We start from the raw sequence: 72,089 nt of genomic DNA, 5'->3' as shown, positions 1-72,089 counted from the left end.
TGGAATCTCTCTGCCTGTGCGGTGGCTTTCTATCCCCCTCATTGGGCTGTTGTCTTCAGTCAGGACTTGGGTGGGAAAGGACCTATAGTCCAGACCGCAATCAGTTAATTATCTCAGTCCAGTGGATTCTGGACCTTGTTTCATGGTCTGAGTACCCCCCTGTGTGCTCTGGTTTCCGAGTCGGTTCCCCGGGTCGGTACCGGTGGGCCGCTACCCTTTCCCGGTCCACCAAGGTTCCAACCCCTGCACCTGTCAGACTCCTGCAGACCTGGGCACAGGCCTGCTTCCACACTGACTACTCCTCTACTCAACACTCAAACTGGACTGACTGTTTCCTGCCTCAGGCCCTCTGAACTCCTCGGTGGGCGAGGCCAACCACCTGGCTCCGCCCCCTGGTGTGTTCATCAAGCACTGAGGGAGGTGACTAGGTTTTAATGGCTGGCTGATTACTTCCTTTTGGGGAACAGGTGTAGTGCGGGGGTCTATCTGTGACTACCTGGCTAGTCCAGGGCATCACAAGAGCACCAGAGTGAAGCCCAGCATGTCTTCAGCTGTCATGAACTGAACCGCAATCTCCGGGGAATTAATCACTTGGCGCTCGCGGTACAGTCCTGCAAACTCTGAGATCAGACCAGGCTGCAGCTGAGAGCTCCGGAGTGCGAAGCAGGTAACTGAATCCAGGCCTGGCATTACTGGAGATTCCTCCGGGAGCCAGTCCGACGCTGGTTACCACAATACTTACCACCGTTCATTTGCATAATCTCTTGCCTGTAAATAAAGCTGTACCCTTGTTTCTGCCACCTCGTCTTGCATACCGTAATTGAACTCTGCACAGTGGTGGTCCCTCGGCCATCGCTTCATATGGATTGGAGGAGTTTGGCTGAATGAGCAATTTGCTTGCAAAGTGACATCATAATACAGTCAGAATCAGTCACTCGGCGCTCTCAGTGCAGTCTAGGCTGCACTCCGGAGCTCAGGTAAGAGCTCCTGAGTGCAATGCAGGTAGCTGAATCCAGGCCTTGTATTATAGGAGATTCCTCCGGTAGTCAGTCAGACACTGGTGGTAACAGTCAAGTTTAACATGTCGCGGGCGGAGGAGGGGACGCTACGCTCTCCCACTGCTCAGGTCCGGCTCGCTGCTGCTGCTCGGTGGTGGCTCGAGCGGTGGGCCAGATCCCGGGGACTCGAGCGGCGTTCCTCGCCCGTGAGTGAAAGAGGGTGGTTTGGGTTAGGGATATTGTCCGTGACGCCACCCACGGTTGTGGTGAGATTGGTGACACCACCGCTGCTCTGGACGGGGATCCCGGGAGCGATGACAGGGAGCAGCCTGGATGTTAGTTCTCCCCTCCGTGGGTAGGGGGTTGGTTGTCCCGGGGCCCGGTGAGGGGGTAGGGATGGATGCCAGGCGGGTTACGGGGCCTGGTGAGGTGCAGGGTCGCGGGAGCAGCACTGTGCCACACGGCACGGTGGTACTCACTCAGCCAATGATGTACACAGAGTCTTTCCCTGCACCGTGTAGGGTAACGGTTCCAATGGGTTCCCACCGGTAACCCGCTCCCCAGCTTGAAGGTTGCTGAAGGAGCCCTTTTTGCCCGCAGGCTCTGGCCCTGGGAACTTTAGCCTTGGCGGTGACTGTGTTTCCCTCTCTCGGTTGGACTGTTGCCTTCTGTGGGGACTTGGCTGCTGGGAAACCCAGGAGGTTCCCCTCGCTAACAGATTTGGCAAATTCACGGCGTCTCCTAGCCTTGCCGGGGTCCGTAAGCCCCTGCCGGATGGTGCTGGCTTCTCTTTGCATACCGGTTCGGTACCGCCGGGTCACCCCCCGTCCACGGTCCTTACGGCTAGCTCCAATAAGCCTCTCCTGCAGACGGTCACCACAGTCTGCCAACCTTGCTGATCCGTCCGGGCCACACACCCGGACCAACTTCAGTCTGCTCAACTGCTACTTCCCTCCTTCCACTTTCACTTCCAAACTCTATCTGCTGTGGACATCAGCCCCTGAAGGAAGGCAACAAGGGTTTTTGTCTGACTTTGGTGTGCCTGACCGGGAGTGTGGGGTGTGTTGGTGTTGTTCTGTGATAACCTGGCTTGTCCAGGGCGCCACATACCCCCTTAGTAAAATGCAGACCGTCCGCGGGCTGCCCGTTCATCACCAGTTTTATTTTCACAACTGAAAAGATAAACGGTAAAACAGGTTACAAGTATATTAACTTCTTCCCACATCGGGAGGCATATTCTTAAACGTTACTAAACGGTTTCGGCTTCCGCTCTCTCCCACCCAAGCAACCTGGCCCTGATGCTGCCCCTAAGCAAATGGGCAGCACCCCTTGACCCCAGTCCAGCGCATGTTACCCGAGCAGATTCTGTCCTTTTCAGGGGACCCACGTCCATGGGGAACCCCTGAAACCCCCGGAGGATCGCTACCGGTTGTGGTAGTGGCAGGTCTGGGCCATCACTTCTCTCCAGGCCCATCCTCCAAATCAGCCTCTCCGGAGGCGGTTACGGTAAAGCCATAGAAAAACATTTTTATTTACAAACCACAAGTTCGTGGTTGCCCTGCCAGTTCTCGGGCTTGTCCGTAATAGTTTCTATGCATACATGTAAACAGTCCCCACGGGGACAACAGCTGCCGGCAACGACCGGTTCAATCAGGTTTCAATCAGGTAAACTTCGGTTAATTATTTACTTATCATTTCTTTAAAACTTTTAAACGGTACTTTCAACACACACAAATTCCCCCCCCCCTAAAGAGTAGTTTCCCTGTACCTAAGTGGGGGTCTACCTAGGTTGGGACGAGTGGATCTCCGGGCCCCGGTGTCAGTGGTGACAGGCAATGTGGCAGAGGGAACCATCAGTTCCTCCTCCCTGCTATCGTGTGGGGCAGGCGGGGGCATAGGGGAGCTGGGTACAGGTTCATCCCTGGGCACTGGCTCATGGTTGACTACTTCCATCACTTCCTCATCCACGGGTTGTGGGAACAGTATCACTGGAAGAATCACCGCACCGTTCTGTGTAGGCCAGTCTGCTGGAAAATCACCCATCATGGTGTGGATTACCTCTTTTGCCTTTTCCGCCGGCCTGGGAATCGGAGGTTCAGCTGCCACCCTCAATGCTGGTGGGCACCTCTTTAGATGGTCCCGGGAAACCGTGGACAGAGTTCCCCCCTGGTCACGACTGATCTGGTAAGCCTTCCCATTCTCCCATCCTGTGGGCTGTATGACATATGGGCTTTGCTCCCACTGATCATCCAGCTTGTGGGTCCTCCTTTTTCGCTTCAGCACTACATCTCCAGGCTGGAAAGGACCAGCACACGCCTTCTGATTGAAGCGCTGCTCCTGCTGTTCCCAACTCCGACTCAAGTTCTTTTCAACGTACTCCTGGATTTGTCGGTACTGCGCCCTCCGCTGAGTGTCCAATTCAGCTGTCGAAGGGAGTGCTTCCGGGGCTTCCAACCACATGTCCAGATCCACCGGTAGCCGGCCGGGGCGAGCCCTCATCAGGTATGCTGGGGTGCATTTCGTTGAGCCGGAAGGGATATTGTTGTACATATCAACCAGGTCAGGTAGCTTTTCCGGCCACAGGTTCCGCTTTTCTAGCGGCAACATATTAAGGAGGCCCAGGACCAGGTGGTTCATCTTTTCACACATGCCGTTGGTTTGGGCATGGTAAGGCGTGGTCCGGATTTTCTTGCAGCCGTACAACTGACAAAATTCTTGGAATACCTCCGCTTCAAAGGCCGGGCCTTGGTCAGTAAGCACCTTCTCAGGGTATCCATGTGGTCGGCAGAAATAAGCCTGGAACGCTCTAGCGGCGGTACGGCCGGTTAGGTCCTTGACTGGGACAACCACCATGAACCTCGAATAGTGGTCCACAATGGTTAGAGCGTAGGTGTATCCACTTCGGCTGGGGGTGAGCTTTACATGGTCCAGGGCAACCAGCTCCAGCGGTTGATGTGTAACAATCGGGTGTAGGGGCACCTTCTGGCTGGTCTCGTCTTTCCTTCTTAGCGTGCAAGGGCCACATTCTCGACACCAGGCCTCTACAGATTCCCGCATTCCACTCCAATAGAACCGCTCCCTCAACAGCATCTCTAGTTTCTTCCATCTGAAGTGTCCAGCACCATCATGGTATGCTTGCAGGACGGTGGGCACATTAGCTTGGGGAATCACCAACTGGCGAATCTTCTCACGGGTCTTTGGGTCAATCAGCTCACGGTACAACTTCCCTTGGTGTAGATACAGCCGGGTCCGTTCTCGCCACAGGCTTTGGGCTTCAGCTGGGGCGGCATGGTCTATCCCAGCAGCGCCTTGTTCCACCAGGATCTTGACTAGGCGGACAGCGGGTGCCTGGTCCTGAGCTTCTTGCCACTCCTGGCTGGGCAGCGGGTCCAGGTTTACCCGTTGTTGATGGACATGCACCTTCTCAGTTGGCGGCCGATGAAATGCGGGCGACTCAATTTCTTTGAGGTCGTCATCCTCGGGCCCTTCCTCCGACCGGTGGGGCATCCGAGAGAGTGCATCGGCATTAACGTTGGCACGGCCGGCCCTGTACTTGATGGTGAAATCGTAGTTGGCTAGCCTGGCCACCCACCGCTGTTCCAAAGCGCCCAGCTTGGCTGTGTCCAGGTGGGTCAACGGGTTATTATCCGTGAAAGCGGTGAACTTAGCTGCTGCCAGGTAATGGCGGAACTGCTCGGTGATAGCTCACACCAGTGCCAGGAGCTCAAGCTTGAAAGAGCTGTAGTTCTCAGGGTTCCTCTCAGTCGGTCGGAGCTTTCGGCTAGCATAAGCAATCACTTTTTCCTTTCCGTCTTGGACCTGGGATAGGACTGCCCCCAAGCCTACATTGCTGGCATCGGTGTAGAGGATGAAGGGGTGGCTGTAATCGGGGTACGCTAGGATTTCTTCTCCGGTCAGGGTCGCTCTCAGCTGGCGGAAGGATTCCTCATGACTTTCTTCCCACACCAGTGGGGCTCCTAGGGGTCTACCACCTTTGGTCTGTCCCACGAGGAGATCTTGCATGGGGGCAGCCATCTTCGTGTACCCCTTGATGAAGCGGCGGTAATACCCCACCAGGCCCAAGAACTGCCTCACCTCCCTCACCGTGGTCGGCCTCGGCCAGTCCTGGATGGCGGTGATTTTCTCGGGGTCAGGGGCGACACCTTCTGCACCAACCACATGCCCTAGGTACTGCACTCTGGGTTTCAGCAGATGACACTTTGAGGGCTTCAACTTCATTCCATATTTGGCAAGGGACGCGAACACCTCGGCTAGGTGCTCCAGGTGGGCTTCATACGTCTGGGAGAACACAATTACATCATCCAGGTACAGCAAGACGGTCTCGAAACTTAGATGTCCCAGACAGCATTCCATCAGCCGTTGGAAGGTTCCAGGGGCATTGCACAGCCCGAATGGCATGCTATTAAACTCGCAGAGTCCCATAGGGGTGGCAAATGCAGTCTTCTCTCGGTCTTCTGGCGCCACAGCCACCTGCCAGTACCCACTGGTGAGATCAAGGGTGGAAAAGTAGTTAGCGGTTCTCAGCGCAGCCAGTGATTCCTCAATGCGAGGCAGAGGGTAGGCGTCCTTATGCATTATCTGGTTAATTTTTCGGTAATCCACACACATCCGCATGGTACCATCCTTCTTCTTAACCAGTACCAATGGGGCGGCCCAGGGACTATAGCTGTCCCTAATAACCCCTGCCTCCTTCATGTTCCTCAATATGTCCTTGGCACATTGGTAGTGTGCAGGGGGAATAGGCCTGTACCTCTCTTTGATAGGGGGGTGCTCACCGGTGGGGATATGGTGTTGGACCCCATTAATCTGCCCAAAGTCTAGGGGATGTTTGCTAAAAACTCGCACATACTCCCGAACCACCCGGTATACCCCTTCTTTGTGATGTGTAGGGGTATCGTCAGTGCCTACGTGTAGCTGTCGGCACCACTCGTCTAACTCCCCTTGGGATGGGTGAGTGCTGGCAGTAGGTGGTGAGTAGAGTTGAGCGCGGTTCGAGGTTCGAGGTTCTCCAGTTCTAGGCTCGAGTGATTTTGGGGCCTGTTCTAGATCGAACTAGAACTCGAGCTTTTTGCAAAAGCTCGATAGTTCTAGAAACGTTCGAGAACGGTTCTAGCAGCAAAAAAACAGCTAATTCCTAGCTGGCTTTCCGCTGTAATAGTGTAAGTCACTCTGTGACTCACACTATTATGAAATTTCAGTGTATAGTGTGCGTGAACAGCGCCTTCAGATCACTCCTGTTTGTATAATGGCGATCGCCATTTTTTTTTTTTTCCTTGTCTCCCTTCCCTAAGCGCGCGCGTGTAGTGGGGAGGGCCATTATGTCAGCCAATCCCAGACACACACACAGCTAAGTGGACTTTTAGCCAGAGAAGCAACGGCATGTGTGATAGGATGTCCATGTCACATGTCCCTGCATTATAAAACCGGACATTTTCCTCCAGCACGCCATTATCTGCCTTCTGCGTCCTTGGTGTCAGACATCACTGGCGCAGCTCCGTCCTTTGTCCTATCGCCGATACAGCTGTATGCGCTCCATCCACAGCGCTGGACAGCTTAGGGAGAGCACTTTCTATCAGTCCTTTTAAGGGCTCGTACCGGCAGGGTCAGAGCCATAGGTGACAGGTCCTGAAAACAGAGACAGCGTCTGTGTAGCTGTGGCGCCCCTGACCTGGTCAGGCACCACTGAGTACTGCACCCATGCTGGGGACAGTACAACACAGGTAATCCAGAAGGCTGACCGGGGTGTGGTACACAGGCGCATAGTGATCAGGTCTCACACATGTACCCATGAGAGGACCCCTGGGGATCCCAGGAGGGGGAAAAGCCTTCACCTTCACTGGAATAGTGGAGGGGGCCAAAAGCCTCCATCTCCTCTCAAGGGGTGTGGTAAGAGAGTCTGGTTGCTAGGTGGCGTAGGCAAGAACAGGAGAGGAGGGGCAGTGAGCCAGAGCAGTGTAGAGTTCAGGGAGCTCGAGTGAGGAGCAGATCCCTGGGGCTGTGCAGTCTGACAGCGCCCGCGCAGTGGCTACTGACGGGGGAGAACGGTCAACTAGGAGTGCTACCCGAAATCCATCTTCAGCTAGAGAGAGCAGCGGAGTGGGAAGTAAGGAGACTGCTAGAGAGTACGAGGCCCAAACGGGCGGCAGATCCCGAAGCGGAGATAGATCCAGCTTTCTTTTGCTAAACCTGCCGGTGTGGGGCTCTCAAAGCCCACGCCACAACACCACAAAAGCCGCAGCCACGTAGCCACAGTTAGGGCCCATAGGTCACAGGAGGCAAGCAGCTGGAGTGGCCTGGTCCAGGCGACAAGCAAACGGCAAACGAAGGGGAGAGAGGCTGCAGCATCTTCCCTGGGTGACCCCCATAGGGACTCAAAGTCGGGGTTACCCCAAACCACCAAGGGCTAAGGAAGGCGAGTTAGTAGTCACCCTCACAAGTCAGCCTGAAGGACACCTGGTTCCCACTTGGTTCATCCCAGCTACGCCCGGGTCACTCACCCTGCCATCAACTGTGAGTAAAAACCCTGAAAGACATCCTGCTTGTGTGGAGTTATTCTGCGCCTTGTGGTTCTACACACCTATACAGGGCCCTGGGGCTTGCCTCACTCTCAGGAGGCTACTTCAACTGACTGCACCTATCATCAGCCCCAGGCACCCTTAATCTGCAGTGGCGGTCCCCACTGACCGCAATTCTGAGAGTGGCGTCACGACAAATAGAAGATTTCCTACCTGTGACCAGATCCAGCTGAGTGGAGTCCCTGAAGGTAATGCACCGACACAACACCTGTGGGGCTTCACATCTGGCGTCACGAACAGGATAAGGACTAGACCTGTTGAGACAGGTGACCATGTGCCTGGGCGGTCCGCTTGAAAAATTGGAAGCGCCGCCATATTGCCACCATGAAAAGCGCGCTGAAAAACAACAGCAGCCCGCGCTGGAAGAAGTTACCGCCCACGAAGAGGTGTGGCTACCCAGAGATCCTCTGCAGAGTCCTGACCTCGCTTGTGAAGAGAGAGGAAGCGTCCAGAGACGGCGGGAAGGAAAGAGAGCCACAAGCCTGCTGCTGCAGAAAGAAGAAATGGAGTCCGGACGTGGATACCCAGAACCAGGCTCTGCTGCCTGGTGGTGCCGGGAGCTTGCTATCTTCTGCGATCAGCTGGAGGCCAGGATTATACGACAGCTCAGAGAGGAACGCACGGAGCTTCTGGAGATGGCTGCAGCGGTTCGGACCTACGAGGAGGGAGCCGCGCGACGCATGCCAGATCGAGCGGCGACGACTCCGATCCCGATGGTGCCACCGATGGGTGAGTCCAGAGTTGCCCCGGCCAGCGCAAGTGCTCCGACCCCTGCTGCTACGACCGCGGTCCCAGAAGAGGCGCCCGGTGCGGCGACGCTGTGCGAGGCCGCAGCCGCGCTAGGTGCGGCCCGCCAAATCCAGGCCGCCGCAGTGACACCCCGCCTGGCCCGCAAAGGTCCGACTGCCACGGCGATACTCATCCGTGCCGCAGGTGTGACGCTGACCCAGGCTGCCACCCTGCTGAGCCCAGTCCGCCAAGACCCCACCGCAGCAGCGACGCTCGTCCGAGCCGCAAGTGAGATGCTGAACCAGGCCGCAGCCCCGCCAGGTGCGGCCCGTCAAGCCCCGATCACTGCAGCGACGCCCAGCTCCACCTGCACGGACCCCATCGAGGATGCGACGCCAATTCAGACCGCGGCTGCAATGCCCAGTCCGGCCCGCCAAGAACTGGCCGCAACAGCGACGCAGATCCAGGCCGCTGCCACGCCAGGCTCGGCCCGCCAAGACCAGGCCGCCGCCACGCCAGGCTCGGCCCGCACAGACCAGGCCGCCGCCATACAGGGCGCGGCCCGCCAAGACCAGGCCGCCGCCATGCCAGGCGCGGCCCGCCAAGAGATTGCATCACCATTTACCCCGGCCTGCAAGGCCAGAGGAGACACCGCTCCCCAGCCTAAGGAAGTCCCTACTAGGAAATCCCTGATAGGTGAAGACTCCGCATACTGGCAGCTGAAGGCTGACCTGGAGGCCAAGTTCCCACAGGAGATGGTGGACCGATACATGCTCCCTCCGCACACCCCTAAGGCAACCCCTGCAGCAACCACGCCGAAGAGTCCACCGCCTGGGCCAGCTGAGGAACACTCATCCCCAGCGCTGCCACGACCAGAGTGTAGCGAAGAACTAAGGGGGAGAGGAGGGCAAGAAGCTGAGGAGTTGCCCCCGGAGCCAGCAGCAGTGCTAGTCCCAGAGCCGGAGATGCTGCCATATTCCCGCTGGGACGAGGAAGACCTGACACCTCCTGCTGAAGAAGAAGACCTGCCTAACCGCCCCACCTGGGAGCTTGTAAGCTGCACTTCGCAGAATCCAGCCCGCAAGACACAGCGCCGCAGAACTCAGTTTTCCCCTGCACCGCCATCCCCAGAGCAGAGAGATGACATCACGGCCAGAGACCTACAAGAAAAAAGGTTCCTGAGAAGAGCCAAAGCACAGGTCCGAGGACCCCTTTGCAGAGGAGTAGTGGAGGACTTCAGCCTCAAGTCAGGGTACGGATTCATCGTAGCACCTGGTATCAAAGAAGGCATTTTTGTCAATCGGAGAGACGTCAGAGCTAATCTGCCCAGAGGACACCCTGGCAGAAACTTAAAGATGGGAGACTCCGTACAGTTCACCATGCACCAAGGAGAAAGAGGGTGGTATGCGCTAGATGTAGTACCATGTCCCAAAGAGGAAGAAAGAAAAGACAAAGGACCTACTGACGAGACAACTACAGATGAGGAAAAAGGTCAAGAAAGCAACAGGTGCCGCAGCCCTACAGGCCCAAGCCCTGGTGAAGAGGAGTCTGCATAAGTTTAAGTAAAGTACAGCAAGTTTTGACCAGTTTGGAAAGTTTGTTTTGCAACGTTTTAAAGTTCAAGAATGTGCCCACAAAAACTATTGTGAGAAATAAACCTTAAGGCTATGAACTGGCTATAGCCACAAACTCTCGCAGTGTAAATAGTTACACCAAAAGGGCACCACCACCACCAGAGTCAGCCTGTTTAGGGGCTTGGCTCGTCTGCAACCAGGAGGAGCCCGTCCGTATATAGGGCCTTGGCTCACCTGCGACCAGAGAGCATGCCTGTTTATGGGGCCTGGCTCTCCACCACAAAGAGGGTACCTGGTCAGCACCAACTGTGGAGGCCGCCTCTACATCCTGCCAGAAGAGGCTGAAGGCGCGGATCCACCAGGCCAGGTATACCCTGAAGACCACCAGCCCATGAAAGCCGCCTCTACATCCTGCCAGAAGTGGCTGAAGGCGTGGCCAACGTGAAAGGGTTTTGGGTGGGTTAACGGACTTGTGGGTGGAGGGTGGTGATGTATGGTACCTGGTGCTTTTAAAAATGTTTTACATGTTTTAATGTTTTATGCATTTTAAAATGTTGTCTTGCAGCCCGAGGACGTGCTGGTGATAACTAAGGGGGAATGTGGCGCCCCTGACCTGGTCAGGCACCACTGAGTACTGCACCCATGCTGGGGACAGTACAACACAGGTAATCCAGAAGGCTGACCGGGGTGTGGTACACAGGCGCATAGTGATCAGGTCTCACACATGTACCCATGAGAGGACCCCTGGGGATCCCAGGAGGGGGAAAAGCCTTCACCTTCACTGGAATAGTGGAGGGGGCCAAAAGCCTCCATCTCCTCTCAAGGGGTGTGGTAAGAGAGTCTGGTTGCTAGGTGGCGTAGGCAAGAACAGGAGAGGAGGGGCAGTGAGCCAGAGCAGTGTAGAGTTCAGGGAGCTCGAGTGAGGAGCAGATCCCTGGGGCTGTGCAGTCTGACAGCGCCCGCGCAGTGGCTACTGACGGGGGAGAACGGTCAACTAGGAGTGCTACCCGAAATCCATCTTCAGCTAGAGAGAGCAGCGGAGTGGGAAGTAAGGAGACTGCTAGAGAGTACCAGGCCCAAACGGGCGGCAGATCCCGAAGCGGAGATAGATCCAGCTTTCTTTTGCTAAACCTGCCGGTGTGGGGCTCTCAAAGCCCACGCCACAACACCACAAAAGCCGCAGCCACGTAGCCACAGTTAGGGCCCATAGGTCACAGGAGGCAAGCAGCTGGAGTGGCCTGGTCCAGGCGACAAGCAAACGGCAAACGAAGGGGAGAGAGGCTGCAGCATCTTCCCTGGGTGACCCCCATAGGGACTCAAAGTCGGGGTTACCCCAAACCACCAAGGGCTAAGGAAGGCGAGTTAGTAGTCACCCTCACAAGTCAGCCTGAAGGACACCTGGTTCCCACTTGGTTCATCCCAGCTACGCCCGGGTCACTCACCCTGCCATCAACTGTGAGTAAAAACCCTGAAAGACATCCTGCTTGTGTGGAGTTATTCTGCGCCTTGTGGTTCTACACACCTATACAGGGCCCTGGGGCTTGCCTCACTCTCAGGAGGCTACTCCAACTGACTGCACCTATCATCAGCCCCAGGCACCCTTAATCTGCAGTGGCGGTCCCCACTGACCGCAATTCTGAGAGTGGCGTCACGACAAATAGAAGATTTCCTACCTGTGACCAGATCCAGCTGAGTGGAGTCCCTGAAGGTAATGCACCGACACAACACCTGTGGGGCTTCACATAGCCAAGGTCAGGGATTTCGTCGCTGCATTTCCCCATTAGGAGGGAATAGAAAGGCAGGCTTCCATTCCTCTACCCAGAGCCCCACAATCCTGGCACTGTACCCTCCTGACCTCTGCACACTCCAACTCATTATAACTAAGCCATTATACTAGCAAACACTCAGTATACCTAGTGGCATCCTAAACGTGGCTATTGGACTTTGCTATAGTCCCACTAGTGCAAAGATATTTGCAGCACCTCTGCCTGCATTGCACACTCCAACTCATTATAACTAAGCCATTATACTAGCAAACACTCAGTGTACCTAGTGGCATTCTAAACGTGGCTATTGGACTTTTGTCTAGTCCCACTAGTGCAAAGATATTTGCAGCACGTCTGCCTGCATTGCACACTCAATCTCATTGTTACTAAGCCATTATACTAGCAAACACTCAGTGTACCTAGTGGCATTCTAAACGTGGCTATTGGACTTTTGTCTAGTCCCACTAGTGCAAAGATATTTGCAGCACGTCTGCCTGCATTGCACACTCCAACTCATTATAACTAAGCCATTATACTAGCAAACACTCAGTGTACCTAGTGGCATCCTAAACGTGGCTATTGGACTTTGCTATAGTCCCACTAGTGCAAAGATATTTGCAGCACCTCTGCCTGCATTGCACACTCCAACTCATTATAACTAAGCCATTATACTAGAAAACACTCAGTGTACCTAGTGGCATACAAGAAGTGGCTGTTGTACTCCATTAGTGCCCCACTGGTGCAAATCTATGTGCAGCACCTCTGCATGACACCCTCATGCTCTGTTTTTAACAAGCTATAATGATAGCAAAAAATACTGCCATTTAGTGGCATACAAGAAGTGGCTGTTGTATTCCATTAGTGCCCCACTGGTGCCAAGCTATTTCTAGCACCTCTGCATGACACCCTCCTGCTCTGTTTTTAATAAGCTATAATGATAGCAAAAAATACTGCCATTTAGTGGCATCATAGAACTGGCTGTTGTATTCCATTAGTGCTCCACTGGTGCCAAGCTATTTCTAGCACCTCTGCATGACACCCTCCTGCTCTGTTTTTAATAAGCTATAATGATAGCAAAAAATACTGCCATTTAGTGGCATCATAGAACTGGCTGTTGTATTCCATTAGTGCTCCACTGGTGCCAAGCTATTTCTAGCACCTCTGCATGACACCCTCCTGCTCTGTTTTTAATAAGCTATAATGATAGCAAAAAATACTGCCATTTAGTGGCATCATAGAACTGGCTGTTGTATTCCATTAGTGCCCCACTGGTGCCAAGCTATTTCTAGCACCTCTGCATGACACCCTCCTGCACATTTAGCTATGCTAATTTTATAGCAAATTCAGGGAATTCCTTGCTGCATTTGATCATTAGGAGGTATAGAAAGTGAGGCTTCTTTTACTGTCCTGGTACCCACAGAACACGGCCACTGTACCCATCTGTCCACTTTTGCCACGCTATTTAATTTGCACAAAGAGCTGACTCTTTTTCTGCCTTCCTAAAATTGTCTGGAATACTAAGTTAGTGTTCCTTTGCTGCCAAGCAAGGTACAACACATGTGCATTCTACACTCCTTTCCATTTCTGGAATGCAATTATTAACTGCAGGTAGTCCAGGCAATCTGTGACGAAGGTGCAGGCGTGGATATAATGTAGCCTGCATCCAATGATGGTTCTCTTGATGTCTGACAGCTCAACAATACGTTCTGTTTCCACTTCCAACACAAGTGATGACCTGCCAATCACACTACCTGTTGCGGGTTAAGGAGTGGAAGTTCAGTGTGAAAAACCATGTGTGACTGCTGTCCCCACAGTCACAGAGGATGAAGAGCACGCAGATGCACTTGATGGGGCAGGCGGTGGTTGCACAGGCACGCTAGGCCGCATTGTAGCACAGTGAAATTCACATTGCGACTTATGCTTCATTTTAAGTCGTGTACAGGGTGGGCTCCCCAGTATGCAGCAAAACCAGGCAACAGGAAAAGGACTCTAGGCAGTTGGGTTGATAAATGATTGTTTAACTTTACCAAAACAAACAATAAGAACCATGCATACAATTAAAATAATTGAACAATCTATTCTGTTGCCTACTACCTGGTAATCCCTCTGTGTAGCAGTAATTGTGTGTTTGTGCGTGTGTGTGTGTGTGCGAACACGACTTACCAGTGGCGCATCACAAGAGCTTACAAGTTATCTACCTAAACATAGACAAAACACATGACCCCCCCTGAATACCCTTGTTAGCTGAAGCCTCACAGATAATGCAGATGATAACAGTGTGAATGCAAACCACACAGCTCTGCAACACAGTCATGGAAATCTTGAAAAGCAACAGTCAATGCAAACATGTGTTGCTGTCCCTCTATGATTTAAACTGTATGTGACAATTTGACAGTGCAGAGGCAGCAAGTCTTATTGTCTATAAATAGTCGGCCTACCCAGAACAGATATGTGTTTTGCTAATAAAACAAAGTGTTGCGTGCCCGCATTATTGTCTGGGCATAGCCTACCGTACCCGGGTACTGTGATGTCCAGTTGCCAGAAATACAGACTTTACGCTCCTCTCACGGTAAACAGTATAGACAGCACCGTAAGAATGTTGGTCTGTGGCACAGGATGCTGCTCACTGACGTTACAGTGCTCATCATCAAAGTACAATACAACTCCCCTCACAATTGAACAAACTGTTTCCGCAGTGGGTCCTTGCTGTAACACACACCTTTAGCTTTTCCTTCTGTTCATAGACAGCATCTCCAAGTCCACACCCGAAGAGCAATTTTATATTGCTATAGTGACCAAAGGCAGATCCAAAAAAACAGCAGCCCCTTGTGTGTAGTCTGCAACAATGCATGCAATGAACGGCAAATAAGCATATTGCGTTGACAGTTGCTAAAGCTGAGCAATACACCTTCACGCTGTCAATTCATATCCATGTGACACTTCATGGAGGAACTACTCAAAAGTGTGAGTTTTTGCCTTCTACTTACAGATTGTTGACAAATCTTACAGATTACATGACTTTGGTGATCCTTTGCGATGTCCAAAAATTCACAGGCTAGGAAAGGCTTACAGCCCATGCAACCTGCATAGCCAACACGACATCTGCTCAGAGTCAAAGTTGTGGTCCAGGATTCAGTTGTTGACGTGCTTCCAGTACTTTGTCTCTGGCCAGTAAGACGCAACGTAACCTCGTCGTCAGTAGCATCCTCCTCCACCTCCTCTGCTGACCTCATTGACTGGCTGACTTTGGTTTGACAGTAAGTGTTGTCTCCAACCTCATCAATAACCCTGTGTGTTTTCATTCCCCTCGTCCTGAGTCCTCCGAGACAACCTCTTCCTGCCCTGACCGAATAGTAAAGTTGTCCTTCCAATCAGGTATCTGTGCTCCTCATCATGTTCACCATTGTCTCCACCAGGAGGATTTAATTTTTGGAAATGAGGGTGTAGATTAGGCACAGCACCTTCTTCATCGGGGCCTGGATCCCAGTCACAAAGCTTCAGGCTATCTGCGCAGATAATTTCCCCTGTCTCATGGAACTCGCTACCTCAAGACGTTAGATTATATGCTACACACGCAAGCTTCAAACTGAATCTGAAAACTCATCTGTTCAGAAATGACTATAACCTTCAATGACACCACCACCATACGTACTTGACGCTCAACCTAAACTACTCCTACTGTCTCCTCCCAAAAATCCTTTAGAATGTAATCCCGCAAGGGCAGGGCCCTCTTCCCTCTGTACCAGTCTGTCTATAGTTACTTGTATATGTATTCTGTATGTAACCCCCTTCTCATGTACAGCACCATGGAATCAATGGTGCTCTATAAATCAATAATAATAAAAATAATAATAACTTCCTTGTTTGTACTCATTGCAGCTTTGGAGCAGACCTCTGATTCCCAGGCTATAGTGCGACTGAACAGCTATGCAAACTCAACCATCTCTGTCACCCCATACTCAGCAGGGCTGGTGGAAACTTGAGAGCTGTTAGGAAGCAAGTGCGATTGGATTGACACCACAGACGAATGGAGTATTTGGGATCTTGAAATTGGGGTGGAGGAGAGGCCACTTTATGGAGCAATTCAGATCCATTGAAGCAGCTGCTGATTTGTCCTCATCTACATTTGTTAGCGATGGTCGTGTCCATGAAAAAAGGGATCATATCAGATTATCCATGGGAAGAAGTACACCTGTTCTTTTGGATGTTATTTGTTGTTACAAAATGGTGACGCCTTAAACGCAAGCAGCCTGCTGCGGTTTCAGTTGCGCCCAGGCATCAGCTGCCATTTAGGCCTGTGCCTCGGGTTGTCCAGCTGGCTGCTTTCTCCTCCACGTCTAAGTGTGGAGAGGCAGCTAGTGCGCATTCGTGTGCCGATTTACCCCAGCCGCAGCCTAACTCCAGTGTTTCGCCTAGTGAGTATGCTCAGCCTGACTGTGCCATTCCTGAGGCTAAGTCTTCATTTCGGGCTACAGCGCATGCTCCCACACTTAGTGCGAAAAGCCTCTTTGCACAGGTACTTGCACTCCGTGCCGGGTCTAAGTCCTGTGTTGTGCATAGACACCATGCTAAAGCTGATAGTCTTTTTTCAGAGACTGTATTTCATGCAACTGACCATGGTCAGGCACTTACTGCATCAGAAACTAGGTCCGGTAATGAACTCTTTGGCCCTGCCCCTGATGTGGGGGGCCCATTTAGACCACAGGGCATCAGGTGTCCTGACGATGTGGCCAGGCCACTCCCAAATGGCTTGCAGAGGCCCGCCCCTATGACTTGTCACCTCATTATTGATGGTCAGACAATGACTGGTGAGGTGTTTGGGTCATGACAGCCATGAGGTCATCATTGAAGTTGCGGTTCCAAATAGGACGCTAGTTATGCCACTCATGACGTATCACTCTGCTTTTGTCTCCAGGAGGTGCATTGTGGTCCACCCTGGTTTGTGGCGGACCCAGGTTATAAAAGGGGCTGGAGACAACAAGGAGGTGCGCAGTCTTCTATTATGCTCCGAAAGAGCACACCTCCATGTGTTGAACCCATTGCGGCTTTAGGCCAGAGGTAGGCAGGGATAGGGCGTCGATGCAGGCCGCCACCACAGTTGGTAACGCAGAACGGTTAAGACCAGCTCCTGTCCTACAAGTCCTGCTTGTGCAGCCCAGTGGCATTAACAGGCCTGCTGCTGCTGATGCGCCTGCTGTTCACAGGTGTGGCCCCAATGCACACGGTCAGCGTCCTGAATGGCCCCTGTGATGTTAATAGGGAGTTCCTGGGCTGGGTGGGCGTGTGGACCCTGTTACGCTAACAGGGCTCCCAGTCTCAAGATCCGAGTGGCGTCTAACTTGGTTCAGGCTACTATTAGTTTCATAGCCACACAGATCTGTATCCTCCACCTAACCTTCCAGTTGCCAACCTCTCCTTTTCCATCTGGGAGCACAGTGGACACTGACTGCTGATGGGGATATATACCTTTCTCTTTCTTTTCTTATTAATTTTCGTTATATAGCGGTAACATAGTATATACCACCTTATCCAAATCTGCCAGTCCCACCGTAACAGATGGTGTTTCTTCATCAAATGTTACTTTTGCTTAACCACCAAACCCACGGACACAAACTTTTTTCCCCTTTCCAACACACCTGTTCCCCTTTCCACCAGCATCTGTCCTTTTTCAACTCAGTTTGTATATGACCAAAAATGCAACTCTGCAGAGACACCGTACTCAACGCCGTCTCAGCACAGCAGCCAGCCCTCGGTCCCTCAGATGTGGACAAGTAAGACCATTTCCTCCTATCGATGAAAAAGCATTGAGATTCACTCTGTGCACCCTGGTGTTTAGTGGAAAAGCAGATGTAAGATTGCGTAACACCTTCTGCTGATACTCCTGCATACGTGCGTCCCTTTCTATGGCAGGAGTTATTTCGCAAAATTTTGTGTTGTACCAGGGATCTAACAGTGTGGCAACCCAGTAGTCAGCATGACTTGAAATTCGTACAATCCGAGGGTCATGTTGTAGGTAGTGCAGCAAGAAGACGCTCATGTGTCTTGTGCATCCAGGAGGACCAAGTCCTTGGTGTGTTGGTGGCAGAGAGGTGAGAATCGTGCCTCCTTCCTCTGCCCTCTTCCCCCAACCTCGCACAACCGAAATGTGAGCAAGCTCTCACTCATCTGCTGAGTCTTCCATGCCCATCGCAAGTTCATCCTCCATTTCTTCATGGCTCCTGCACCTTCCTCAACAATTTTTGCTGATACTATGCGCCCTTGTTAATCCCTATCCCCCACCATAACTGCTGCCTAGGTGCCGCTTACCGTATGGACCTTGTAGATCTTATTATCCCTTCTGCATATGACTCCTCCTGTACTTCCTCACCTTCCTCTTGGACCAATACCTGACTCCGAATAATGCTTACAGTGTGCTCCATCATGTAGATGACCAGAATTGTCACGCTGAGAATGGCATTGCCAGTGCTAAACATCTTCGTCGACATTTGGAAACTGTGTAGAAGGGTGCATAGGTCCTTGATCTGACACCACTCCAGCAGCGTGATCTGCACCACCTCTGGATCAAGTTAGCCCAGGGTATACGTCATACCGTATTTCAGCAGGGCTCTGCGGTGCTGCCACACACGCTGCAACATGTGCAGATTCCAATTCCTGCGTGTCGGAACATCGCATTTCCGGCGTTTAACCGCCAGACCCTAAGACTTCCGGAGCGATGACAGTTGTTGAGCTGCTGGGTGCGAAGGATGAAAGTGAGCACACAGCAGCGTGCCCGCTGCACAAGGCCATGTAGGCCGGCATGGTATTTTAAAAATTGCTGGACAACCAGGTTCAACACGTAAGCCATACAAGGCACGTGTGTCACATTGCCCTGAATAAGGGTCGCAGACTGGTTTGCATCATTGTCGCACCCGACCTTCCCTGACTGCTGGTTGACTGTAGACAACCATTGATGAAACTCGGTCTCACTCTCCAGAGCTAACCGTCCACAATTCCTCAGCGGTGTCTCACATTTCCCCTACATTTCAAAGTAAACATTTGACCGCCTGATGGCATTGAGCTCTGCTGCCAGCATAGTAAGGAGGTGTGTGGGATTCCTTGGGCGCAGTTACAAGGAAGGGTGGCCTGACCACACAGGGTTTGGGCCGAGGTGGAGGACCCACACGAGGTTGAGGAGGCAGAAGCAGTGGAGGAACTTGTACATACAGAGGAAGGATTGACACACAAGTCGTGGGGACGGCAAGACTTGTACAGCAAACCCTTCTCCATCTCTCACCATAGTTACCCAGTGCCCAGACAACTCCCCTGTCCATGCTTACTGGTCCAAGTATCTGTGTTGAAATGCACCCTGTCACACACAGAGTTTCTCAAGGAATTGGTGAGGTTGTGTGCGACCTACTGTGGTAGCGCGGGCACGCCTTTCTTGGAGAAGGAGTGACGACTGGCCATCGGCTCTTGGGGCACTGCAATGGGCATAAGGTCTCGAAAATCCTCGGTCTCAAAAGGGTGTAAAGGCAGCCTTTTTGTTGCCAACAAGTTGCAGATGATGAAACTCAACCTCTTAGGCATGTCATGCCCTTCGAAAATCATGTAAAACACAGCGAGGGGACTCCAACCACAGTCTCCCTCGTTGCCACTAATTGGGCCACACACACCCCACTTGACTGGCATCAGTTGACCCAATTTTCAAGATGAAAAAGATGCTTTGCATGAAGCACTCTCAAAAATACGCGTGCCTTTCGCCTCCCCTGGCTGACCCAGGGGAAGAAAAGTCCTCTCAGAGCCATGACTTGTTCAACTTGGTTCTTTTCGGAAACACAGCGAGGGGACTCCAACCACAGTCTCTCTCGTTGCCACTAATTGGGCCACACACACCCCACTTGACTGGCATCAGTTGACCCCCCTTTTGAAAAAGAAAAAGATGCTTTGCATGAAGCACTCTCAAAAATACGCATGCCTTTCCCGTCCCCTGGCTGACCCAGGGGAAGAAAAGTCCTCTGAGAGCCATGACTTGTTCATCTTGGTTCTTTTCGGAAACACAGCGAGGGGACTCCAACCACAGTCTCTCTCGTTGCCACTAATTGGGCCACACACACCCTACTTGACTGGCATCAGTTGACCCCCCTTTTGAAAAAGAAAAAGATGCTTTGCATGAAGCACTCTCAAAAATACGCGTGCCTTTCCCATCCCCTGGCTGACCCAGGGGAAGAAAAGTCCTCTGAGAGCCATGACTTGTTCATCTTGGTTCTTTTAGAAACACAGCGAGGGGACTCCAACCACAGTCTCCCTCGTTGCCACTAATTGGGCCACACACACCCCACTTGACTAGCATCAGTTGACCCAATTTTCAAGATGAAAAAGATGCTTTGCATGAAGCACTCTCAAAAATACGCGTGCCTTTCGCCTCCCCTGGCTGACCCAGGGGAAGAAAAGTCCTCTCAGAGCCATGACTTGTTCAACTTGGTTCTTTTCGGAAACACAGCGAGGGGACTCCAACCACAGTCTCTCTCGTTGCCACTAATTGGGCCACACACACCCCACTTGACTGGCATCAGTTGACCCCCCTTTTGAAAAAGAAAAAGATGCTTTGCATGAAGCACTCTGAAAAATACGCGTGCCTTTCCCGTCCCCTGGCTGACCCAGGGGAAGAAAAGTCCTCTGAGAGCCATGACTTGTTCATCTTGGTTCTTTTCGGAAACACAGCGAGGGGACTCCAACCACAGTCTCTCTCGTTGCCACTAATTGGGCCACACACACCCCACTTGACTGGCATCAGTTGACCCCCCTTTTGAAAAAGAAAAAGATGCTTTGCATGAAGCACTCTCAAAAATACGCGTGCCTTTCCCATCCCCTGGCTGACCCAGGGGAAGAAAAGTCCTCTGAGAGCCATGACTTGTTCATCTTGGTTCTTTTAGAAACACAGCGAGGGGACTCCAACCACAGTCTCCCTCGTTGCCACTAATTGGGCCACACACACCCCACTTGACTGGCATCAGTTGACCCCCCTTTTGAAAAAGAAAAATATGCTTTGCATGAAGCACTCTCAAAAATACGCGTGCCTTTCCCGTCCCCTGGCTGACCCAGGGGAAGAAAAGTCCTCTGAGAGCCATGTCCACATTGTCAGTGGACAGACACGTGTGCTTATCTGCCAGCAGACCCCCAGCAGCACTGAAGACAGGTTCCGAGAGAACGCTGGCTGCAGGACACGACAAGATCCCCAAGGCGTACGTGGCGAGCTCAGGCAATTTATCAAGATTGGAAGCCTAAAATGAGCAGGGCTCAAGTTGCACAATAATGGAATCGATGTTTCCTTGCATATACTCATATATCTGTGTGTCCTCCTCTTTTTCCTTGTCCAGCTGTTTTGTTTTCGCATGAGTATATGTCCTTGTTACTTTCCCATGTGTTTGTGTTGTGAGTTGTTTGTCACCTTTTGGACACCTTTGAGGGTGTTTTCTAGGTGTTTTTATGTGTTTGTGAATGCCTGCCATTGTTTCCTATGCGGTTCGAGTTCGGTTCGTCGAACGTTCGACGAACCGAACTCGAACGGGACCTCCGTTCAGCGAACCGACCTCGAGCCGAACCGGGACCGGTTCGCTCATCTCTAGTGGTGAGGTTGGGGGAACGGCCTCGCGGATGGTGTGGGGATCCAGAGTGAGCAACTTGGCAAGGGTAGCGTACCGGGGAAGCCTGACTTCTTCCTCCCCGCAGTTCAGCACCCTCACGGGCACTCTCCCCTTCTTTACGTCTACCACCCCTCGGGCAGCCATTACTGTGGGCCAGTGTTCAGAGGGCATGGGCTCTGTCATGGCGGGGTAGTCACGCCCCTGGGGCCCCACCGCTGCCCTACACCAAATCATCATCTTGCTCCTAGGAGGTACAATCAAAGGGGCAACATCCATCACTCTCACCCCACCAATCTCTCCTCCTGTCGAGTTCACATGTAGGTGGTACATCAGGGCTCGGATCTCACGCTGCACCGCTCTCTGTCGGCTCCCCACCGCCGTGGCGGCCAGCTGCTGCAGTAGGGTCAGCACGTCACTCATACAGTGCTCCATCACGTTAGTCCCTAGCACTACCTTTGGGTTATGATCACTGGGTTCATTCATTATCACAATAATACCCTGGTGTTGCAGTTCAGCTCGTCCCACAGTCATGGCCACTTGTTTGTACCCCACTTGGGTCAATGGGAGTCCATCAGCAGCAATCAGTGTCATACTGGCGTCTGGGGGAGCCAGTTTGTCTTTTCCCCAATACCGTTGATACAGTGTGTATGGTATAGTGGTTACCTGTGATCCAGTGTCCAGGAGAGCCATCACCGGTATGCCGGCCACGGGGATGATGGGCCGGGCTCCGATGTACTGGTCCCGCCAGTCTGGGGGGCCATGGGGTTCTACTCCTGAGGATTGGCCCGTGGCCCCAGGGGTTGCTCGTTTAACGGACACCGTCGGGAGTAGTGGCCGGGTTTGCTGCACCTGTAACAGATTGGGGGTTCATACCGTGAGTCATTGGCCCTCCTCCGCTGCATCGAGGGGACGTCCTCAGGGCTGTCGGCGAGCTGCATCTTCACCGGGGCCTGGGATCTGGTCGGAGGCTGGAGTGCGGCGAGGATCTTAGCGAGGTCGCCATCCATGTGGCGAACCTGAGCAGCGAGTTCTTCCATCGTTCCGCTTGGGGCTGCAGGTGCTGGAGGTGCTGGTGGGGTAGGGGCCACCACGACGGGAGCAGTCTCAACCGGCGATGGGGCTAGCTCAGGGGCTTCAGATGCGGGGGGTTGCAGAGCTTTGATGGCCCGTTCCATTAACCCGGCAAAGTCCACATCAGGTTGTTCTAGGGACCACAGCCGAAGTTATTTGCGGTCCTCTGAGGATCTCATCCCCTGCACAAACTGCTCACTTAACATTTTGTTACTGTCCGCACTGTTGATGGTGTCCACCCGCTTCAATGTGCGGAGTGCGGTTTGCAGGCGCAAGGCATAGTCCCGAATGCTATATGCGGGCCGTTGCCGGCATTGATAGAACTGCATCCGCAACTCTGCCTCGGTACGGGTCTCAAAGGCAGTCTGCAGCTTCTCAAAGATGGTGGCTACAGAGGACCGGTCCCCCTCGGCCCAGGTCTCCGCCTCCTGCTCAGCCGCGCCTTTTAGCTGCCCTAGCACTAGCGCTGCACGTTGCTTATCAGTCAGGGGGTACAGTTCCAGCAGCGGACTAAGCTTCTTCCGGAAAACCTGCAAGGCATCAGGTTTCCCATCGTACTGCGGCAGCCAGGCAGCTCCGGGCATATAGGGCAAGGAGAACGGCATAACCTGAGCGAGAGCTGGGGCCGCGGCGCCCCCCGCCAGCGCGGCTGGGACCTGAGCGGGTCCATTCCCATCTACGGGTGCCCCCGCGGCGGCGACCGCCGCTCCTCCAGTGGCTTCGTCGGGCGCAGACATCTTGTTTCCGTCCCCCTTAGTCTCTTTTCGACTCCTCCTCTACAGGGGCAGAGTTTTGGCCTTCACGCTTCCACTGCTCGAGGAGATGCTCGAGCGGGAATTTTTCGCGCCCAAGATGGCGGCCCAGATGGCAGAGCGGTAAGATCCTGTTCATGACGCCAAGTTGTCGCGGGCGGAGGAGGGGACGCTACACTCTCCCACTGCTCGGGTCCGGCTCGCTGCTGCTGCTGCTCGGTGGTGGCTCGAGCGGTGGGCCGGATCCTGGGGACTCGAGCGGCGTTCCTCGCCCATGAGTGAAAGAGGGTGGTTTGGGTTAGGGATATTGTCCGTGACGCCACCCACGGTTGTGGTGAGATTGGTGACACCACCGCTGCTCTGGACGGGGATCCCGGGAGCGATGACAGGGAGCAGCCTGGATGTTAGTTCTCCCCTCCGTGGGTAGGGGGTTGGTTGTCCCGGGGCCCGGTGAGGGGGTAGGGATGGATGCCAGGTGGGTTACGGGGCCTGGTGAGGTGCAGGGTCGCGGGGGCAGCGCTGTGCCACACGGCACGGTGGTACTCACTCAGCCAATGATGTACACAGAGTCTCCGGTAAAACAAACGGCTGGATGGACGGGTCCCACAGACGGCTGCGGTGTTTCTCCTCCCGGCAGGTTGATGGTGACTGCCTTTCCCTGCACCGTATAGTGTAACGGTTCCAATGGGTTCCCACCGGTAATCCGCTCCCCAGCTTGAAGGTTGCTGAAAGAGCCCTTTTTGCCCACAGGCTCTGGCCCTGGGAACTTTAGCCTTGGCAGTGACTGTGTTTCCCTCTCTCGGTTGGACTGTTGCCTTCTGTGGGGACTTGGCTGCTGGGAAACCCAGGAGGTTCCCTTCGCTAACAGATTTGGCAAATTCACGGCGACTCCTAGCCTTGCCGGGGTCCGTAAGCCCCTGCCGGATGGTGTTGGCTTCTCTTTGCGTACAGGTCCGGTACTGCCGGGCCACCGCCCGTCCACGGTCCTTACGGCTAGCTCCAATAAGCCTCTCCTGCAGACGGTCACCACCGTCTGCCAACCTTGCTGATCCGTCCGGGCCACACACCCGGTCCAACTTCAGTCTGCTCAACTTCTACTTCCCTCCTTCCACTTTCACTTCCAAACTCTATCTGCTCTTTTTCCCGCCTCCAGGACTTTGAACTCCTCGGTGGGCGGGACCAACCACCTGGCCCACCCCCTGGTGTGGACATCAGCCCCTGGAGGAAGGCAACAAGGGTTTTTGTCTGACTTCGGTGTGCCTGACCGGGAGTGTGGGGTGTGTTGGTGTTGTTCTGTGATGACCTGGCTTGTCCGGGGCGCCACAAACACACTGCAGATTCTAGTTGAAGCCCCCCAACAATATGGCACCCCAGCTATTTCAGATATCAATTCAACAATACACCTAGGCAAGCACAATATAGTCACAACTTCACTACACTAACAACCTAGTTGGCCTGCGCAACTCAGGCTGCGCGGTTACTGTGCTCTGGCTACTGAGGCCTATGCTCCACCCTATTAAGTGTTCACATCGATAAAGACTCACAGCACAGTTGAGGTGCTGAGATGTTCATTGGTGCACACTGCACAGTTATCCTTACAAGGCAGAGGGGAACTTTTCTTCTCACATGGACCTGGGGTCTCCTGACTCCTCCAGATGACATCTCTTCTTCCAGTTGGATTCCCCGACCTAGGAGCGTCTCAGTCTGATACTTGCTTGATGGTGACCAGTATGGCGCCCTGGACAAGCCAGGTCGTCACAGAACTACACCAACACACCCCACACCCCGGTTAGGCACACCAAAGCCAAACATAAAATCCTTGTTGCCTTCCTCCAGGGGCTGATGTCCACACCAGGGGGTGGGCCAGGCGGTTGGTCCCGCCCACCGAGGAGTACACAGTCCTGGAGGAAGGAGTGGAGTTGAGAGTTTGAAGTGGAAGTGTAAGGAAGTGAAATGGTAGAGGAGCAGACAGAAAGCGGTCCGGGTGTGTGGCCCGGACGGTACAGCAAGGTTGGCAGACGGTGGTGACCGTCTGCAGGAGAGGCTGATTGGAGTGAGCCGTAAGGACCGTGGACGGGCGGTGGTCAGGCGGTACCGGACCGGTGAACAAAGAGAAGCCAGCACCATCCGGCAGGGCTTACGGACCCCGACAAGGCTAGGAGTCACCGTTGAATTTGTCAAATCCGTTAGCGAAGGGAACCTCTGGGGTTTCCCAGCAGTCAAGACCCGATTGAAGGCGACAGCTCAAACCATAGAGGGAAACACAGTCACCACCAAGGCTAAAGTTCCCAGGGCCAGAGCCTGCGGGCAAAAGGGGCTCCTTCAGCACCCATCCAAGCTGTGGAGCGGGTTACCGGTGGGAACCCATTGGAACCGTACACACTACACAGGTGCAGGGAAAGGCAGTCACCATCAACCTGCCGGGAGGAGAAACACCGCAGCCGTCTGTGGGACCCGTCCATCCAGCCGTTTGTTTTACCCGGGACTGTGTATTCGTTACTGGCTGAGTGAGTACCACCGTACCGTGCGGCACAGCGCTGCCCCCGCGACCCTGCACCTCACCAGGCCCCGTAGCCCACCTGCCAAGCATCCTACCCCTTACCGGGCCCTGGGACAACCAATCCCTCTACCCTTGGAGGGGAGAACCAACATCCAAGCTGCTCCCTGTCATCGCTCCTGGGATCCCCGTCCAGAGCAGTGGTGGTGTCACCAATCTCACCACAACCGTGGGTGGCGTCACGGACAATATCCCTAAACCAAACCACCCCCCTTTCACTCACGGGCGAGGAACGCCGCTCGAGTCCCTGGGATCCGGCCCACCGCTTGAGCCACCACCGAGCAGCAGCAGCAGCCGGACCCGAGCAGTGGGAGAGCGCAGCGTTCCCTCCTCCGCCCACGACAACTTGGCGTCACGAACAGGATCTTACCGCTTTGCCGTTTGGTAGAGGTGCGCCTTGTGACCGCCGGAGGTGTCCTGCCGAAAATTTGGAGAAGCCGCCATCTTGGGCGCCAAAAATTCCCGCTCGAGCGTCTCCTCGAGCAGCGGAGGCGCGAAGGCCTAAACCCTGCCCTGTAGAGGAGGAGCCGGAAAAAGACTAAGGGGGACGGATGGCGTCTGGCCGCATGTAGTCCGCGGCTATAAAAGCAGGGACGCCAGGACTCTGCAGCGATACTGGGTTCCTGGAAAGCACCATGGCCGAGATGCACAGCCCCACCAGCGACTCCGTAGTCCCCGCGCCGGGCACCGCGGCGTGGGTGAAAGGCCGGACCGCCCCGCTGAGTAACCGTCTGCAGTCCCGCAGGCGGACGTGGTGGCTGCTATGCGGAGACACGAGGTGGAGGAAGATCTGGAGGAGCGGGTAAGAGACCCACGCCCTTGTATTCCCGAGGGATCGGCCACTGCGGCTGAGGGGCCTGGCCTGCACCCGCTCACCCTGCTGCTTCCCCCGCTGCCCGTGGTAGCCGCTGCCGCCCCGCCACTAGGCCCGCTACACGTCCAACCGGTAGCGATACCCTGCCAATCCGCCCCGGCGGACCGACCGGCTGCAGACGCTCAGGACCGCCCTGAACCGCTCCTGTGGGAGCCGCCGAGACCGCAGCCCCTTGACGAAGATGTATCAGATGTATCAGAGGCCCCGGCCGGGGTGGCACCAGGCACTGTGCCCGAGCCCGGGACCGTGGCGTGGATGAAGGCCAGAGTAGTTGAGTTCAACCAACGCCAGCAGCATCAGATATACCTCATGATGGAGCAGTGGACCAATGAGGTGGAAATGCTGGTTGCGACTGCCCCGATGTATGGGATGGAAGCCGATGTGATGGAGCCGACAGGTAACCCACGTCCCCATGTCCTATCAGGACCGGCCACTGTGGCTGGGGGGCCCGGCCCGGTCTCGGCCCTCGTATTGTCCCTGCCATTATCCCTGGGGCGCCTCAGCGTTGACCAACCTGACCTGCTGCCCCGTGCTACTACAGAAGGATCTGATGTGCTGGATGCTGGAAGCCTTGAGGCTGCGACAGCTGGCAGCAATCCGCCTGGCGCAGAGACAAGTGATAGTGACTCCTAATCCTGCGCCGAGCCCACCTCCGAATCTGAGAAGGCGAGTGAGCGTCTCCGCTACGAGGGAGAGCCGGTGGTTTATTACATCCCGCGCACCGGTGGGAATGGATACCGGGCACCCCTCTCCCAACAGGCCTGTCACTGCATGTTCGACATTTTGGTAGCGGAGGATGAGGCCACCTCAGCAGAAAACCTAGAGTGATGGCAGTGGAGCCCCTCTGCAAGTTGTCCCCGTTGGGACCACCAGCAATGTTGTTTACAGTTTCCAATGATAAGTAAGAATGATTAACGAAGAAGTTCACCTGATTTGCAACTTGATTGAACCGGTCGTTGACGGCAACTGGTCCCCGTTGGGACCCCTTGGATCCGATGCGTAGAAACTGCTACGGACAAGCCCGAGAACTAGCAGGGCAACCACGAACTTGTGGTATGTAAATAAAAATGTTGGCTAAAACCGTGACCGCCTCCGGAGAGGCAGATTGGAGGAAGGGCCCGCAGTGGAGTAGGCTGGGGCCCAGCCACCACCGAAACCGGTGGCGATCCTCCGGAGGGTTCAGGGGTCCCCAAGGATGTGTGTCCCCTGAAAGGGACGGAACCCGCTCGGGCAACTTGGTGCTGGACTGGGGTCAAGGGGTGCTGCCTATTTGCTTAGGGGCAGCATCAGGGCCAGGTTGCTTGGGTGGGAGAGAGCGGAAGCCATAACCGTATTTATTAAAATGTTGGTAACGTTTAAGAAATGTACCTCCCGATGTGGGAAGAATGAAAAAAAAGAATGCTTATGGTTTTTACATGTTTTACCGTTTTACCTTTTCAGTTTGTGAAAATAAAACCGGTGATGGACGGGCAGCCCGCGGACGGTCTGCATTCTACTAAGGGAGAATGTGGCGCCCTGGACAAGCCAGGTCATCACAGAACTACACCAACACACCCCACACCCTGGTTAGGCACACCAAAGCTAAACATAAAATCCTTGTTGCCTTCCTCCAGGGGCTGATGTCCACACCAGGGGGTGGGCCAGGCGGTTGGTCCCACCCACCGAGGAGTACACAGTCCTGAAGGCGGGAAAAGGAAGGAGTGGAGTTGAGAGTTTGAAGTGGAAGTGTAAGGAAGTGAAGTGGTAGAGAAGCAGCCAGAAAGCAGTCCGGGTGTGTGGCCCGGACGGTAAAGCAAGGTTGGCAGACGGTGGTGACTGTCTGCAGGAGAGGTTGATTGGAGTGAGCCGTAAGGATCGTGGATGGGCGGTGGCCCGGCGGTACCGGACCGGTGAACAAAGAGAAGCCAGCACCATCCGGCAGGGCTTACGGACCCCGACAAGGCTAGGAGTCGCCGTTGAATTTGTCAAATCCGGAGCGGGTTACCAGTGGGAACCCATTGGAACCGTACACACTACACAGGTGCAGGGAAAGGCAGTCACCATCAACCTGCCAGGAGGAGAAACACCTCAGCCGTCTGTGGGACCCGTCCATCCAGCCGTTTGTTTTACCGGAGACTGTGTATTCGTTACTGGCTGAGTGAGTACCACCGTGCCGTGCGTCAGCGCTGCCCCTGCGACCCTGCACCTCACCAGGCCCCGTAGCCCACCTGCCAAGCATCCTACCCCTCCCCGGGACAACCAATCCTCCTACCCACGGAGGGGAGAACCAACATCCAAGCTGCTCCCTGTCATCGCTCCCGGGATCCCCGTCCAGAGCAGCGGTGGTGTCACCAATCTCACCACAACCGTTGGTGGCGTCACGGACAATATCCCTAAACCAAACCACCCCCCTTTCACTCACGGGCGAGGAACGCCGCTCGAGTCCCCGGGATGCGGCCCACCGCTCGAGCCACCACCGAGCAGCAGCAGCAGCAGCCGGACCCGAGCAGCGGGAGAGCGCAGCGTCCCCTCCTCCGCCCGCGACACCAGCACTCTCTCACATTCTGGTTTACTGTATCTGTCCCAGCCGGCATAGTATCTCTTTCCAAACCACCATTCTCAGACAAAACACAAGCATTGTCTTATCTCTCTCACACTTTTAGGCAACCCAACTTCTCCTGTTCCTGCCCAAACTCTCTCCCACTCTTTAACTCTTTTCTGCACTTTTTCGGACTGGGTTAGCCCAAATCCACAGTTCAGAGGGGGAGTGCTGCCTGAGTTGGCCAGTTCATAACACACTTAAAACAGAGGAGCACTGCATTTTAAAGTTATAGCACTTTTAACTGTTTTGTAGGGGCGATACCTCTACACATACCTACCTTTAAAGGTTCATGGACCCATCTCTCCATGGATTTCAATACTGACCTGCTCTCTTCAGAAGGAAAAACTAGTATTTGGGTGCATCACCTTGTTCTTCTTACCACGTTGCCTAACTCCCAAACCTTAAGGAGATAGTTAATTACATACATTTTATATTTACAAGTGATGTCAGAAAATATTATTTCTGACTTACGAAATAAGCTTGTTTTCATATTCTTGATATTATTCTGCCCTTTTCATTTGCCTACCAGTCAGAAATCAATGGTCAGACTTAACATGTCAACTAGACACGCATTATCTTTGATATTATGTCTCTGACTCATCAGTCTGGCTGGGTGGATATCTGCCTTCATCCGAGTTAGCTATGAATAATCAGTATCAGGAATTCATTAAGACTTCTCCTTTGTTTGTAACCTTGGGTATCACACTTAGGGTACCGTCTCACTAAACGACGTACCAGCGATTCCGACCACAATACGACCTGGTCAGGATCGCTGGTGCGTCGCTACATGGTCACTGGTGAGCTGTCAATCAGGCAGATCTTACCAGCGACCAGCCACCAGCCACCAACGACTCTGCGCTTGGTAACCAGGGAAAATATCGGGTAACTAAGCAAAGTGCTTTGCTTGGTTACCCGATATTTACCCTGGTTACCAGCGTAGACCGCTTAGTGCTGGCTCCCTGCACACGTAGCCAGAGTACACATCGGATTACTAAGCAAAGCGCTTTGCTTAGTTACCCGATATTTACCCTGGTTACGTGTGCAGGGAGCCAGCGCTAAGTGGTGTACGCTGGTAACCAGGGTAAATATCGGGTAACCAAGCAAAGTGCTTTGCTTAGTTACCCGATATTAACCCTGGTTACCAGCATACGTTGTTTACACAGAGTCAGTGCTCGTTGGTCTCCCGCTGTCAAACACGCCGATGTGTGCTGCACAGCGGGAGACTAATGAGCAAAAAATGAACCAGAACAGTGTGTAATGATCAGCGATTTCACAGCAGGGGCCAGGTCGCTGCTTAGTGTCACACACAACGAGATCACTGATGAGGTCACTGGTGCGTCACAAAACCTGTGACTCAACAGCGATCTCGCTAGCGATCTCGCTATGTGAAAAATACCCCTTACATCAGTTCTTTATCGTCCTTCAAATTAGATACTCCAGAGGCCGGCAAATCTATAGACAAGTTGAAACTTATCTGATTACATAGTTACATAAGTTGAAAAAAGCCCTCAGTCCATTTAGTTCAACCTTCCTCCACCAATTATTATACATTTTGTCATTAAGTCACTTATAACCAACAATGTTATGTACTAAGGAATCATCCAGCCCTGATATAAAGCTGTTATAGTATCTGCCATTACTACCTCTTGTGGTCGGCATTCCACAGTGTGACTGCTCTAACTGTAAAGAACCCTTTCCTATTTAGCTGCCGGAATCGCTTTTCTTCCACTCGCAGTGAGTGCCCCCTGGTCCTTAGTATTGTCTTTGGAAGGAATAAGTCATGTGCCAGTCCTTTATATTGACCACACATGTATTTATACATATAAATGAGATCTCCTCTGAGACATTTTTTTTTTCTAAGCTAAACATATCTAACTTTCCCAACCTGTCATCATATGGGAGACCTCTGTGTCGCCCTGGACAAGCCAGGGGACACAGGTATCAACACACACACCCCCACCCCCAGCAGTTCACAGCAGACATCCCCAAAGTGACCTGCTTTCTGCCTCGGGCTGACACACCAGGTGGGCGGAGTGAGGAGATGGAGACGCCCACCCAGGAGTGAGCTGGCCGGAGGCAGGAAACAAGCCGAGTCTAGTCCTAGGAGAGGAAGAGTGAAGGTCTGCAGAAAGGCAGACAGAGCCAGAGGCCTAGGTTGGAGCCTAGGTCCTCGTACAGAGAGTCCGGCAGACGCTAGGTGCCGTCTACAGGGAGCCGGGGAGACAGCTGGTGGAACCGCAGGTAGCCGGGGCTGGGCAGTGGCCCCCCGGTACGGAGTCGGGGAGCCAGCTGGAAGCCGGAGTGCAGGAGAAGGGTGCACGGAAGTAGAAGAAAGGACTTACACCACCAAACTGGGTCAGGGGAGAAACAACAACCGCAGTCGTCTGAGGGTACCCGTCCATCCAGCCGAGTGTTTTACTAAGAACTGTGTCAGTGCCTCAGGCTGAGTGAGTACCACAGTGCCGCAAGGCACAGCGCTGCCCCCGCGTCCCTGCGCCCACCAGGCCCTGCACCTACCACTCCATCACTGGGCCCCGGGATCACCAACCCCTACCCACAGAGGGGCAACACAACACCTGGCTGCTCCGCATCACCATTCCCGGGATCCCCATATTGAGCAGCGGTGGTGCTACAAATCACCACAACCGTGGGTGGCGTCACGGACAATAAACCATCCCCACACCCAACAAACCCCCTTTCACTCACGGGCGAGGAGTGCCGCTCGAAAACCCCCGGGATCCGGCCCACCGCTTGAGCCACCACTGAGCATCAGCAGCCGGACCCGAGTAGCAGAGGGGTGAGCGCGGTGCTGGCACCCTCCTCCCCGCCCGCGACAACTTGGCGTCACGAACAGGATCTTACCGCTCTGCCGGTGGGTAGAGGTGCACCTTGTGACCGCCGGAGGTATCCGGCTGAAAATTTCCAGAAGTCACCATCTTTGGCGCGAAAATTTCCCGCTCGAGCGCCTTCCCCAAGCAGGAAAGGCGCGAAAGTGGAGCCCCGCCCCCTGAAGGAGGAAGTGCTAAAAAGAAGCTAAGGGGGACGGGAAGGCGTCCGGCCGCATGTGAACCGCGGCTGTGGAAGCAGGGATGCCAGGACTCTGCCAGCATTTGGTTCCTGGAAGAGGCCGCCGCAGTGATGCACCGACCCGTTACCCCTGTTACCGGTAGCGGAGCCCGCAGCGTCTGTGGGGGAGGACCCAGACCGGGGGTCCCCAGGCCTCACCTTTGTCACCGCCCTGCCACCGGCCCCGGCAGTCCGCCCGGCCGCGACGGAGATGACGACGGCTCCGGCAGTCCGCCCGGCCGCAACGGCAGCGAAGTACCGGTCCCATTGACCAATCTGGAGCCGTTCCTGGACTGGGGTCAAAGGGTGCTGCCTGGGCTTTAGGGGCAGCACCAAGGCTAGGTTATTTGGGTGGGTGACTGAAGGAACCGTTACCTTGTTATTATTAAAAGTGTTGGACTGTTAAAGCAACGTTAAAGTAATGTGCATCCCGTAGTGGGAAGATTGAAAATGCTGTGTTTGATATTTTGATCTTTTGCAGTTTAAAAGAAAAATAAAACCGGTGATGGACGGGCAGCCCGAGGACGGTCTGCATTTTGCTAAGGGGGAATGTGTCGCCCTGGACAAGCCAGGGGACACAGGTAACAACACACGCACACCCCCACCCCTAGCAGTTCACAGCAGACATCCCCAAAGGGACCTGCTTTCTGCCTCGGGCTGACACACCAGGTGGGCGGAGTGAGGAGATGGAGACGCCCACCCAGGAGTGAGCTGGCCGGAGGCAGGAAACAAGCCGAGTCTAGTCCTAGGAGAGGAAGAGTGAAGGTCTGCAGAAAGGCAGACAGAGCCAGAGGCCTAGGTTGGAGCCTAGGTCCTCGTACAGAGAGTCCGGCAGACGCTAGGTGCCGTCTGCAGGGAGCCGGGGAGACAGCTGGTGGAACCGCAGGTAGCCGGGGCTGGGCAGTGGCCCCCCGGTACGGAGTCGGGGAGCCAGCTGGAAGCCGGAGTGCAGGAGAAAGGTGCACGGAAGTAGAAGAAAGGACTTACACCACCAAACTGGGTCAGGGGAGAAACAACAACCGCAGCCGTCTGAGGGTACCCGTCCATCCAGCCGAGTGTTTTACTAAGAACTGTGTCAGTGCCTCAGGCTGAGTGAGTACCACAGTGCCGCAAGGCACAGCGCTGCCCCCGCGTCCCTGCGCCCACCAGGCCCTGCACCTACCACTCCATCACTGGGCCCCGGGATCACCAACCCCTACCCACGGAGGGGCAACACAACACCTGGCTGCTCCGCATCACCATTCCCGGGATCCCCATATTGAGCAGCGGTGGTGCTACAAATCACCACAACCATGGGTGGCGTCACGGACAATAAACCGTCCCCACACCCAACAAACCCCCTTTCACTCACGGGCGAGGAGTGCCGCTCGAAAACCCCCGGGATCCGGCCCACCGCTCGAGCCACCACTGAGCAGCAGCAGCCGGACCCGAGTAGCAGAGGGGTGAGCGGGGTGCTGGCACCCTCCTCCCCGCCCGCGACACCTCCATTCCTTGTAGTAGTCTAGTTACTGCCTTTGATCTGACTGTAACTTCTGAATGTCCTTTTTAAAATGTGGAGTCCAAAATTGGATCCCATATTCCAGATGGGGCTTACAAGTTATTTATAGAGGGGTTACAATACGCTGGTATCACGGGATCTAATCTCTCTTTTTATACCCCCTAGAATCTTGTTTACTTTAGCAGCTGCTGCCTGAGATTGAGTGCTGATGATAAAAACCGATGGAGCGGAGCTTTAATTACATGTTCTACAAGTGTTTGCAGATTTGCCAACTATAGTAAGACAACGTCTACAAACATAGCTGCCATGATTTCCTTGGTACCCACTTTTACGTCTTCAATCAATTCTGAAAGTTCTAATGTAAAGGCAAATGATTCTAAGACTAAAGGCCACTTTACACGCTGCGATATCGTTATCGATATTGCTAGCGAGCGTACCTGCCCCCGTCAGTTGTGCGTCACGGGCAATTCGCTACCCGTGGCGCACAACATCGCTAGGACCCGTCACACGGACTTACCTTCCCTGCGATGTCGCTGTGGCCGGCGAACCGCCTCCTTTCTAAGGGGGCGGTTCGTGCAGCGTCACAGCGACATCACACGGCAGCCGTCCAATAGAAGCAGAGGGGCGGAGATGAGCGGGCGGAACATCCTGCCCACCTCCTTCCTTACTCATTGCCGGCGGCCGCAGGTACGATGTAGTTCTTCGTTCCTGCGGTGTCACACATAGCGATGTGTGTTGCCGCAGGAACGACGAACAACCTGCATCCTGCAACAGCAACGATATTCGGGAAAGGAACAACGCATCAACGATCAGGTGAGTAATTTGGATAGTTAACGGTCGTTCCTGCGTTTCACACGCAACGACGTTGCTAACGAGGCCGGATGTGCGTCACAAATTCCGTGACCCCCAACGACATCTCGTTAGCGATGTCGTTGCGTGTAAAGCGGCCTTAGGTCAAGTAATGGCGCTAGAGGGCATCCCTGCCGTTTGCCTTTCAGTAGTATAAATGTTTCGTGTCTGAATTCTAGAGTATATACTGCTGCCGAGGGATTAATGTAAAGCTTGTTAAGAAATTATCTAAAGCCTCCTTCAATATTCATTTTGTCCAGAGCTGAGCTCAGTCATCTCCACCTGACATTCTCACAGACCTTTTCGGCATCTAATAATATTAGCGCTGGATGAATGGTTGAAAGTGTTTGACCTGCTATTGCATCCATCACTGCTATTACTTTATGAATATTGGCTCTGCCTGCTCTTCTACTAATAAATCCTACCATTCAAATGTAGCAATAAATGTGCCATTCATTCTGCCATTATCTTTGAAATTCATTTGAGATCTTGATTTCTGATAAGTGTCTATAAGTTGCTGGTGTTTAAGACCATTTTCCCTTTTTAGGTAAGAGCTTGAGGTGTGCCGCATTAGCCAAGTCTGGTACGTTGGACCCTTTAATTAAAAGATTGAAATAATCAGTTAAAACTGGTAATATTTGTTCCTGGAGAACTATATTAGATTGCACTTGGTAACCATCCAGCCATGGTGGTTCTTCTACAGTCTGCAGTAACATTGGCCAGAGGTTGGGTCTTCGTATCATTGGTGGTGGTAATACCTGTTGGGCACTGATGCAGTGGTGGCACATAGAGATGCAGTTGTATTTTTTGGGGGGATGATGCTGGTATTCCTGTCCCATGAACTAAGACTGAATGGTTAATGATGCCCTCTCATGATGGTTGTGTACAAAGGAGCAGGAGAGGTAGAAGTGGTATAAAAAAACCATAACTTTACTTTCAGAACTTTAGCTAGTGGCACACCATCTTGTCAGTTGGACTTTTCTTAAGGCAGTACTAATAGCAGTAGATACAGGCTTAACTTGCAGTAATCAGGGCGTACAAAGTAGTATGTTCCAGGACAGCTCTTATTACCTATATTTAGTATCTGAAAGGCTGAACTACACACTTCCCCATTTCACTCTATACAGGGATGCGACATTCCGGTGGACCCCCATTTACCTTATTAGGTGATACACTTCTGGTGTGGCTTATCTTGTCTCCTTGGTCATCATTCATTCGAGCTCCTCTTGGCCCTCTTCATTAGGATACAGCTGGGAACCAGGGCTAAAAATCCTCTTCCTTGAGGTATAAACAGTCAGTCTTTTACTATACTTTATCAGTTCCCTCTGCTGTCTCAACCATCTTGCTAGTCTGGTCTTCCTTGCTGCTTTAGCTGCCAATGGCTGGAGCTTTTCTAAACCTTTCACCTTCTTCCCTCTTGGAATTTAATTATTTAAAGGGAACCTGTCACCGGATGTTTATAATACTCACCTAATAGTCGGTGTGGAGCAGACTGGTCAGATGGGCGTCTCCGTTATTCTTGTCCGCACCTCCTCTTTCAACTATCTTTGTCCTCCTTCTGAAGCTAGTGTGGATGACGCGTTGTACATCATACACACAAGTCAGCATTGAGGTCCTGCGCAGGCGCACTTTGATCTGCCCTAAGTAGGACAGATCAAAGTATTGTAGTGCGCCTGCTCAGGACTTCAATGTTGGTTAGTGTAGATGACGTAGAACGCGTCATCCACACTAGCTTCAGATGAAGGAGGACAAAGATGGCGAAAGAGGAGAATGGAGACGCCAGTCTGCTCCGCACCGACTGTTAGGTGAGTATTATAAAGATCCAGTGACAGGTTCCCTTTAACTTCCTAGTGTTGTGAACTAATAAGAAAAATGGACATATAGTTCTTAAAGTAACATACACAGTTGCCAAGCAAGTGTAAGAGGGAAGACTAGGCTAGGCCTGTGTGCTCCAGCCCTGAAGGCACTGATCACAGTTGTATAATAGCAATGTGAACTGTGATTTTCTATGGAAGGGGTTTGTGCATAAAGTATAGGTGTGACCATCTAGTGGCCGGGTTTAAGGTACTGCTCCCTGGTATAAAGAATAAGTTTTTCCTAGTGACAGGAGGACTATAGGAAGGGAACAATTCATCTCTATGGGTCGCCCAAATGGGAGGAGCCAGCTGCAGGATATAGGCTGACTCTATTCTGGTTTTGTCAGTAGCTATAGTGTTGAAAGCTGTATAAGTGGGTAGTATAGTGAGTAGGAGCAGTGTGCAAGTCCGACAGACACCTAAGGTTGTAGGAAGTAAGTGTTTGTGAGATCTCTGACCTGACCTTCAGGGTCAAATTTGAAACAGAAAGCTCAGGAAGGACTCCAGTCTGGGATGGATAGAGGGTTACCTCTGTTCTGCAGTCATGAGTACCAGGCTTGAACTCTACAGAACTTTCCCAGTCAGTGGTCAGCGGTACCAGCCCTCAAGCAGAAGCTTGGAATAGACCTAAGCGAACAGGTCGTCACCAATACCATGGTAGATGAGGTGAGTTGGACGGTGGTTGATACTATTATAGAGAACGGGTCCCTGTGGGTGGGATGACTATATGACTTTATAATATAAGACTGCCAAACCATGAAGAGGAATATGGAAAAACAGTAATGGTAGTAACAGGAATGATGGAGCTGCCACAAATAATAACGTTCCTTAACATCAAACGTGTTGTAAAGAACGTATTCAAGTGTTGTGCTGGAGGTATCAATATGGTTGAAAGTACTGTGCGATCAATCAATGTGTTTTAGTGCGCATGCGCGGGCGGTCTTTGACATTTCCCCATGCCTGTGAATTACAAGACTTCGCTCTGCGCTCAACTGGGCAGAGAGAAGTGTCAGGAGTGCGATGGAGGACTCTGTGTGGATGACGTAGGACACGTCAGTCACACATAGAAAGGAAAGAGGACGGCGATCGCAAGAAGAGAGGAGGCTCCAGATCAAGACCAGCGACGCCTATCAGACCGGACAACTCTGCAGGTGAGTATAATAAAAGCCCTTTTTATGTTATACAGAGCAGACTGGGGTCTTCGTACACAGTATTCTGGAATGCTGTATACAAGGGCTTACTGGTGGTGGGCGCAGGTTATAGGGGACAATTCTGGTGAGAAGTTCATTTTACAGCACACCTGGACAATACACTACAGATATTTTTTATACATATCTTTGTCTGTGGCAGACCATACACATAGAATAGTGCGCTACAGATACTGGAAGCATTATGTTGTAGCCAGGCTGACGAGGCGGTATTTTAACTGTGAGACAACTCTGCAAGGTCGGAGAGGTATCGTAATAAATGTGACAGCTGATAGAAAAAGAAAAAGAGGAAAAAAAGGCGAACCTATAAGCATCTTACTCTATAATGCTGCAATCCAAATTCATTTTGGCATTAAAGATAATTAGGTATAATCATATACTGTGTTTCTGATCTACACAGCTCTGGTTTGTAAATCTCCGGCCCCTGCCACTGTCTGCATCTGCCGGAGAGCGCGTATGAGCTCGGAATTTTAAACACCCCTGAATGAGCTTGGTCTTTCATTTTGAAGCCGAACTGTTATCTCTCCTTTTCTATATTTTTTACCTCTTGACATCTATAGTACTCTGCAGCACATTTTCTTTGCTCTTTCAAGCAAAATTATTCTTTCTTTTATTTTCAAGCCTTCTCTGGCAATTTCAGGAAAAGCTTAGCCTTCTATTCATTTTCCAAAAAACACAAGGTTTATTTAGAGAACAGGTGAAATCTGGGCCGTCAACATTCCTAAATCCATTGTTAATCTGGAGGCTATTATTCTATAGTGTGGAGCAATCCTAAATATATATTACAAGGCATACATATTTGAATATAAAGTGTCGATTAAGCAGAGTAGGCTGTTATAATGACAATGCCGCAGAGGTTTTTTTTTATAGAGTTGTGCAGTTGCATAATCACATATTGTGATTAGGGATGAGCGGACTCGCAGATAACCGAGACCGGCGGGTACCTGTTATCTGGTTTTTAAAGTCTAGTTTCGGGCCAGATTCTGGTCCCCATATAAGTCTATGGGAACCAGAGTTCGGCAATTAAAAATGGTGGTAGAAAAGATAGGGGGATAGGAACAAGTGCTTCATACTTACTGAGGCTCCGTTGCGGCTGTACACTTCTTCCAGGCAAAGCATTCACTTCTGGGGACGATAATTTACCTTCACTGAATATGCACTATTTCCCACGCCTGTGATTGGTTGCAGTCAGACACGCCCCCAACCTGAATGACAGCGTGTCTGACTCTTCCAATCACAGGCACCGTGTGCATCTAGATCATACAGTATAAACAAATAGATTTAAAAACTGATGTAAGGTCCCACTGTATTATGATATCAAGCACAGATAAAGCCCACGGCTGCAGGCTGGAGCCTCAGCCATGTGCTTATCTTGGCTGTGTATCAAAATAAAAAGAACATGCAGCTTTTTTTCTTTTTAAATTATGTAAATAAATAATTTAAAAAACCAACATGTGGCCCCCCAATTTTAATACCCAGTCAAGATAAAGCCTGTCAGCTGGGGGCTGGTATTCTCAGACTGGGGATGCCTATGGTTATTCCCCAGTCTTAAAATAGCAGCCTGCAGCTGCTCAGAATTGCCGCATCAATTAGATGCGACAAACCTGGTGCTTTATCCAACTTTTCCTGATTTCCCTTGTGCGGTGGCAATCGGGGTAATGAGCTGTAATAACAGCCCACAGCTGCCACTAAGCCCTAGATTAGTAATGGGTAGGGGTCTACGAGACCCCCCCATCACTAATCTGTAAGTGATTGTAAATAAACACAAACACCAAAAAAATCCTTTATTTGAAATAAAATACAAAAAATACTTTCTTTCATCACTTTATTAACCCCCAAAACACCCCTGCAGGTCCGACGTATTCCACATAAGGTCTCACGACAATTCAGCTCTGCTACATCTGAAATTACAGTGCGCAATCATTGAACATATCCGCATGCTATAACTGCAGGCAGAAACTAAGCCTTGATCAGCGGTGATGTCACTCAGGTTACTTACGGGCACAGCAGAAGGAGGAGCATGGGATTTTTTTGGAAAATTCTAGTAGAATTCAAGTTGAATACATTTGTCCAGCTGTACTTCTACTTTATTTCTTCATGACTGAATCTGATCAGGGCTGGTACAATAGGTAGGTAAAGTTGCGATAAATTAAAGTGGTGCATAATTTATTTGAGCTCAGTGGATAACCTTGGTCTTAGGGCCCGTGCTCACGATCAGTGTTAGTAATGTTTTGGACAATGTTGCATTTTATCGTACAAGTATAGTGGTTGGGATGCATAAAAATCCTACACCCATTGTGTTTCTGTTCTATGCAGCGTAAACTGACCTGTGGTGCTGCTTCACGAGCAACAGCATGTGAATTTATGCTGAGAAGAGAGTGTCCTCAACTGAAGAACATAGTGAAAATCCACTGAGTCCAGAATTCTGATTGTGGGCATAGCTGCTGCTTTCTCCCTTAGAGAACACTTGTGTCTCTGCAGGATAGATGACACTGCGTCTAGAACACAGCGTCTCCAGATCGTGGGAATGTAGCCTTAAGGCCTCTTTACGCACTGCGACATCGCTCAAGCGATCTCGTTGGGGTCACGAGATTTGTGACGCACATCTGGTCGCTTTAGCGATGCCGTTGAGTGTGACACCTATGAACGATTTTGCATTGTCGCAAAAATGTGCAAAATCGCTCATCGGTGACATGGGGGTCCATTCTTGAATATCGTTGCGGCTGCAGTAACAATGTAGTTCGTTGTTCCTGCGGCAGCACACATCGCTATATATGACACCGCAGGAACGAGGAAGCTCTCCTTACCTGCCTCCCGCCCGCAATGCGGAAGGAAGAAGGTGGGCAGGATGTTACGTCACGCTCATCTCCGCCCCTCCGCTTCTATTGGGCGGCGGTTCAGTGATGCTGCTGTGACGTTGCTGTGACGCTGAACGAACCGCCCCCCTTAGAAAGGAGGTGGGTTGCCGGTCACATTGACGTCGCAGGGCAGGTAAGTACGTGTGATGGGTCTGGGCGATGTTGTGCGCTACGGGCAGCGATTTGCCAGTGTCGCACAACCGATGGGGGCGGGTACCCACGCTAGCGATATTGGTCACGATATCGCAGCGTGTAAAGTGGCCTTTAGACATCCAAAATATCTGATCTTTAGGCTTCATTTCAAATAAGTGATGTTTTTTATAAGCAAAAAATTGAACTTATTTTAAATTTTTTTTTTTATTCAATTTTCATCAATATTTATAGTCAGTGTTTCAGATTTTACCATCAATATTTCCTCAGAGATTTTCCCATTTAAAAAACACCTAAATATATAGCAAACCTTATCCTACCATAATTTTATTGACTAGCATCCAGTTTGGCCAAATAATGCTCAAGAAGCTGCCAATGATGGATATGAAATAGAACCATCCATAAATACAGAGAAAAGAGCCCCCATGTGTTGACAGTAAGTAAAATATACTGCTCAAAAAAAATGAAGGAAACACTTTAGCAAGGAGTTTGTATTTTGTTGTTCCCTTTATTTTTTTGAGCAGTATATTTATCCACGCTTGCACACTGATCACATCCCATGCACACAGTTCACCAAGGCATAGGTATCCATCTGTGTTCTTGGACCAGACTATTTTATACAAAATAAAAGCCTAGCCTTCTGTAAAGCCTAGAAGCACTGATAAACAATCGCAAAAGCATCGAAAATCGGTGATCTGTGCAGTGTCGGTCATTTTCATAATTTCACTGCAGCGACAGGTACGATGTTGTTCCTCGGTCCTGCGGCAGCACATATTGCTGTGTATGAAGCCGCAGGAGCGAGGAATATCTCCCTACCTGCGTCCCGCCTGCAATGAGGAAGGAAGGAGGTGGGCGGGATGTTTACATCCCGCTCATCTCCGCCCCTCTGCTTCTATTGGCCGCCTGCCATGTGACGTCGCTGTCACGCCGCACGACCCGCCCCCTTAGGAAGGAGGCGGGTCGCCGGCCAGAGCAACGTCGCAGGGCAGGTAAGTGCGTGTGAAGCTGCCGTAACGATAATGTTCGCTACGGCAGCTATCACAAGATATAGCATCTGCGACGGGGGCGGGGACTATCGCGGTTGGCATCGCTATCTTTGGCTAGCGATGTCGCAGCATGCAAAGTACCTCTAAGAATTACATTTTTCTTACCTTATGCTGCAGCTATTAGCATTACTTTCCTCAAAGGATCGATTTTCACTCGAGATCCGGATCGTATAATGTTGTCTGGGTCCCTGTTCGTGACGCCATGTTGTGAGCGAAATACTCTACTTCTATGCCCTTGGAACTCCAAATAATAAGATTTATTTTACAAGTGCTTGAAGAAATCAAACCAGCACAGCCAAATGAAGGTTTCTGTTTTATTACATCATGTGACCAGCTTATATAGTACATCACACAAAGAAATTACTATGCATTAATTTGAGCCACAGGGCTGTGTGCAGACATGTGAACCTTCCCCACCCATCAGTGTAAGCCACCCTATGACATCATTCATTTATAAGACAAGACGTTTTCTATAGAATATAAAATGGCTTGTATTCTCTCACAAGTTAATGGTCATTTCTTTGAGCAGCCTTGACTTAACCCCAAACATATTCGTCTTGGGGTAACATTCATCCTCTTATATCACTTCATTTACTACCCTGCTGATGCAATTTTGGGTGTTAAGCAATTTCTTTTTGCTTATGCAAAAAATAACGAACCCATATGGAGTCTGCGTTCTTAACAACACCGAATTATATCACATTTTTCTTACGAGAAAAGATAAAAAAAGAAATGAATTTAAATAGCTGCCATCTTTATAGAAGCTAAATTATTTGAGTTAAATTTTAAACAAGAGCTGTGTACGCTTTACATTACATTTATGTATTATTCATGAGGAGCTAAATCCTACAACCGTCATCAAAATGCCGACAGAAAATCCTTCTTTTGCGGATCACTCGGGGCTTCTTTATGATTGTGTGTAAGTTCAGTGTACAGTCACAGTCTTCGCTCGTAGTGTAGCATTATAGGTTTGTTTTCCAATTTTAATTTAGGGCATAAAAGCCACACTACCCGTGACAGATAAATCAGATGATGTATATATACTACACCATCTGGAGTCACATCACATCCAATTGAACGATAACAGTGCTCTAGACAAGAAAGGAATCTTCTCCAACAGAGACGTGCAATGTTGTATTCATCTGTCCAAATCCTGTTTATCCTGCCATGATTCTCCTACTCAGGAACATATTGCGCCCTCTCATGTAGACATTAGTCTGTATTGAAGCTGAATTTATTAAAATATATACCGTTGGGAATGGATGAAACACTAGACACCCCCTTCTTTCTATTATTGCACAAAGCCAACTAACTTGGATGATAACAACCTCAGCATTTAGTGTGAGTACCAGATTACAACAATTTTCATTCCCTCTATGACGTCTATGCGATTTGTAATGAAAATTGCAATAATAAATTGTTTAAAAAGCTTTTTGTGACTTATACTGTGGACTCTAATCTTGTAGTCGTACCTTATTCTAAAGCAGGCTTTACACGTTGCGACATCGGTAATGATATATCATCGAGGGTCACGTCGTTAGTGACGCACATCTGGTGCCATTACCGATATCACAGCGTGTAAACCCTAGGAGCGACGATCACCGATGGCAAAAACGGCAAAAATCGTTGATTCTTTCCATAATATCGTTACTGCTGCAGGTACGATGTTGATTGTCGTTCCTGCAGTGTGACGGGGGTGTACAACAGAGCAAAGGATGGACGAGGCCGAGGGACGATCCAACAGGTTTATTCACAAGAACACTGGAACAGCACACAATAAGTCCACGTAAAACAGATTCGTGGGCCCTTCCCGACAATCCTCAGACCGGATAACAAAGCAATCGTCCTTACAGTAGTCCAAAGAGTTCCACACAATCCCACGGGCCGCGGATCTCCAGTCTGTAACAGTCCACACACACAGACCCCAGGATCCAGCCTCAGCTATGGATCCTAGTCCTTCTCCAGCCGAGCTCCAACTAACTGAACTAACATGGTCTTCTCTCCTGGGACCAGCCCCTTAGTTGGGCATGAATGGACTTTAGACTGCTGGCTCTGTTCTGTTTACCAAGTTGTGGTTGGAGAAGTCCCATGCTGAGAAGAACAATATACATATGCAACCCCCACCAAATCAAAGACAATAGCTACTGCTGAAGCTTGAGTGCAAGATGATACAGGCTGGGGGAAGATAGTCACTTACATCCCAAAACATAGTATTACAGCAAATACAGTGAGAGGGTAAATTACATCTTCACAATCCCTCCCCCTCCCAACTTGTGTACGTACTAGGGACCTCTACAGGTCACTGGTTAAGTACACACAGGCAGAGCGTTACTTACATGTGGCTTCATGCAGCCACGAATTGGCATCGTAGCTCTCCCACATCATTGCGCAGGAGAACAGCTGCAGGCAGACCACCCATCACCCCAACCACACATCGCCTGACCCCAAAACCAAAGTTCAGATCCACAGTGGCTGTGGGAATAGTCCTCCATTGTCCACCAGCCAGTTCAATGACAATCCCAGGTCCTCTATGGATTGCCTCAGGCCGAACCACTCGGGGATCAGCCAGTGTGAGGAAAGCACCCGAGTCACAAAATCCAACAAGTCTCTGTCCATCCAGCACAACCTCCTGCAAGTGCTTACCTTGATGAGCAGAAGTCGTCATAACTGCGGGTCGCACCCCGTAAACTCCTGGTGGTGCAACATGGGGGGCTGAGTCACTAGGCCAGTCCTCACTTAGCGGTGCCACATCTTCCTCCATGGCACTGGGCTGTAAATAATTAACAATCCGATTGGGTGCAGGATCAGTCCTCATTTGAACAGCTGGGCAGGAGACTTGCCGATGCCCTGGCTGTCCACATTGATAGCATCTGAGCTGGGTCTCCCTCCATCCAAGGCGTCCTCTTGGGTAAGGGGTAGGGGAACTTGGAGGCCGGCTCCCACCTGAAGGTGCTGTAGGGGTTTGAGGATGATTCCTCCATGGGCTGACTGGGCATGAGGCCTGCAAATGCCCGGGATGCCTACAAACATAACACCTGCGCTCTGTTACTTCCTCTCCCCGGCGTATTCCAGAAAGTGCAGTAGAAGCAACTGGAGGCACATTCACACGGGTATCAACATGTGGTGGCTTAGAGGAACGGGGAACAATGGGGACAGCATAACTGGGGGCATCCGGTGTTGTGGAGCTGTTAGGCGTCTCTCCATCCTCCAACAGAACCCTCCACTGAGGCTTGATAGTGAGCACCTCATCAGCTAGAGCAGCAGCTTCCTCCACTGTCGCTGGTTTTCTCTCACGCACCCATTCCCGGATCTCAGCGGGGCACTGGGCAAAGAATTGTTCTTTTAGGATGACCTGGAGGAAGGTCTGCCAAGTTAAGGCACCCTCTCCCTCCAGCCAGCGATGGCACACTTGTTTCAGTCTGTGGGCAAACATCTTGAAAGACACTTCTCCATCACAGGCTAATGTACGGAACTTAGTCCTATAAGTATCTGGGGTCACGGCATAATGTTCCAGAATGGTCTGTTTTATCTCCCCATACTCACAATTCCACTGAGGGTCCATAGCTCTATAGGCGTCGGCAGCTCCACCTTCCAAGAGGCCCACCAGGTGTCTGACTCGCTCTCTTTCTGGGACTTCCATTAATCGGCACTGATGCTCAAAGTCCTGAAAGAAGCCCTCAATGTCACCTGCAGCTTCATTAAATGGCTTAAAGTCCTTGCGGGACACTCTGGAGAATTCCCTCATAGTTGGTGCTGTGGTTAAAGTTTGTCTGGAGCCTCTAGCTGCTTCCACAGCAAATCTCCTCTCCAGCAATGCCCTCTCCTGAGCTCTGCGAATAGCCTCCCTCTTATCTTCTATGGTGGCCTCATCTCCAAGCAGTGCCATCTCCTCCTCATACCACACAACCCATTGACTTTTTTGGGTATTTACCTCCAGCTCCCGTCTTTCTTCCGTTTGCTGTGAGGATCCTTCCTCCACGTCATTTTGCGAGCAGACTCCTTCTAGCGCCTCAATCAGCTGCTCCTTGGAGAGTCCTTTGAAACGAACTCCTACTTCACGGGCCTTTGATTGCAGGCTCACCACAGTCCAGTTCTTGTACTCTGAGGTTCCGATTCCAGATGTTAATGGGCCGTTGTCCTCCATTCTTTCTGCTCTGATCCCGCCGCTGCCACCAGTTTGTGACGGGGGTGTACAACAGAGCAAAGGATGGACGAGGCCGAGGGACGATCCAACAGGTTTATTCACAAGAACACTGGAACAGCACACAATAAGTCCACGTAAAACAGATTCGGGGGCCCTTCCCGACAATCCTCGGACCGGATAACAAAGCAATCGTCCTTACAGTAGTCCAAAGAGTTCCACACAATCCCACGGGCCGCGGATCTCCAGTCTGTAACAGTCCACACACACAGACCCCAGGATCCAGCCTCAGCTATGGATCCTAGTCCTTCTCCAGCCGAGCTCCAACTAACTGAACTAACATGGTCTTCTCTCCTGGGACCAGCCCCTTAGTTGGGCACACCTCCCCCTGGCCATTTGATGCATGAATGGACTTTAGACTGCTGGCTCTGTTCTGTTTACCAAGTTGTGGTTGGAGAAGTCCCATGCTGAGAAGAACAATATACATATGCAACCCCCACCAAATCAAAGACAATAGCTACTGCTGAAGCTTGAGTGCAAGATGATACAGGCTGGGGGAAGATAGTCACTTACATCCCAAAACATAGTATTACAGCAAATACAGTGAGAGGGTAAATTACATCTTCACATGCAGCACCACACATCGCTATGTGTGAAACCGCAGGAACAACAAACATCTCCTTACCTGCGTTCACCGGCAATGTGGAAGGAAGGACGTGGGCGGGATGTTATGTCCCGCTCATCTCTGCCCCTCTGCTTCTATTGGCCGGCCGCTTAGTGACGTCGTGGTGACATCGCTGTGACACCGAACGCACTTCCCCCTTGAAGAAGGGATTGTTCGGCGGTCACAGCAACGTTGCCGACCAGGTATGTGCGTGTGAAGCTTCCGGAGCGATAATGTTCGCTACGGCAGCGATCACCAGATATCGCATGTACGACGGGGGTGGGTGCTATCGCGCTCGACATAACTTGCAATTGCTAGTGATGTTGCAGCGTGTAAAGCCCGCTTAACTGTCTTCTCCTTCTTTTAACTGACTAAATGGTTAAGAGGAATGGGACCAAATGGTCAGAACAGTATGATTACAGACAGAGGTGTATCTAAGCTTTCCGCACCCAGGGCAAGAATTCTGTTTGGCGCCCTCCCACCAAGTGATTTGAATAATAATCACGTGACCACTCATTTATATGTTATTTACACACTTTCAGTCATATGCTGACAATCTGCTCTTCATATTTTTCTTAATATTCAGTAAAAAAAAAGGAGAGAATCAGGAAGAAAAGCCAGTTGTCACATGAATAAGTATGGAAATTGAGTGGAATGGTGATGTGATGACTGCTAAACCTAGCAGAGCTAAATCCTGACAGTGAATATATTAACACACTATAGGGATTGACATGCTACTGTCATGGTCGCCTCCCTATTTTTGGAGACTAGTGGCAGCTTGAGGACTGGAGCCCCTTCTCTATATGGGACTCTGTATTTAAATGTCATTTTGTTTCCTTTGGTACTGAAGTAGTTAAATGTCAGTGTTTCCTGCTAGCAGCTCTCCTGCCATTAAGATCAGATGCATCAGCTTTGAGCCCCCCCCCCCCCCCCCCCCGTTGTGTATAAGTAGCTAGGTCTCTCAGCAAGCTTTGCTTACTTCACAAAGCCATTTGTATGAAAGCCACCTTGATGGAAGGAGCTGTTGTGGATTCTCCTGAAGTTGTATCCTCTCCATTTTGGATATTTATCCGCTGTTTGTTTCTCCTACCCTTTTGACTCTTTAGTGCAGCAGTGGGTCTAGTGAACCTCACCTGCCTTTCACTAGTCAGGGCATTGATTGGATTTTCGTAGGGACCCAGGTTGCTACTCGGCAACAGTTGCTGAGACTGTTGTGAATGTCATCCGAGTGGGTGCTGGTGTGGAGCTTTCTCTGGTGGCCAGGAATGGTAATGAAGCTGAGTCTGAATCTGTGACTCAGACAGGTGTTCCAGTTAATTGGGAATTCAGGAAGTCCTATTGCAGATCAGCCTAGTGTATTTAGAAGAGCATTTTCTGCCTGGCGGTCGCCAGTGATAGATGTTTTCTGGCTGCTTCTGAAGATGGCTGGGGGTTTTTCCTTCAGTTTCTCCCATTTCTTCTGTGCCTGAATCTACTCCAGATAAGTTTGCTAGTTTCTGTGCTTAATTGCTGGAATTGCACTTAAGGGTGTTTCTGCTTATTCCATTTTGTTCTGTGTTTGATTTCTTGTATGTGAGAATCTGTCTTTCTGTTTTTGTGAGCAGCGCAGTTTCTCCAGCAAGAAAGGGAGCTTGCTCCCTGTTCATGTTTGGATTATTTGCACTTTAGAATATTGTTTGTTCTGTGATTTTTTTCTTCCCATTATATCTGCAGTTCTGTTTAACACTAGAACTACTGGACTCGTGACACCTATATAGAAATACATGGTGCAAAGTAGTCAAAATCACTACCTCAGTAGTTCTAGTATTAAAGTGTCTGGCACAAGAGTACCTGATATAGCGGGGAAAGACCCAGTGGTCTTTGTTTTTTTTCCTATCAGGAGTTTGGTTTTTTTGCAGGTTTTTTTGCTAGTCACAATCAGTTATCTGTCCTGTCGTATCTAGTAAGTCGGTCCTCACCTCTGCTAATTTATATTTTCTATCTGTGTATTGTATTTTCTTACATCACTGTTGTTGCATGTTGGGGGCTTGCTATTTCTTTGGGGACTGCTCTGAGGCAAGTTAGGATTTCTCATTTCTATCTTTGAGGAGTAGCAAGTTTCTCCGGCAGTGACGAGGTGTCTAGGTGTGTTAGGAACATCCCACTTCTACTTCTAGTATTGTCTTATAGATAGGGGATTGCGGTCAGCTTTGTATCCAACTACTCTTGTGGTTTTGTTTTTTCTTGATTAATGGATTTTTTGTGATCGTCCATGGTTACCAGATCATAACAGGAGACTGTATCGGGACTGACTAGGAGAGTAGGGACAGATACAGGTGAGGTTAGGAGGTGCCCACGTACCCACTCACTAGTCCTAGGGCCCACTGCTGTTATTGTGACCCCGGTGTTTCCCCCTAGTCTGGGGTGTTTTTAGGTGTGTTTTTCGTTGTGCGTCAGACCTTGGTTGGTCTGAACATGCTTGCAACCCGTGTTGCGTGACAGCTACTTTACTTGATTTTATAATTAAAGTACTTGTCCAGGTTTAAGATAAAAGTCTGCAGTCACGCAGGCTTCTGAATTCTCACAGCGTGTGCATTGCAGTTTTGTGGCCTCCCACTCTCACTGCCACCACCAGAGAATCCTGACAGCATGCAACGTGCACGTTGTGAGAATTGAGAAGTCTGCAGTCACAAAAAATTACTCCAGACTCATCAAAAACTTGGACAACTCCTTTAGTGTTCTTAAGATACATAAAATCAACGTAACCCTTAGGGGTACTTTGCACACTACGACATTGTAGCTGCGATGTCGGTGGGGTCAAATCGAAAGTGACGCACATCCGGCGTCGTTGTCGACATCGGAGTATGTGAATCATTTTTACTACGATTAACGAACGCAAAAGTGTCGAAATTGTATGATCGGTGTAGTGTCGGGCATTTCCATAATGTCGCTGCAGCGACAGATACGATGTTGTTCCTCGTTCTTGCGGCAGCACACATTGCTGTGTATGAAGCCGCAGGAGCGAGGAACATCTCCTTACCTGCGTCCCGGCTGCAATGAGGAAGGAAGGAGGTGGGCGGGATGTTTACGTCCCACTCATCTCCGCCCCTCTGCTTCTATTGACCTCCTGTCGTGTGACGTCTCTGTGACGCCGCACGACCCGCCCCCTTAGGAAGGGCCAGAGCGACATCGCAGGGCAGGTAAGTGCGTGTGAAGCTGCCGTAGCGATAATGTTCGCTACGGCAGCTATCACAAGAGATTGCATCTGCGACGGCGGCGGGGACTTTCGCGCTTGGCATCGCTGCAATCGGCTTGCGATGTCGTAGTGTGCAAAGTACCCCTTAAGTGGGCTTTACACGCTGCGACATCGCTAATGCGGAGTCGTTGGGGTCACGGATTTTGTGACGCACATCCGGCCGCATTAGCAATGCCGTTGTGTGTGACACCGATAAGCGATTTTGCATCGTTGCAAAAACGTGCAAAATCGCTAATCGGCGACATGGGGGTCCATTCTTAAAAATCGTTACTGCAGCAGTAACGAAGTTGTTCCTCGTTCCTGCGGCAGCACACATCGCTGCGTGTGACGCCGCAGGAACGAGGAAGCTCCCCTTACCTGCCTCCCGGCCGCTATGAGGAAGGAAGGAGGTGGGCGGGATGTTACGTCCCGCTCATCTCCGCCCCTCTGCTGCTATTGGGCGGCGGTTCAGTGACGCTTCAGTGACGTCGCTGTGACGCCGCACGGACCGGCCCCTTAGAAAGGAGGCGGTTCGCCCGTCACAGCGACGTCGCCGGACAGGTAAGTATGTGTGACGGCTGTTGTGCGGCACGGGCAGCGATTTGCCCGTGTCGCGCAACAGATGGGGGCGGGTACCCACACTAGCGATATCGGGACCGATATCGCAGTGTGTAAAGTAGCCTTTACATTTGTCAGATGACAATATTTTATTAACATAGCCATGTATAACGCAATCTTACAAGTTATTATTTGTTACATGTGTACAGAATGTGTATCAGAACTAATAACACCACAAGAATAAACCACCATAACCATCGGCAATACAGAAATACATAACTAGAACCAAAAGCAGTACAGAAATACATAACTAGAACCCCCAGCAATACAGATACATCACCAGAACCCTCATCAGTACAGAAACATAGCTTCATAACCCTCATCAGTACAGAAATTCATCACCAAAAACCTTATTAGTACGGAAACATAGCATCATAACCCTCAGCAGTACAGAAATTCATCACCAGAACCCTTATCAGTACTGAAACATAGCATCATAACCCTCTTCAGTACAGAAATCCATCGCCAGAACCCTTATCAGTACAGAAACATAGCATTATAACCCTCATCAGTACAGACATTCATCACCAGAACCACCAGCAGTCAAGAAATTCATCATCAGAACGAGTTCAGAAATACATCCATATAACCCCCATCAGTACAGTAATACATCCTAATAAGCCCCATCATTTCAGTCTCACAGCACCAAAACCCTCATCAGTACAGAAATACATCACTGCAACAACCATCAGTATATGGTCCATCAATTATAATGTCATGAGAAAATGAGATATTTAGCATACAAAAACGGCCATTTTTATATCTACTCATCTGCCCAGTAGGCAAGTCACAGCATATGTCGTATACTGTGTACCCACTTTCAAATGAAGCTGTTTTTGTATGCTAAATATCTCAATTTATTCTTAGATTTCCTTTCTATACTCTTTCATTCATGGTTTGCATGCTTTAGCATTTCAGAGTACAACTGTCTCTTTTTTTGTCGTTTTATGTCATGTTCAATTATGCACCTGTTCCCATTGCAGTGTTGGGAGTGCCGTCCATCTTTTTGTCTAGTTACTAGCGGTAAGTCATTTGTAAATTATAAAAACATTTTGGAAGCAAGTAGAATATCAATATAATAATCCTAGATTATTAAAAAATAAATTATTAGCAGTGTTGTCACTAGCATCAAGAATTCAGTGCATGTCTGTAATTTCAGCCTGTTTCCGTTGATCTCTGGGCGACCATCATACTTAACTATATCCACACCTCCAAAAAGCAAACATACTGAAGTTCAATACTACAAAGGAGGGGGGAACTAGTGGCTATGTTCCCTCAATATAACGTACTCTAATAGGATACAAAATACTAAAATGAGGATCTCCCTCCCTGAAGAAGCATGCAACCCGTAGCGAAACGTACGTTGGTGATCTTTTCTGGGGTGGTCTCTGATGGCCTAGGAACACTCCTGGACTGTTTTCCATCTGCACTTGCACCTTAGGTAACTATGGCTTTCTTGAGTTTTGTATGGCCTGGATGCCTCTATAACTCTCTCATATAATGAATTTTTGTGATATTGCACAAATACATGGATTATCTTTAGTATTTATTATACCTTGGATGCCATTGATTCCTAACATTTGGCCTGAGCCCCCCCCCCTGTCTCTCCATTGTGAGATTGTTTTTATGTCAATTTTTTATCTATACCTGTGTGTGATTTCTTAAATAAAGTTGTATTGTTTTTGCACAAATTACTCCTTGTCCTCTTGTTTATACCATGTGTTTTGAGTAGTGCATACACCGGTCTAGCTATACCAAGGCTAGCCAAGTGACTGTAGTTTTGGCTCAATTATGAGAATTCTGTTCCTAAAGGGTACAAAATACTGTAGGCCTGTGACCTAATGATGCTGGAGCTGTGTATGACTCGCCCACCCCAGGGCTATGGGACACCCGGTGCCGGGCCGGACTAGTCCGGAGGTAGTCAGTGGTGGCGGGGCCCGACTCCGTGGCCCTGGTGGGTGTCAGTTTAAATATGGCTGGTGACTTGGGAGCAATTAAAGTATTTGTTTCGTGATGCCACCTGTGGTTTGCGGCTATTAAGCCGCCGCTGCTGTGTGAGGCCTCCGGGGTGATGATACGGCAGCAATGGTGGTACTGCTCCCCACAGGTGGAGCGGTGCCCCGTGGACACTGTTCGTGCTCGTGAAAGTCTATGGTGTTGTGTGGATAACACGGTGCAGGGCCGACAGGCAATGAAAGAACCAGGCACAAACAACAGTCTCGTTACCTTCTCCTCTTTTACTCTAAGAACAGTCCAGTCCTGGGAGACCGTCACAGGTGGTGAAGGGGATCCGGTCGGCCTGGAAGTATTTGGGGTGATCTTTTTGGCCAGCTGAGTATGAGGCCTACTCCTGTTCTTTTCTTTACTATTATAGGACCCTGCTCTCTGGATTTAGCAATGGCCCTCTTGCTGCTGGGACCGGTGGTACGTCCCTTTCCCTCTGTGGTAGGCTGCACAGACCCTCTCTGGTGCTTCTCTGCTGGAGTCCACACCGGGCCCTGATGATGCAGCTGTACCTTCGGGCTGTTTATGGGCCAGGTGCTTGCAGCTCTCCTGCCCTTCGGATTCGGCTACCAGGGAGTATTTTAAGCCCTGGTGGCCACAGACTCTGATGTCCGAGTCTCTTCTCTGCCTCTCCGCTACTCCTGCTTCCCTGGGCCAAGCTATCCCAGCTCCAGGCCCCAGTTCCACAGGACAGCACACTCTGCGTCTGCTTGCTATCACTTCTCTCTACAGACTGAACACTACTTCCTCCCTCAGGTCAGACTTAAGGAATGCTCCCTGGAATTCCAGGTTCAGAGCTCCCCCTGCTGGCCGGAGGGAGAACTGCGTTGGATGTTAAACTTACTGGCCAATGGACCTCCCAATTACCTCCAGGCTCAGCATTAACCCTTTGGGAGGGCAATGCTGTTGTGGCGACCAGGTCCTGGGGCGCCACATGTACGGTCATCCAGTGCAATTCAATCATGTAATTATCAAAGGCACAAAGGCGAATTTATATAATAGTGTTAGGTAGGGGCAACTATTGTGTTATTGAGGTATAAAAGGAGTATTATTGGGTGAGGTAGGGACAGTTTTAGAAAAAGTAGGGCCCTGGGCAATAGTTTTATCATTTCATAGTTTTTTGGGTTGATACAGTATAAGTCCATCAAGTTCAACCAATAGCCTAACATGTTGATCCAGAGGAAGGCAAACAGTCCATTGGGCGGATGTTAATTGCCCCATATTAGGGAATAAATTCCTTCCCAAATCCACATATGGCAATCAGACTCGTTCCCTGAATCAGTGTCCCATCACAGAATTTAGTGCCTATAGCTTCCAATATTATATTTTTCAAGAAAGGCCTCCAGGTCAATCTGAATCAACCATTATAGTATCGTGGCAAAGAGTTGTATAGAGCCTGTTATTATGGAACTCTTCAATACTAGAAATAATGGTCTTGCAAGGGTATTAATTCCTGCAGTACTGGGGGGTGTATGCCATTTGTACCCCGGGATTTGTCTACTTTAGTGATTTAGTGAGGCAGCGCCGTACATCCTGCTGGGTTAAACAAGTGACATTTACTGGAAAATTTCTACTATCTCTTATCTTGTCATCTGTCTTGGGATTTTCTTGTATAAATACTGTAGAGAAAAATCATTTCGCAGCTTGGACTTTCCCTCATCTTCTTCCACCATTTCTCCCAGATTATTTGTGAGAAGGACAACACTATAATTTTTTAGATTTTTTTATTACTTACGGTATGTAGCTGAATAATATTGTTACTTTCTTTGTCAATGAGCTTCTCGGTCTTAATTTTTGCTGCCTTGATTTGCTTTTTACACATTTTTTTTTATTTTCTATAATTAATGAATGCCTCATCACTAACGTTTTGCTATAGTTCTCTAAATGCTTGTTTTCGTCATTTATTGCTCACCCCTTCCAGCTCTAGTTAGCCATTGTGGTTTCCTCCTATTTCTAGCCTGTTTATTCCCATACTGATTTCTTATTCTTTTGCATATTTGTCACACTTAAATGTTTTAAATCACCAAACAAATTTAAATATTAGACAAAGATGAAAGAAGTAAACAAAATATACAGTTTATAAATGGAGGTCTTTATTAGTACGTGAAAAAAAATCCAAACTTACAGGACCCTGTGTGAAAAAGTGATTACCCCCCCCACTTTAAAACATAAATTATTTCATACGGTGTTCAGCTCTAAACTCACCAAGTGTCATGGCGACTTATGACTCTGTTCACACTGCAGAGTCTGACATGCCAGCTGGGGCTTTTTAGTTGCTCAGTCACACTACAATTTACAGCTTTCAAATGAAGAGGTGAATGAGTGACAGGCGTAGGGCTGTTCCTCTGAGAACCCTGCCGCTACAGACAAGACACAACTTGAAGACACAACTTGGGGTCTCCACATTTCCAAAAAGAAGGGGCAGACACCAGGAAAGTTTCATCAATTGCCCCACAATACCCATAGTGTTTTGGCACATCAGTGAGGCAGGGTCATACACCAGACTTGGTCTTGCCCAGACTTTAAATCTATCAAATGAAAAATGTGAATGAGTGACAGGAGTAGGCCTGATCCTCTAAGACCCCTGCCACTACAAACAAGACACAACTTGGAGTCTCCAAATTTCCAAAAATTAGAGGCAGACACCAGGACAGTTTCATCAATTGTCCCAGAGTACCCATAGTATTTTGGCTCTGAAGTGAGGCATAGATAATGCACCAGACAGTGTCTGGTTGAGAATTTACAGCTTTCAAATTAAAGGTGGTTGAGTGACAGGAGTAGGGCTGTTCTACTGAAACCCCTGCCACTACAGAAAAGATATAATTTGAAGACCCAGCTTGGAGCCTCCACGTTTCCAAAAAGAAGGGGCAGACACCAGGACAGTTTTGTCAATTGCCCCAGAGTACCCATAGTGTTTTGTCGCATCAGTGAGCCTTGGGCCATGCACCAGACTGGGTCTAGTTTAGAACTTACACCTTTCAAATAACAAAGTGAATGAGTGACAGGAGTCGGGTTGTTCCTCAAATACCCCTGCCACTATAGGCAAGACACAACTTGGAGACCCAAGTTGGAGTCTCCATATTTCCAAAAATTAGGGACAGACACCAGGACAGTTTCATCAATTTCCCCACAGTACCCATACTATTTTGGCACTGCAGTGAGGCATAGGCCATGCACCAGTCTAGGTCTGGCCCAGAATTTACATCTTTCAAATGAAGAAGTAGATGAGTGACAAGAGTAGGCCTGTTCCTCTGAGACTCCTTCCACTACAGACAAGACACAACTTAAAGACCCAACTTGGAGACTCCACATTTCCAAAAAATAGGGGCAGACACCAGGACAGTTTCATCAATTGCCCCAGAGTACCCATAGTGTTTTGGCTCAGCAGTGAGGCATATGCCATGCAATATACAGGGTCTGGCCCAGAATTTACAGCTTTCAAATGAAGACGTGCATTACTGACAGGAATAAGCCTGTTGCTCTGAGACCCCTGCCACAACAGACAAGACATAACTTGGAGAAACAACTCGGAGTCTCCACCTTTCTAAAAATTAGGAGCAGACATGAGGACAGTTTCATCAATTGCCCCAGAGTACCCATAATATTTTGGCTCAGCAGTGAGGCATGTGCCAAGCACCAGACAGGGTCTGGCAAAGAATTAACAGATTTCAAATGAAGAGGTGGATGTGTGATGACCTGTTCCTCTGAGACCTCTGCCACTAGAGACAAAACCCAACTTGAAGACCCAACTTGAAGTCTCCACTTTTCCAAAAATAAGGGGCAGGCAAAAATTACACTTTTATAGGAATTGTTCTTAATTCTTGTGAAAGTACAATACTCCAAATTCTTGTCAAGGGAGAACTATCTATGGTGATATTTAAGGCATGCTTAATGCGTCATTTGGCATCATAATTATAATCCATCATATCAAAAGTCATTAGTCCAGCCAGATCATTGTTCTTACCAATATTCGTGCCAAAAATTGTGTAAACCTTTGAAGTATTTATATGGTCAGAGCCCTCTATGAAAGGGTGAGCTCTTGACGTAAGAAGCAAGACACTTTAGAAAGACATCCTTTGTGTGTGCCTTCATAACACCTGGGTATACCCAATGCCGATCAACTCTACCTGGGAGAGAACATCTCATTTCTGATACATGTTCAGTATTTGGTCAGGTTAAAAATACAGAAACAGGTGTCCAATTTGTGAGAAAACATTTTTCTTTTAGATTTTTATTTTTTTGTAAGCATTTTTTATGAAACTATGAAAATCTCGTTTGTATTCTACTGAAGAACCAGCTATGATCACCTTGTAATATTTGGAATTTAAACAAATATTATTAGCCTTGCAGAGGTAATCGTCAATGTTTTGTATTACTACTCCTCACCCCCTTTATCGGCTTGTCTAATAACGTTATTGGAATTACTTTTTAGTGTATCCAATGCAATTTTTTCAAAAGTTGTGAGATTATTCATGTTTTTATCCAGTTAATTTACCTGTTTGAATTCCTCCATCACTACTAAATAGAATGTATCTAAATGGTGGCCTCTGAGTTGAATCGGTATAACTCCTGATGAAGGTATGGATCCTCTCGCTTCACTGTTTGAACGTTGGAATCATTCTTTTTGCTCAATTTTTTTTCATTTCTATTTCTAATTGAACAATGAACGCATACCTGGGGCCTCGCAGGCCTGCTAGGTCATTTGTTTTCTATGGTAGATTGAATTGCTTGCGCGTTCTAGGGTTAAAAGACTTTTATCCCCCAGGTGTTAAAGTTTATTTGGAGAGGTTTTAAATCTTTTGTAAATTTTCCTCATGGGGCTTTATGATGTGTCTGTTCCTATTAATACCTCCACTTGTGCCCCTGGTCTTCCTTTTCTTTTGCTCCGGGGTGAGGGTGGTAGGGGTAGGAAATAGTTACAGTGCTGGCCAAAAGTATTGGCACCCCTGAAATTCTGTCAGAGAATACTCAGTTTCTTCTTGAAAATGATTGCAATCACAAATTCTTTGGTATTATTATCTTCACTTGATTTGTCTTCAATGAAAAAAAAAAAATTGTCATAAAGCCAAATTGGATATAATTCCACACCAAACATAAAAAAGGGGGTGGACAAAAGTATTGTCACTGTTTGAAAAATCGTGATGCTTCTCTAATTTGTGTAATTAACAGCACCTGTAACTTACCTGTGGCACCTAACAGGTGTTGGCAATAACTAAATCACACTTGCAGCCAGTTGACATGGATTAAAGTTGACTCAACCTCTGTCCTGTGTCCTTGTGTGTACCACATTGAGCATGGAGAAAAGAAAGAAGACCAATGAACTGTCTGAGGACTTGAGAATCCAAATTGTGAGGAAGCATGAGCAATCTCAAGGCTACAAGTCCATCTCCAAAGACCTGAAAGTTCCTATGTCTACGGTGTGCAGTGTCATCAAGAAGTGTAAAGCCCATGGCACTGTGGCTAACCTCCCTGGATGTGGAAGGAAAAGAAAAATTGACTAGAGATTTCAACGCAAGATTGTGCGGATGGTGGATAAAGAACCTCGACTAACATCCAAACAAGTTCAAGCTGCCCTGCAGTCCGAGGGTACAACAGTGTCAACCCGTACTATCCGTCGGCGTCTGAATGAAAAGGGACTGTATGGTAGGATACCCAGAAAGACCCCACTTCTTACCCCGAGACATAAAAAAGCCAGGCTGGAGTTTGCCAAAACTTACCTGAGAAAGCCTAAAAGGTTTTGGAAGAATGTTCTCTGGACAAATGAGACAAAAGTAGAGCTTTTTGGGAAAAGCCATCAACATAGAGTTTACAGGAAAAAAAGAGAGGCATTCAAAGAAAAGAACACAGTCCCTACAGTCAAACATGGTGGAGGTTCCCTGATGTTTTGGGGTTGCTTTGCTGCCTCTGGCACTGGACTACTTGACCGTGTGCATGGCAGTATGAAGTCTGAAGACTACCAACAAATTTTGCAGCATAATGCAGTGTGAGAAAGCTGGGTCTTCCTCAGAGTTCATGGGTCTTCCAGCAGGACAATGACCCAAAACACTTCAAAAAGCACTAGAAATTGGTTTGATGGAAAGCACTGGAGAATACTAAAGTGGCCAGCAATGAGTCCAGACCTGAATCCCATAGAACACCTGTGGAGAGATCTCAAAATGGCAGGTTGGAGAAGGCACCCTTCAAACCTCAGGGACCTGGAGCAGTTTGCCAAAGAAGAATGGTCTAAAATTCCAGCAGAGCATTGTAAGAAACTCATTGATGGTTACCGGAAGCGGTTGTTCGTAGTTATTTTGGCTAAAGGTTGTGCAACCAAGTATTAGGCTAAGGGTGTCAATACTTTTGTCTGGCCCATTTTTGGAGTTTTGTGTGAAATGATCAATGATTTGATTTTTGTTTCATTCTCTTTTGTGTTTTTTCATTGCAAGCAAAATAAATGAAGATAATACCAAAGAATGTGTGATTGCAATCATTTTCAAGAAGAAACTGAGTATTATCCAACAGAATTGCAGGGGTGCCAATACTTTTGGCCAGCACTGTATTGTTTTCAACGATTTCTTGATCGGAGCAACAGTCATTGGGTCTGAAGATTGGGAACACTTGATTTCAGAGTTCTATAAGGCTAGTGTTACGAACCGGCGGCGGCTGCCGTTCTTGGCCGTGCCTCGGGTCGCCCAGTTGGCTGTTCCTTCCACCACGTCTAAGTGTGGAGAGGCGGCTAGTGCGCATGCGTGCGCCGATTTACCCCAGCCAGAGTTTAAGCCCGGTGTTTTGCCTAGTGAGCATGCTCAGCCTGTTTGTGTTATGTCTGAGACTAAGTCCTCAGTTCAGGCTACTGAGCATGCTCCCACAATTAACCCTAACAGCCTCTTTGCACAGGTACTTGGACTTCGTGCTGTGTCTAAGTTCTGGGATGTGCCTACTGAGCATGCTCAAACTGATAGTCTGCTTTCTAAGCCTGTGGCTCAGGCTACTGAGCATGCTCAGCCACTTAGTGCATCAGAGGCTAGGTCCGGTAAGGACCTCACTGAGCATGTCCGTGAGGTGGCAGGCCCTGATAGGGCAGAGGGTGTCAGGTGTCCTGATGACGTGGCAACTCCGGACTGGCTCGCAGAGGCCCGCCCCTATGATCTGGCACCTCAGTATTGGTCGTCAGACGATGACTGGTGAAGTGTTTGGGGCGTGGCTGCCATGAGGTCATCAATGACGTGGCGGTTCCGGATAGGTCGCATGTGACGTCACTGATGACATGGCACTCTGCTATTGGACCTTGGTGGTTCCACCCTGGATTTGGGGTGGACCCAGGTTATAAAAGGGGCTGGAGACAACATGGAGGTGTGCAGTCTTCACTTTTGCTCAGTCAGAGCACACCTCCATGTAAGAGCCTCATTGCGGCATAAGCCTATGTTGGGATACGGTAGGTAGGGTTAGGCGAACGGTGCCTGTCACGTCAAGATTCGTGGCTCGGCACATCAGGGTCAGGCGCCGTGCTTCCCTCCTGCCATTCCAGTCTTGCTATAGCAGCCCAGTGGCGTTAACTGCGCTGCGGCTGCTGTGCTTCCTGTCCAATTGTGCCCCCTACGCACACGTACAACGCACCTGCTGCGCCACCTGTCCGATTGTGCCTCCTACACACACGGACAACGCACCTGCTGCGCCACCTGTCCGATTGTGCCCCCTACGCACACGGACAACGCACCTGCTGCGCCACCTGTCCGGTTGTGCCCCCTACGCGCACGGACAGGGTACCCCAGGACCCCTGTGGAGTTAACAGGGTGTTCCTTATCCTCCTCGGCTTCCCGGTCAACGTTACTGGTGTACCCATCTGGCCTGACGTGTCCTACACACACGTGGCCAGTCGAGAGGTGGCCAGAAACGCTAATCGGAGGACCGCTCGGCCTGACGTGTCCTACACACGTGGCCAATGTGGCGCCCCTGACTTGGTCAGGCACCACAGAGTATTGCACCCATGCGGGAGCAATGCTTCCAGGTAATCTCCAAAGGCCAGGATGAGGTGCACACACAAACATATAGTGATCAGGCCTCCCACATCACCAGAGGGGACCCTTGGGTAGCCAGAAGGAGTTAACTTTCAATTCCCAGCTGGGGGTGTGTTCAGAGGCTGGTTGCTAGGAAGCAGGGCAGAGAGAGAGAGAGGAAGAGGAGAGTCTGGAGGAAGAAGTTGAAGTGTGAGGAAGGGAGCAGGGGAGCTCTCGTGTCAGACAGGTCCTGAGGAGTGCAGTAGCTGAAAGCGGGGGAGAAAGGAGTACCGTGGGTCGGCCTGAAAATCATCCAGAGAGAAGGGTGGCTGAGTACGGAGATCCCGGTATCCGAGCACACAAGGGGAACTAGGTCCCCAGTACAGGCAGCAGATCATCCAGAGCTGCTTAACCTACAGGTGGGGGGGGGTACTTCATGCCCTCACCACGACTACACAGAGCTTGAGCCAAGCAGCAATCACCAGGCCCATAAGGGGACAGGGCCAGAAGCCATCCCACCAAGGCCACGCTGCCGGCAGACGAGCCAGAGAGAGGGGAGCAGGGTGGTAACAGCTTCCCTGGAGGGGTCCTACCACGCTTCAAGCAAAGGATCCTCCTAAAACAGAAAGAGTGCAAGGAAGGCGAGTGGACAGCTACCCTCAGAACGGCCTCCTGGAATTCCTGGTTCCACCTGGTTATCACAGTGTCGCCCGGGCATCTCACCGTGACCTCCAAACAGTGAGTAAACACGTTGAAAGACTTCTTGGACTGTGTTTGAGTCATTCTGCGACCTGTGGTCCCACACACATACACCGGGGCCTGGGGCTTGCCTCACTCTCAGGGGCTAATATACTGACTGCACCCACCATCAGCCCCAGGCATCCCTTAATCTGCAGTGGCGGTCCCCGCTGACCGCAATACTGAGAGTGGCGTCACGACAATCCTAAAAGAAGGTTCCCTACCTGTGACCAGACTGTTCCATCCACGTGGAGTCCCTGAAGGTACTGCACCGACACATACTAGCGGGGCTTCACAACTTCTGGCGTCACGAACAGGATTAGGACTAGACCTGTTCAGACAGGTGACCGTGTGCCTCAGAGGTCCGACCGCAAAAATTGAACCGCCGCCATATTGCCATCTTCAAAGGCGCGCGCTGCAGCCCGCGCGAGGGAGAAGAGCACCGCCCACGAAGAGGTGTGGCCGCCCCAGAATCCCCACAATTCAGAGAGCGTACTGACCCAGGAAGTGGAAAGGGAGCGCGGGGATTTCTGAAGAAAAATGGACGCTGCAGGAGGTAATGCCCCTGGTCAGGGCGACGCAGCCCAAGCGATGCCAGCCCCCGTCGCGCTGGACGCAGCAGCGCCTGGTGCCGGTGCCGCGGTCGCAGCCGCGCCGGCTGAAATCTCCCCCATAATGCCAGTTTCCTTGCTGTATGTCCCAGGAGCGCAATGGCTGCCCCAATACGCCGGTAAAATAGACACGCTGACCGGGTTTAAGAAGAAGATCAACACCCTGCTAGACATGCACGCGATGACTGGTAAGCAGAGGGCCGCTGTGGTGCTGGGACAATTGACTGAAGCAGCAGAATTGGAGGCTGAGTCCTGGACCAATGATGACCGGGGCTCTGTTGAGACCATCTTTGCCAAACTAGCAGCTGCTTTTGAACACCGCACAGAGGGAGAGCTGAGGACGGACTTCTATAACTGCCGTCAGAAGCCCCAAGATAGCATAAGAGACTATGCCCTCAGGCTGCAGGCTGCACTACGGGCTCTCAAGCTGGTGGACCCTGTCAGTGATCAGGAAGGAAACCGGATGATGAAGGAACAATTCTTGCGGGGCCTGCGCTCTCCTGAGGATGGGAAGCAGATGAAGCTGTGGTCCCTGGAACACCCTGACGTGGACTTTGCCATTCTGAAAGACAGGGCAGTGAAAGCACTCCAACCTCCTGTGGACACAGACCCCGTCGCACCAGCATGGCCTGCCAGTTCCACGGCTGCAGGAGCGGAATCCTCCTCGCAGACCCTGATAACTACAAAAGGACTCAACGCGCCAGCAGAGACCATAAGTACGCTATCCTCCCAGGTGCAACAGCTCACTAAGGACGTCGCACAAATCCTGAAAGCAATGCAGTTGCCCTCAGAGACCAAAGTCCCTCATCGGATCCTGCTAGCTGACAACCCAGAGGACGTCCCTTGGATGCGGAGGAGAAGAGGTCCCCCAACCCGAGGCAGGAGCAGTGATCGCTATGACTCATCTGGACAACCCATCTGTCGTCGTTGCCAGGAGGCAGGACACTATGCAAGGGCCTGTCCTTTAAACGAGCCAAACCTGGGGCCGGGGGCCAGTCCTCAGGATTAAGAAGATCAGGCCCAAGTCGCTGCTGTGATCAGTACGTGGGTGGACGTCCTGTCCTGTCCATCGTCCTGGACGGGATCCCTACCCCGGCGTTATTGGACACCGGCTCTCAGGTCACCACGATCCCGTATGTCCTTTATCGGAGGTTTTGGTCGGACGACGATCTCCGACCACCGGACCCCTCCCTCACCATCTATGCTGCCAACGGACAACCTATAGACCAGATCGGGGTCAAAGAGGTAACCATAAAGGTGGGAAGGCAGGAAATGAAGGGACAAGGACTGATTGTTGTGGACACTGATATTAGAGAAAGGAACCCGCAAATGATTTTAGGCACTAATGTCATAGAAAATTGCCTAGGGGAAGTGTTGTTGTTGCTTCACCAGATTGTTGAAGGTGCTGAGGGCGGGTCGAAAAGAGCCTTGCAAAAGGAGATCCGAATCATTCTGAGGAAGCAACAGGTAAAACAGACTGGCGGTGAGATTGGTAGTGTACGGGTGATGGATGCTAACCCCATTGTGATACCCCCACGGAGTGAAATGATGATGTGGTGTAGAGCAGCGGTAGGTCTCAGAGGACAAGATTACCAGGCTGTACTAGAGCCCACTCATTCAGACCACTGGCCCACGATTCTGACAGCCAGGGGGGTAGTTGATGTACACAAGGGACGAGTGCCTGTACGAGTGTTGAACTGTGGGGAGGAGGAAGCCAGACTACCAAGGTACGCTACCATAGCCAAACTGTTTACATGCTCAGATGACGCCATAACAAATGTAGGTCCCCTGACACAAGCTGACTCAAAAGAGGGCGAGACCTCCCAAAAGCAGTTAGAGGATTGGTGCCAGAAACTACACGTGGGGACTGACTCTACACCCGACTACCAGAAACATGGGGTTTACAGGGTCGTGCAGGAATACGAGCAGGTCTTTAGTAAGAACCCACTAGACTTTGGTAGGATCAAAGGGGTGCAACATCACATACCCATAGGCAGTCATCCTCCCATTAAGGAAAGACATAGGCCTATTCCACCAGCCCATTACCAGCGCACAAAGGACATGCTGAAGGACATGAAGGAGGCAGGCGTCATAAGGGACAGTTGTAGCCCCTGGGCGGCTCCCCTGGTCCTGGTAAGAAAGAAGGATGGCACGATGAGGATGTGTGTGGATTACAGACGGATAAATCAGATAACACACAAGGATGCCTACCCTTTGCCAAGGATAGAGGAATCCCTCGCTGCCTTGAAAGCCTCTAACTACTTTTCTACCCTAGATCTTACTAGTGGCTACTGGCAAGTATCTGTAGCAGAAGAAGATCGGGAGAAGACGGCCTTCACCACCCCAATGGGCCTCTGTGAGTTCAACAGCATGCCATTTGGACTCTGCAATGCCCCCGGGACCTTCCAGAGGCTTATGGAATGCTGCCTAGGGCACCTCAACTTTGAAACCGTCCTGCTCTACCTGGATGATGTCATCGTGTACTCCAAGACCTACGAGGACCACCTGAAACACCTGGCTGAAGTCTTTGAAGCGCTATCCCGATATTATTATTATTATTATTGTTTATTTATAGAGCACCATTGATTCCATGGTGCTGTACATGAGGGGGTTACATACAGAATACATATACAAGTTACAATAGACAGACTGGTACAGAGGGAAGAGGGCCCTGCCCTTGCGGGCTTACATCCTAAAGGATTTTGGGGAGGAGACAGTAGGTGGGGTGTAGGTGGGGCGGCAGCTCCGCACGGTGGTGAGGCGGCAGCTCCGCACGGTGGTGGGGCGGCAGCTCCGCACGGTGGTGGGGCGGCAGCTCCGCACGGTGGTGGGGCGGCAGCTCCGCACGGTGGTGGGGCGGCAGCTCCGCACGGTGGTGGGGCGGCAGCTCCGCACGGTGGTGAGGCGGCAGCTCCGCACGGTGGTGGGGCAGTGGCGTCATTGTAGATTATAGGCATTTCTGAACAGATGAGTTTTCAGAGTCCGTTTGAAGTTTGCAAGTGTAGTAGATAGTCTGATGTGTTGAGGCAGTGAGTTCCAGGAGACTGGGGATGCTCGGGAGAAGTCTTGGAGTCGGTTGCATGAGGAGCGAATGAGAGAGGAGGAGAGAAGGAGATCTTGGGAGGACCGGAGGTTACGTTTTGGAGTGTAGCGAGAGATTAGTTCAGAGATATATGGAGGAGACAGATTATGGATAGCTTTGTAGGTCAGGGTTAGTAGTTTGAATTGGATACGATAGACGATTGGGAGCCAGTGGAGGGTCTTGCAGAGAGGAGAAGCGGGGTGGTATTGAGGAGAGAGGTGGATCATTCGGGCAGCAGAGTTAAGGATGGACTGGAGAGGGGCGAGTGTGTTAGCAGGGAGACCACAGAGGAGGATGTTGCAGTAGTCGATGCGGGAGATTATGAGGGCATGCACTAGCATTTTTGTAGATTGGGGATTGAGGAAAGGGCGGATTCTGGAGATATTTTTGAGTTGAAAACGGCAGGAGGTGGTGAGGGATTGGATGTGCGGTATGAAGGACAGGGCAGAGTCAAAGGTCACTCCGAGGCACCGAACTTTGGGTGCTGGGGAGAGCGTGATGTTATTAATTGTAATGGATAGGTCAGGTGGAGAGTGTAGGGGAGATGGAGGAAAGATGATCAGTTCAGTTTTGGCCACGTTAAGCTTTAGAAAGCGAGAGGAAAAGAAGGAAGATATAGCAGATAGGCACTCTGGGATTCTGGACAGCAGAGATGTGACATCTGGACCAGAGAGGTAGATCTGAGTGTCATCGGCATATAGGTGGTACTGAAAGCCATGGGACTTTATGAGTTGTCCCAGGCCAAATGTATAGATAGAAAAAAGTAAGGGTCCCAGGACAGAGCCTTGAGGGACACCAACAGAGAGAGAACGGGATGAAGAGGTTGTGTGGGAATGGGAGACACTAAAAGTGCGGTTGGAGAGGTATGAAGAGATCCAAGAGAGGGCGAGATCTCTGACACCAAGGGAAGAGAGGATCTGTAGTAGCAGGGAGTGGTCAACAGTGTCAAAGGCTGAGGATAGGTCTAGAAGTAGGAGTACAGAGAAGTGGTTGTTAGCTTTGGCGGTAAGTAAGTCATTTGTGATTTTAGTCAGGGCAGTTTCAGTGGAATGATGTGGACGGAAGCCGGACTGTAGGTTGTCAAAGAGAGAGTTAGAGGAGAGGTGGGAGGAAAGTTCAGCATGGACGTGCTGTTCCAGGAGTTTTGAGGCAAGTGGGAGTAGCGATATGGGTCGATAGCTGGTAGTAGAGGTTGGGTCGAGGGAAGGTTTCTTTAGGATAGGTGTGACTGTTGCATGCTTAAAGGCAGAAGGGAAGGTACCAGTTGTTAGAGATAGGTTGAAGAGATGGGATAAGGCTGGAATAAGGATAGTAGTGAGGTTGGGGAGGAGGTGGGATGGGATGGGGTCAAGTGCGCATGTGGTGAGGTGTGCTTTTGAGAGAAGATGTGCAAGCTCTCCTTCGGTGATGGTGGGGAGGAAGTTTATGGGGGAGGAGCAGTGGTCTGTTATATGAAGGGGTTGTGGTGGTTCAGCAGAAAAGACTTGTCTGGTTTGGTCGATCTTTTCTTTGAAATATGTGGCAAATTCTTCTGCGGAGATGAGGGAGGTTGGAGGGGGCAGCGGTGGGCGAAGGAGGGAGGTAAAAGTGTTAAATAGCTGTTTGGGGTTGTGTGTTAAAGAGGATATGAGGTTTTTGAAGTAATTCTGTTTAGCAGAGGTAAGGGCCAAGCGAAATGTGTGAATTGTATTTTTGAATGTGGTGAAGTCTTCCTGGGAGTGCGTTTTCTTCCAGCGCCGCTCTGCGGCTCTAGACACTTGCCGTAGTTTTTTAGTGAGGCTGTTGTGCCAGGGTTGTCTATTGATTCGTCTTGCTCTGCCGTTCACAAGAGGAGCGACTGAATCAATAGCTGATGTGAGAGTGGCGTTGTAGAAAATGGTGCCACTGTTTGTGTCGTGGAGTGAAGATATGGAGGACAGCGGTAGGATAGAGTCAGAAAGGGTGTGTATGTTGATGTGTGCAAGGTTTCTGCGGGGGTGTGATACGTGCTGGACAGGGGGGGCAGGTGAGGAGGACAGGGCTGAAAAGGTCAGCAGATGGTGGTCAGATAAGGGGAGAGGGGAGGTAGTGAGGTTAGATAGAGAGCAGAGACGGGTGAAGATAAGGTCTAGTGTGTGGCCATCTTTGTGGGTGGCAGAGGCGGACAACTGAGTTAGACCAAAAGATGAGGCGAGGGAGAGGAGTTTGGAGGCTGCTGACTGGCGGGTGTCAGTAGGGATGTTGAAGTCACCCATGATGATAGTGGGGATCTCGGCAGAGAGAAAGTGTAGAAGCCAGGCAGAGAACTGGTCAATAAAGGCAGTGGTTGGGCCCGGGGGTCTGTATATGACGGCCACTTGGAGGTTGGAGGGAGAATAGATGCGGACAGAGTGCACTTCAAAGGAAGGCAGGACAAGGGAGGGTAGAGGTGGCATTGGGGTGAAGCTGCAGTTGTTAGAAAGGAGGAGGCCCACTCCTCCACCCTGTCTATTGCCAGGGCGAGGAGTGTGGGTGAAGTGGAGGCCACCGTAGCACAGCGCAGCAGGGGAGGCAGTGTTGGATGGTGTCAGCCATGTTTCGGTGAGGGCCAGAAAGGATAGACTGCTGGAGGTAAAGAGGTCGTGAATGAAGTGCAGTTTATTACAGACGGAACGGGCATTCCAGAGCGCTCCAGAGAGAGGGGGCTGCGGAGTGGCAGAGAGGGGAATGGATTTTATGTTGGAGAGGTTGCGGTAGTTACTACTAGATGGGGAGCGATAGGGGGGTGATAAAGAGGAGTGTCCCATCTGTGGGGGTCCAGGATTGGGAGATATGTCGCCAGCAGTGAGGAGAAGTAGAGAAAGGGAGAGCAGGTGGGAGAAGGAGAGTGGACGGCCTGGTCTGCGCGATACTAGAAGCGATCTGAGGTTTAGGAGCAGGTCAGCAGATGAGAACAGGTGGGGAGGTAAGAGGGAAGGGGAGATGAATATTTGTTTGGAGAGTGCTGGGGTTTGGGGATAGCGAAGGAGAGTGAGGAGGAGTGGAGCAAAAACTGTGAGGGCATAAGTGAACATGGTGCGAATTAGGTTTTCAAGTGGGAATAAGGGGAAGGAACTAAATGCAAGTGAAAGACACACAGTTAAAGAAGTAGAATTCACCTTCTGGTCACTTCTGGGACATTTCTGGTATATTTCTGAGCACTTATGAAGCACTTGTAGAAGTACAAAGACCAAGGTACACAGACCTAATGCCCTAAATATATACCAGTCTCATTACACAAGATGAACAGCAGGTGAGCAAGAGAGAAGGAAGCAGATCAAAGGGTTACAATACTTATGGAAACAAACTCACAGAAGAGAAGACAACACATAACTAATTACACAGCAGAGATAGGTCAGTTTAACATACCAATATCAGAAACAGCTTTAAGTGTGAAGACAGAACAGGAGAGTAGATTAGGATCTGTGCAGGAAATTCAGAGGGTCAATTCAAATGAACAGTGTTCATACCAATATCAGAAACAGCTTTAAGTGTGAAGACAGAACAGGAGAGTAGATTAGGATCTGTGCAGGAAATTCAGAGGGTCAATTCAAATGAACAGTGTTCATACCAATATCAGAAACAGCTTTAAGTGTGAAGACAGAACAGGAGATTAGATTAGGATCTGTGCAGGAAATTCAGAGGGTCAATTCAAATGAACAGTGTTCATACCAATATCAGAAACAGCTTTAAGTGTGAAGACAGAACAGGAGAGTAGATTAGGATCTGTGCAGGAAATTCAGAGGGTCAATTCAAATGAACAGTGTTCATACCAATATCAGAAACAGCTTTAAGTGTGAAGACAGAACAGGAGAGTAGATTAGGATCTGTGCAGGAAATTCAGAGGGTCAATTCAAATGAACAGTGTTCATACCAATATCAGAAACAGCTTTAAGTGTGAAGACAGAACAGGAGAGTAGATTAGGATCTGTGCAGGAAATTCAGAGGGTCAATTCAAATGAACAGTGTTCATACCAATATCAGAAACAGCTTTAAGTGTGAAGACAGAACAGGAGAGTAGATTAGGATCTGTGCAGGAAATTCAGAGGGTCAATTCAAATGAACAGTGTTCATACCAATATCAGAAACAGCTTTAAGTGTGAAGACAGAACAGGAGAGTAGATTAGGATCTGTGCAGGAAATTCAGAGGGTCAATTCAAATGAACAGTGTTCATACCAATATCAGAAACAGCTTTAAGTGTGAAGACAGAACAGGAGAGTAGATTAGGATCTGTGCAGGAAATTCAGAGGGTCAATTCAAATGAACAGTGTTCATACCAATATCAGAAACAGCTTTAAGTGTGAAGACAGAACAGGAGAGTAGATTAGGATCTGTGCAGGAAATTCAGAGGGTCAATTCAAATGAACAGTGTTCATACCAATATCAGAAACAGCTTTAAGTGTGAAGACAGAACAGGAGAGTAGATTAGGATCTGTGCAGGAAATTCAGAGGGTCAATTCAAATGAACAGTGTTCATACCAATATCAGAAACAGCTTTAAGTGTGAAGACAGAACAGGAGAGTAGATTAGGATCTGTGCAGGAAATTCAGAGGGTCAATTCAAATGAACAGTGTTCATACCAATATCAGAAACAGCTTTAAGTGTGAAGACAGAACAGGAGAGTAGATTAGGATCTGTGCAGGAAATTCAGAGGGTCAATTCAAATGAACAGTGTTCATACCAATATCAGAAACAGCTTTAAGTGTGAAGACAGAACAGGAGAGTAGATTAGGATCTGTGCAGGAAATTCAGAGGGTCAATTCAAATGAACAGTGTTCATACCAATATCAGAAACAGCTTTAAGTGTGAAGACAGAACAGGAGAGTAGATTAGGATCTGTGCAGGAAATTCAGAGGGTCAATTCAAATGAACAGTGTTCATACCAATATCAGAAACAGCTTTAAGTGTGAAGACAGAACAGGAGAGTAGATTAGGATCTGTGCAGGAAATTCAGAGGGTCAATTCAAATGAACAGTGTTCATACCAATATCAGAAACAGCTTTAAGTGTGAAGACAGAACAGGAGAGTAGATTAGGATCTGTGCAGGAAATTCAGAGGGTCAATTCAAATGAACAGTGTTCATACCAATATCAGAAACAGCTTTAAGTGTGAAGACAGAACAGGAGAGTAGATTAGGATCTGTGCAGGAAATTCAGAGGGTCAATTCAAATGAACAGTGTTCATACCAATATCAGAAACAGCTTTAAGTGTGAAGACAGAACAGGAGAGTAGATATGAATGAAGCTGAAACCATCCAAGTGCCATTTACTGAAGCCAAAGGTCCAGTACCTAGGTCACGTGGTCAGTGCAGAAGGAGTAGCACCGGACCCAGAGAAGGTCACAGTCATCCAGGAATGGCCCACACCTACTACCGTCCGGGAGGTACGTCAGTTCCTTGGCTTGGTAGGCTACTACAGAAGGTTCATCAAGGGCTACACGAAAATGGCAGCGCCTTTGCAAGAGCTCCTGGTAGGCCACCCAAAGAAGAGAGGAAAGATCTCCGGCCCGCCATTTCACTGGGGAGAAGCAGAAGAACACTCCTTCAGACAAATGAAAGGGGCCTTGACGGGTGAAGAGATCCTAGCCTACCCTGACTACGGTCTGCCATTCGTACTGTACACCGATGCCAGTAATGTGGGACTGGGAGCAGTGCTTTCACAGGTGCAGGGAGGCAAAGAGCGTGTGATTGCTTACGCCAGCAGGAAGCTCAGGCCTACTGAAAGAAACCCGGAGAATTATAGCTCATTCAAGCTAGAGTTCCTGGCCATGGTATGGGCTATCACAGAGCGGTTCAAGCACTACCTGGCAGCCACCAAATTCACTGTCTTCACGGACAACAACCCCCTGACCCACTTGGATACTGCTAAATTGGGTGCCATGGAGCAGCGTTGGGTAGCCCGACTGGCGAATTATGACTTTACTGTCAAGTATCGAGCTGGCCGCAAGAACGGCAACGCAGATGCTCTGTCCAGGATGCCTCACCTAGCAGACGAGGGTGAAGATGTAGATGATCTTGAAGAGATTGAGCTGCCAGCGTTCCATCGCCATGGAGCAAAACAGTGTCGGCAGTCGCGTGCCAACCGCCAAGAGGTGACCCTGAACCCACTACCTCACTACAACTGGAAGGAGACCCAGGAAAATGATCCAGCGGTAGGCTTGGTAAAGAAACTGATCAGCCAGCCGGGCGCCAGCCTTGACAAAGGAGCCCCACCTGAGGCACAGTACCTATGGAAGGAGAGGGGTCGATTATTCATCTATCAAGACAAACTTTACAGGAGCATCATTGACCCGAGGACGCATGAGAAGGTGTGGCAAGTGATTGTACCACAGAAGGATACGAGGATGGTGCTAGAAGCCTATCACAATGGTGCAGGCCACTTTGGTTGGAAGAAACTGGAGGCCCTACTTAAAGTAAGATTCTACTGGGTGGGCATGAGATCTGCCCTAGAGAAGTGGTGTCGAAACTGCGGGCCCTGCAATCTTAGAAGAAAAGACCAGCACAGCCAGAGAGCACCACTCCAGCCAATCCAAACTAAACGGCCCCTGGAGATCGTGGCCCTGGACCATGTAAAGTTGGCACCCAGCAGACAAGGCTACAACTACGCTCTCACTATGGTTGACCACTACTCCAGATTCCTGGTGGTAGTACCAGTCAAGGACTTGACAGGTCAAACTGCAGCCAAAGCTTTCCAGACACACTTCTGTCGACCACATGGCTATCCAGATCAAGTGCTCACTGACCAAGGACCAGCCTTTGAAGCTGAAGTGTTTAAGGAGTTTTGTAACCTATACGGCTGCCAGAAGATCCGTACTACGCCTTACCATCCTCAGACCAATGGCATGTGTGAGAAGATGAACCACATCATTCTCGACCTTCTGAAGACGCTCCCACTAGAAGAACGAAGTCAGTGGCCGGAAAAACTGCCCGATCTAGTGGACATGTATAACAACATCCCTGTGAGTTCCACGAACTGCACACCGGCATACCTGATGAGGGCCAGACCAGGGAGATTGCCAGTAGATCTGGAAATGGGAGTTGAAACCCCTGAAGACCATCTACAAGGTGCTGATTGGGATTCCAACCGCCAAGCCCAATACAAGAAAGTACAAGAGTGTGTGGAGCGAAGCCTGACTCAGCAGCGTGAGAAACAAGAAAAGGCCTACAATCGAAAAGCACCTGCTGTTCCTTTGATGTCAGGAGATATAGTTCTCAAAAGAAAGAGAAGACGTCATAAACTTGACAATCACTGGGAAGAAGAACCCTATACTGTGGTACCATCGACGCTTAGCAATGAAAAGACATGCCTTATCAGCAAAGATGGAGGAAAAACAACAGCTGTCGTTTCTAGAGATCGCTTAAAGAAATGTCCTGAACAACTAAGAACCCCTGA

This window comes from Anomaloglossus baeobatrachus, chromosome 12 (genome assembly GCF_048569485.1).
Source record: "Anomaloglossus baeobatrachus isolate aAnoBae1 chromosome 12, aAnoBae1.hap1, whole genome shotgun sequence".
Lineage (NCBI taxonomy): Eukaryota > Metazoa > Chordata > Amphibia > Anura > Aromobatidae > Anomaloglossus > Anomaloglossus baeobatrachus.
Note: the sequence above shows the minus strand (reverse complement) of the source record.